The 70,195-nt window shown below is 39.3% G+C and overlaps 1 pseudogene across 1 annotated transcript; it reads left to right on the top strand.

Moving 5' to 3' along the window:
* Positions 1–32,051: 32,051 nt before the first annotated feature.
* Positions 32,052–43,559, top strand: LOC122546859 (cytochrome P450 2K1-like; annotated as a pseudogene). Its single transcript, XR_015760614.1, has 7 exons — positions 32,052–32,382; positions 33,495–33,678; positions 38,955–39,037; positions 39,757–39,898; positions 40,057–40,243; positions 40,883–41,024; positions 42,098–43,559. The product of XR_015760614.1 is annotated as a cytochrome P450 2K1-like (transcript).
* The last annotated feature ends 26,636 nt before the right edge of the window (positions 43,560–70,195 follow it).

Raw genomic sequence — 70,195 nt, 5'->3', positions numbered from 1 at the left:
ATCTGTGGCGGATATGGAAGTTTCTTTTGGGGCCTTGGAGGGAGGTGAGGGGGGAGGTGTGGGCGCAAGTCTTGCACCTCCTGCGGTTGCAGGGGAAGGTGCCGGGAGTGGAGGTTGGCTTGGTGGGGGGTGTGGACCTGACGAGGGAGTCACGGAGGGAGTGGTCTTTACGGAATGCTAATAGGGGAGGTGAGGGAAATATATCCTTGGTGGCGGGGTCCGTTTGGAGGTGGCGGAAATGACAGCGGATGATGCGCTGAACATGGAGATTGGTGGGGTGGTAGGTGAGGACCAGTGGGGTTCTGTCCTGGAGGCGGTTGGAGGGGCGTGCAAGTCTTGCACCTCCTGCAGTTGCAGGGGAATGCCGGGAGTGGAGGTTGGCTTGGTGGGGGGTGTGGACCTGATGAGGGAGTCACGGAGGGAGTGGTCTTTACGGAATGCTGATAGGGGAGGGGAGGGAAATATATCCTTGGTGGTGGGGTCCGTTTGGAGGTGGCGGAAATGACGGTGGATGATGCGCTGAACATGGAGATTGGTGGGGTGGTAGGTGAGGACCAGTGGGGTTCTGTCCTGGTGGCGGTTGGAGGGGCGGCCAGTGGGGTTCTGTCCTGGTGGCGGTTGGAGGGGCGGCCAGTGGGGTTCTGTCCTGGTGGCAGTTGGAGGGAAGAGAGAATAAGAGAGTGAAAAAGTGAAAAAGAGAGAGAAAAAGAGAAAGGAAAAGAGAGAAAAAAAGAGAGAAAAAGAGAGAGAAAAAAGAGAAAAAGAGAGAGAAAAAGAGAAAGAAAAAGAGAAAATAGAGAGAAAATGAGAAAATAAGATAGAAAAAGAGAGAAAAAGAGAGAGAACAAGACAAAAATAGAGAGAAAAATAAGAGAAAGAGAGAGAAAAAGAGAGAAAGAGAAAAAGAGACAGAAAGAGAGAAAAAGATAAAAAGAGAGCGAAAAAGACAGAGAAAAAGAGAGGGAGAGGAGAGAGAAAAAGAGAGTAAAAGAGAGAAAGAGAGAGAGAAAAACAGAGAAAGAGAAAAAGAGAAAGAGAGAGAACAAGATAAAAAGAGAGAAATAGAGAGGAAAAAGGGAGAGAAAAGAGAGAAAAAGTAAGAGAAAAAGAGAGAGAAAAAGTGAGAATAATAGGAAGAGAGAGAAAAAGTGAGAAAAAGAGAGAGTAGAGAAAAAGAGAGAGAAAAAGAGAAAAAGAGAGAAAAAGAGAGAGAAAAAGAGAAAAAATAGAGAGAAAAAGGGAGAGAAAAATAGAGAGAAAAAGAGAGAAAAGAGAAAGAAAAAGGAGAAAAAAGGAGAGAAAAAGAGAGAGAGAAAGAGAGAAAAAGAGAGAGAGAAAGAGAGAAAAGAGAGAGAAAATGAAAGAGAGAGAAAAAGAGTGAAAAGAGGAAGAAAAACAGAGAAAAAGAGAGAAAGACAGAAAAAGAGAGAAAAAGAGAAAAAGACAGAAAAAGACAGAAAAATAGAGAGAAAATGAGAGAGCAAAAGAGATAATAAGTGAGAGAAAGAAAGAGAGAAAAAGAGAAAAATAGAGAGAGAAAGAGAAAAAGAGAGAGAAAATGAGAGAGAAAAAGAGTGAGAAAAGGAGAGAGAAAAAGAGAGAAAAGAGAGAGAAGAGAAAAAGAGAGACAAATAGAAAAAGAGAGAAAAAGAGATAAAAATAGAAAAAGAGAGAAAAAGAGAGAGAAAAAGAAAGAAAGAGAGAGAGAAAAAGAGAGAGAAAAAGAGAGTAAAAGAGATAAAAAGAGGTAAATAGAGAGAAAAAGAATAAAAGAGAGAGAAAAAGAGAGAGAAACAGAAAGAAAAACAGAGAAAAAGTGAGAGAGAAAGAGAAAAAAGAGAGGGGATAAGAGGGAGAAGAACAGAGAGGAAAAGAGGTGAAAGCAAAAGAGAAAAAGCATGAAAAAATGAGAGAGAAAAAGAGAAAAAGTGAAAAAGAGAAAGAAAAAGAGAGAAAAAGAGAAAAAGAGAGAAATAAGTGAAAAAGTGAGGGAAAAGTGAGAAAACAAGAGAGAAAAGAGATAGGAAAAGGGAGAAAAGGAGAGAGAAAAAGAGGGAGAAAAAGAGAGAAAAATAGTGAGAAAGTGAAAAAAGGAGAAAAAGAGAAAGAAAAAGAGAGAGAAAAAGAGAGAGAAAGAGAGCGAAAAAAGAGCGGGAATGGAGAGAGAAGAAGAGAAAAAGAGAGAGAAGAAGAGAGAGAGAGAAAACGAGAGTGAAAAAGAGAGAGAAAAAGAGAGAAAACTAGAGAGAAAAGAGAGAGAAAAAGGGAGAGAAAAATAGAGCGAAAATGAGAGAAAGAGAAAAGAGAAAGAAAAAAGAGAGAAAGAGAGAGAGAAAGAGAGAGAAAGAGAAAAAGAGAGAAAAAAAGAGAAAAATAGTGAAAAAGTGAAAAAGAGAGAGAAAAGGTGAAAGAGAAAGAGAGAGAAGAGAGAGAAAATGAGAGTGAAAAAGAGAGAGAAAAAGAGAAAGAAAAAGGAGAGAAAAAGGAGAGAAAAATAGAGCGATAAAGAGAGAAAAAGAGAGAAAAGAGAAAGAAAAGAGAGAGAGAAAGAGAAAAAGAGAGAGAAAATGAAAAAGAGAGAGAGAAAGAGAGTGAAAAGAGGGAGAAAAACAGAGAAAAAAAGAGAAAGAAAGAGACAGAAAAAGAGAGAGAAAAAAAGAAAAAGAGAAAAAAATAGAGAGAAAATGTGAGAGCAAAAGTGATAATAAGTGAGAGAAAGAAACAGAGAAAAATAGAGAGAGAAAGAGAAAAAGAGAGAGAAAAAAGAGAGAAAAAGAGTAAGAAAAGGAGAGAGAAAAAGAGAGAAAAAGAGTAAGAAAAGGAGAGAGAAAAAGAGAGAGAAAAAAGAGAGTAAAAGAGAGAGCAAAAGAGAGAAAAAGAGAGTGAAAAAGAGAGAGAAAAAGAGAAAGAAAAAGAGAGAAAATAGAGAGAGAAAAAGAGAGAGAAGAGAAAAGAGAGAAAAATAGAAAAAGAGAGAAAAAGAGAGATAAAAATAGAACAAGAGAGAAAAAGAGAGAAAAAAAGAAAGCAAAAGAGAGAGAAAAAGAGAGAGAGAAAGAGAAAAAGGGAGTAAAAGAGATAAAAAGAGGTAAATCGAGAGAAAAAGAGTAAAAGAGAGAGAAAAGAGAGAGAAACAGAAAGAAAAATAGAGAAAAGTGAGAGAAAAGAGAAAAAGAGAGGGGATAAGAGGGAGAAGAAGAAAAGAGGTGAAAGCAAAAGAGAAAAAGCGTGAAAAAATGAGAGAGAAAAAGAGAAAAAGTGAAAAAGAGAGAAAAAGAGAAAGGAAAAGAGAGAAAAAGAGAAAAAGAGAGAAAAAAGTGAAAAAGTGAGGGAAAAAGCGAGAAAACAAGAGAGAAAAGAGATAGAAAAAGGGAGAAAAAGAGAGAAAAAGAGAGAAAAAGAGAGAAAGATAGTGAAAAAGTGAAAAAAGAGAGAAAAAGAGAAAGAAAAAGAGAGAAAAAGAGAGAGAAAGAGAGAGAAAGAGAGAGAGAGAAAGAGAGATAGAAAAAGAGAGGGAAAGGAGAGAGAAGTAGAGAAAAAGAGAGAGAAGAGAGAGAGAGAAAATGAGAGTGAAAAAGAGAGAGAAAAAGAGAGAAAACAAGAGAAAAGAGCGAGAAAAGGGAGAGAAAAATAGAGCGTAAATGAGAGTAAAAGAGGGAAAAGAGAAAGAAAAAAGAGAGAAAGAGAGAGAGAAAGAGAGAAAAAGAGAGAGAAAGAGAAAAAGAGAGAAAAAAGAGAGAAAAATAGTGAAAAAGTGAAAAAGAGAGAAAAAGAGAAAGAAAAAGAGAGAGAAAAAGACAGAGAAGAAGAGAGAGAAAATGAGAGTGAACAAGAGAGAGAAAAAGAGAGAAAACGAGAGAGAAAAGAGAGAAAAGGAGAGAAAAATAGAGAGAAAAAGAGAGAAAAGAGAAAGAAAAAAGAGAGAGCGAAAAAGAGAAAAAGAGAGAGAATATGAAAAAGAGAGAGAAAAAGAGAGTGAAAAGATGGAGAAAAACAGAAAAAGAGAGAAAGAAATAGACAGAAAAAGAGAGAGAAAAAGAGAAAAAGAGAGAAAAAGAGAGAAAAATAGAGAGAAAATGTGAGAGCAAAAGAGATAATAAGTGAGAGAAAGAAACAGAAAAAAATAGTGAGAGTAAAAGAAAAAGAGAGAGAAAAAAGAGAGAAAAAGAGTGAGAAAAGGAGAGAGAAAAAGAGAGAGAAAGAGAGAGAGGAAACGAGAGAGAAAAAGAGAGAGCAAAAGAGAGAAAAAGAGAGTGAAAAGAGAGAGAGAAAAAGAGAAAGAAAAGAGAGAAAAAAATAGAGAAAAAGAGAGAAAATAGAGAGAGACAAAAGATAGAAAAAGAAAGAAAAAGAGAGAAAAATAGAAAAAGAGAGAAAAAGTGAGAGAAAAAGAGATAAAAATAGAAAAAGAGAGAAAAAGAGAGTGAAAAAGAGAGAGAAAAAGAGAAAGAAAAAGAGAGAGAAAAAGAGAGAGAAACAGAAAGAAAAATAGAGAAAAAGTGAGAGAAAAGAGAAAAAAGAGAGGGATAAGAGGGAGAAGAAGAGAGAGAAAACGAGAAAAGAGTTGAAAGAAAAAGAGAAAAAGCATTAAAAATGAGAGAGAAAAACAGAGAGAAAAGTGGGAGAAAAACAGAGAAAAAGAGTGAAAGAAAGACAGAAAAAGAGAGAAAAAGAGAGAAAAAGACAGAAAAATGGAGAGAAAATGTGAGAGCAAAAGAGATAATAAGTGAGAGAAAGAAAGAGAGAAGAGAGAGAAAAATAGAGAGAGAATGAGAAAGAGAGAAAATGAGAGAGAAAAGAGTGAGAAAAGGACAGAGAAAAAGAGAGAAAAGAGAGAGAAGAGAAAAAGAGAGAGAAAAATAGAAAAACAGAGAAAAAGAGAGATAAAAATAGAAAAACAGAGAAAAAAGGAGGAAGAAAATGAGAAAATAGAGAGAAAATGAGAAAATAAGAGAGAAAAGAGAGAAAAAGAGAGAGGACAAGACAAAAATAGAGGAAAATAAGAGAAAAATAAGAGAAAAAGAGAGAGAAAAAGAGAGAAAGAGAAAAAGAGACAGAAAGAGAGAAAAAGATAAAAAGAGAGTGAAAAAGACATGGAGATGAAAGAGAAAAAGTGAGAGAAAGAGAGAAAGAGAGAGAGAAAAAGAGAGAAAGAGAAAATGAGAAAGAGAGAGAACAAGATAAAAAGAGAGAGAAATAGAGAGGGAAAAGGGTGAGAAAAAGAGAGAAAAAGAGAGAGAAAGAGAGAGAGAAAAAGAGAGAAAGAGAAAACGAGAAAGAGAGAGAACAAGATAAAAAGAGAGAGAAATAGAGAGGAAAAGGGAAGAGAAAAAGAGAGAAAAAGAGAGAGAAAAAGAGAAAGAAAAAGTGAGAATAATAGGAAGAGAGAGAAAAAGTGAGTAAAAGAGAGTAGAGAAAATGCGAGAGAAAAAGAGAAAAAGAGAGAAAAAGTGAGAGAAAAAGAGAGAGAAAAAGTGAGAATAATAGGAAAAGAGAGAAAAAGTTAGAAAAAGAGAGAGTAGAGAAAAAGAGAGAGAAAAAGAGAGAAAGAGAAAAAGAGACAGAAAGAGAGAAAAAGATAAAAAGAAAGCAAAAAAGACAGAGAAAAGAGAGTGAGAAGAGAGAGAAAATGAGAGAGAAAGAGAGAGAAAAAGAGAGAGAAAAAGAGAAAAATAGAGAGAAATAATGAGAATAATCAAAAGAGAGAGAAAAAGAGAGAGAAAAAGTGAGAATAATAGAAATAGAGAGAAAAAGAGAAAAACAGGAGAGAGAAAAAAGAGAGAAAAAGTGAGAGAAAAGAGAGAAAAGAGAAAGAAAAAAGAGAGAAAAAGAGAGCGAGAAGAGAGAGAAAAGAGAAAGAAAAAAGAGAGAAAAAGAGAGAGAGAAAGAGAGAAGAGAGAGAAAACGTGAAAAAGAGTGAAAAAGAGAGAGAAAAATATAGAGAAAAAGAGATAAAGGGAAAGAAAAGAGAAAAACAGGAGAGAAAAAGGAGAGAAAAATGACAGAAAAAGTGAGAGAAAAAGAGAGAAAAGAGAAAGAAAAAGAGAGAAAAAGAGAGAGAGAGGAAGAGAGAAAAAGAGAAAGGGAATGAAAAAGGTAGAGAAAAAGAGAGTGAAAAAGAGGGAGAAAAACAGAAAAAGAGAGGAAGAAAGAGATAGAAAAAGAGAGAGAAAAGAGAGAAAAAGGGAGAAAAATAGAGACAAAAAGTGAGAGCAAAAGAGATAAAAAGTGAGAGAAAAGAAGAGAGAAAAAGAGAGAGAAAAAGAGTGACAAAAGGAGAGAGAAAACGAGAGAGCAAAAGAGAGAATAGCGCTGAAAATGTGTTGCTGGAAAAGCGCAGCAGGTCAGGCAGCATCCAGGGACCAGGAGAATCGACGTTTCGGGCATAAGCCCTTCTTCAGGAATGAGGAAAGTTTGTCCAGCAGGCTAAGATAAAAGGTAGGGAGGAGGGACTTGGGGGAGGGGCGTCGGAAATGTGATAGGTGGAAAGAGGTCAAGGTGAGGGTGATAGGTCAGACTGGGGTGGGGGCGGAGAGGTCGGGGAGAAGATTGCAGGTTAGGAAGGCGGTGCTGAATTCGATGGATTAGACTGAGACAAGGTGGGGGGCGGGGAAATGAGGAAACTGGTGAAATCCGAGTTCATCCCTTGTGGTTGGAGGGTTCCTAGGCGGAAGATGAGGCGCTCTTTCTCCAACCGTCGTTTTGTTGTGGTCTGGCGATGGAGCAGTCCAAAGACCTGCATATCCTTGGTGGAGTGGGAGGGGGAATTGAAATGTTGAGCCACAGGGTAGTTGGGTTGGTTGGTGCGGGTGTCCCAGAGGTGTTCTCTGAAACGCTCCGCAAGTAGCCGGCCTGTCTCCCCAATATAGAGGAGGCCACATCGGGTGCAGAGGATGCAATAGATGATGTGTGTGGAGGTGCAGGCGAATCTGTGGCGGATATGGAAGTTTCTTTTGGGGCCTTGGAGGGAGGTGAGGGGGGAGGTGTGGGCGCAAGTCTTGCACCTCCTGCGGTTGCAGGGGAAGGTGCCGGGAGTGGAGGTTGGCTTGGTGGGGGGTGTGGACCTGACGAGGGAGTCACGGAGGGAGTGGTCTTTACGGAATGCTAATAGGGGAGGTGAGGGAAATATATCCTTGGTGGCGGGGTCCGTTTGGAGGTGGCGGAAATGACAGCGGATGATGCGCTGAACATGGAGATTGGTGGGGTGGTAGGTGAGGACCAGTGGGGTTCTGTCCTGGAGGCGGTTGGAGGGGCGTGCAAGTCTTGCACCTCCTGCAGTTGCAGGGGAATGCCGGGAGTGGAGGTTGGCTTGGTGGGGGGTGTGGACCTGATGAGGGAGTCACGGAGGGAGTGGTCTTTACGGAATGCTGATAGGGGAGGGGAGGGAAATATATCCTTGGTGGTGGGGTCCGTTTGGAGGTGGCGGAAATGACGGTGGATGATGCGCTGAACATGGAGATTGGTGGGGTGGTAGGTGAGGACCAGTGGGGTTCTGTCCTGGTGGCGGTTGGAGGGGCGGCCAGTGGGGTTCTGTCCTGGTGGCGGTTGGAGGGGCGGCCAGTGGGGTTCTGTCCTGGTGGCAGTTGGAGGGAAGAGAGAATAAGAGAGTGAAAAAGTGAAAAAGAGAGAGAAAAAGAGAAAGGAAAAGAGAGAAAAAAAGAGAGAAAAAGAGAGAGAAAAAAGAGAAAAAGAGAGAGAAAAAGAGAAAGAAAAAGAGAAAATAGAGAGAAAATGAGAAAATAAGATAGAAAAAGAGAGAAAAAGAGAGAGAACAAGACAAAAATAGAGAGAAAAATAAGAGAAAGAGAGAGAAAAAGAGAGAAAGAGAAAAAGAGACAGAAAGAGAGAAAAAGATAAAAAGAGAGCGAAAAAGACAGAGAAAAAGAGAGGGAGAGGAGAGAGAAAAAGAGAGTAAAAGAGAGAAAGAGAGAGAGAAAAACAGAGAAAGAGAAAAAGAGAAAGAGAGAGAACAAGATAAAAAGAGAGAAATAGAGAGGAAAAAGGGAGAGAAAAGAGAGAAAAAGTAAGAGAAAAAGAGAGAGAAAAAGTGAGAATAATAGGAAGAGAGAGAAAAAGTGAGAAAAAGAGAGAGTAGAGAAAAAGAGAGAGAAAAAGAGAAAAAGAGAGAAAAAGAGAGAGAAAAAGAGAAAAAATAGAGAGAAAAAGGGAGAGAAAAATAGAGAGAAAAAGAGAGAAAAGAGAAAGAAAAAGGAGAAAAAAGGAGAGAAAAAGAGAGAGAGAAAGAGAGAAAAAGAGAGAGAGAAAGAGAGAAAAGAGAGAGAAAATGAAAGAGAGAGAAAAAGAGTGAAAAGAGGAAGAAAAACAGAGAAAAAGAGAGAAAGACAGAAAAAGAGAGAAAAAGAGAAAAAGACAGAAAAAGACAGAAAAATAGAGAGAAAATGAGAGAGCAAAAGAGATAATAAGTGAGAGAAAGAAAGAGAGAAAAAGAGAAAAATAGAGAGAGAAAGAGAAAAAGAGAGAGAAAATGAGAGAGAAAAAGAGTGAGAAAAGGAGAGAGAAAAAGAGAGAAAAGAGAGAGAAGAGAAAAAGAGAGACAAATAGAAAAAGAGAGAAAAAGAGATAAAAATAGAAAAAGAGAGAAAAAGAGAGAGAAAAAGAAAGAAAGAGAGAGAGAAAAAGAGAGAGAAAAAGAGAGTAAAAGAGATAAAAAGAGGTAAATAGAGAGAAAAAGAATAAAAGAGAGAGAAAAAGAGAGAGAAACAGAAAGAAAAACAGAGAAAAAGTGAGAGAGAAAGAGAAAAAAGAGAGGGGATAAGAGGGAGAAGAACAGAGAGGAAAAGAGGTGAAAGCAAAAGAGAAAAAGCATGAAAAAATGAGAGAGAAAAAGAGAAAAAGTGAAAAAGAGAAAGAAAAAGAGAGAAAAAGAGAAAAAGAGAGAAATAAGTGAAAAAGTGAGGGAAAAGTGAGAAAACAAGAGAGAAAAGAGATAGGAAAAGGGAGAAAAGGAGAGAGAAAAAGAGGGAGAAAAAGAGAGAAAAATAGTGAGAAAGTGAAAAAAGGAGAAAAAGAGAAAGAAAAAGAGAGAGAAAAAGAGAGAGAAAGAGAGCGAAAAAAGAGCGGGAATGGAGAGAGAAGAAGAGAAAAAGAGAGAGAAGAAGAGAGAGAGAGAAAACGAGAGTGAAAAAGAGAGAGAAAAAGAGAGAAAACTAGAGAGAAAAGAGAGAGAAAAAGGGAGAGAAAAATAGAGCGAAAATGAGAGAAAGAGAAAAGAGAAAGAAAAAAGAGAGAAAGAGAGAGAGAAAGAGAGAGAAAGAGAAAAAGAGAGAAAAAAAAGAGAAAAATAGTGAAAATGTGAAAAAGAGAGAGAAAAGGTGAAAGAGAAAGAGAGAGAAGAGAGAGAAAATGAGAGTGAAAAAGAGAGAGAAAAAGAGAAAGAAAAAGGAGAGAAAAAGGAGAGAAAAATAGAGCGATAAAGAGAGAAAAAGAGAGAAAAGAGAAAGAAAAGAGAGAGAGAAAGAGAAAAAGAGAGAGAAAATGAAAAAGAGAGAGAGAAAGAGAGTGAAAAGAGGGAGAAAAACAGAGAAAAAAAGAGAAAGAAAGAGACAGAAAAAGAGAGAGAAAAAAAGAAAAAGAGAAAAAATAGAGAGAAAATGTGAGAGCAAAAGTGATAATAAGTGAGAGAAAGAAACAGAGAAAAATAGAGAGAGAAAGAGAAAAAGAGAGAGAAAAAAGAGAGAAAAAGAGTAAGAAAAGGAGAGAGAAAAAGAGAGAAAAAGAGTAAGAAAAGGAGAGAGAAAAAGAGAGAGAAAAAAGAGAGTAAAAGAGAGAGCAAAAGAGAGAAAAAGAGAGTGAAAAAGAGAGAGAAAAAGAGAAAGAAAAAGAGAGAAAATAGAGAGAGAAAAAGAGAGAGAAGAGAAAAGAGAGAAAAATAGAAAAAGAGAGAAAAAGAGAGATAAAAATAGAACAAGAGAGAAAAAGAGAGAAAAAAAGAAAGCAAAAGAGAGAGAAAAAGAGAGAGAGAAAGAGAAAAAGGGAGTAAAAGAGATAAAAAGAGGTAAATCGAGAGAAAAAGAGTAAAAGAGAGAGAAAAGAGAGAGAAACAGAAAGAAAAATAGAGAAAAGTGAGAGAAAAGAGAAAAAGAGAGGGGATAAGAGGGAGAAGAAGAAAAGAGGTGAAAGCAAAAGAGAAAAAGCGTGAAAAAATGAGAGAGAAAAAGAGAAAAAGTGAAAAAGAGAGAAAAAGAGAAAGGAAAAGAGAGAAAAAGAGAAAAAGAGAGAAAAAAGTGAAAAAGTGAGGGAAAAAGCGAGAAAACAAGAGAGAAAAGAGATAGAAAAAGGGAGAAAAAGAGAGAAAGATAGTGAAAAAGTGAAAAAAGAGAGAAAAAGAGAAAGAAAAAGAGAGAAAAAGAGAGAGAAAGAGAGAGAAAGAGAGAGAGAGAAAGAGAGATAGAAAAAGAGAGGGAAAGGAGAGAGAAGTAGAGAAAAAGAGAGAGAAGAGAGAGAGAGAAAATGAGAGTGAAAAAGAGAGAGAAAAAGAGAGAAAACAAGAGAAAAGAGCGAGAAAAGGGAGAGAAAAATAGAGCGTAAATGAGAGTAAAAGAGGGAAAAGAGAAAGAAAAAAGAGAGAAAGAGAGAGAGAAAGAGAGAAAAAGAGAGAGAAAGAGAAAAAGAGAGAAAAAAGAGAGAAAAATAGTGAAAAAGTGAAAAAGAGAGAAAAAGAGAAAGAAAAAGAGAGAGAAAAAGACAGAGAAGAAGAGAGAGAAAATGAGAGTGAACAAGAGAGAGAAAAAGAGAGAAAACGAGAGAGAAAAGAGAGAAAAGGAGAGAAAAATAGAGAGAAAAAGAGAGAAAAGAGAAAGAAAAAAGAGAGAGCGAAAAAGAGAAAAAGAGAGAGAATATGAAAAAGAGAGAGAAAAAGAGAGTGAAAAGATGGAGAAAAACAGAAAAAGAGAGAAAGAAATAGACAGAAAAAGAGAGAGAAAAAGAGAAAAAGAGAGAAAAAGAGAGAGAAATAGAGAGAAAATGTGAGAGCAAAAGAGATAATAAGTGAGAGAAAGAAACAGAAAAAAATAGAGAGAGTAAAAGAAAAAGAGAGAGAAAAAAGAGAGAAAAAGAGTGAGAAAAGGAGAGAGAAAAAGAGAGAGAAAGAGAGAGAGGAAACGAGAGAGAAAAAGAGAGAGCAAAAGAGAGAAAAAGAGAGTGAAAAGAGAGAGAGAAAAAGAGAAAGAAAAGAGAGAAAAAAATAGAGAAAAAGAGAGAAAATAGAGAGAGACAAAAGATAGAAAAAGAAAGAAAAAGAGAGAAAAATAGAAAAAGAGAGAAAAAGTGAGAGAAAAAGAGATAAAAATAGAAAAAGAGAGAAAAAGAGTGAAAAGAGAGAGAAAAAGAGAAAGAAAAAGAGAGAGAAAAAGAGAGAGAAACAGAAAGAAAAATAGAGAAAAAGTGAGAGAAAAGAGAAAAAAGAGAGGGATAAGAGGGAGAAGAAGAGAGAGAAAACGAGAAAAGAGTTGAAAGAAAAAGAGAAAAAGCATTAAAAATGAGAGAGAAAAACAGAGAGAAAAGTGGGAGAAAAACAGAGAAAAAGAGTGAAAGAAAGACAGAAAAAGAGAGAAAAAGAGAGAAAAAGACAGAAAAATGGAGAGAAAATGTGAGAGCAAAAGAGATAATAAGTGAGAGAAAGAAAGAGAGAAGAGAGAGAAAAATAGAGAGAGAATGAGAAAGAGAGAAAATGAGAGAGAAAAGAGTGAGAAAAGGACAGAGAAAAAGAGAGAAAAGAGAGAGAAGAGAAAAAGAGAGAGAAAAATAGAAAAAGAGAGAAAAAGAGAGATAAAAATAGAAAAACAGAGAAAAAAGGAGGAAGAAAATGAGAAAATAGAGAGAAAATGAGAAAATAAGAGAGAAAAGAGAGAAAAAGAGAGAGGACAAGACAAAAATAGAGGAAAATAAGAGAAAAATAAGAGAAAAAGAGAGAGAAAAAGAGAGAAAGAGAAAAAGAGACAGAAAGAGAGAAAAAGATAAAAAGAGAGTGAAAAAGACATGGAGATGAAAGAGAAAAAGTGAGAGAAAGAGAGAAAGAGAGAGAGAAAAAGAGAGAAAGAGAAAATGAGAAAGAGAGAGAACAAGATAAAAAGAGAGAGAAATAGAGAGGGAAAAGGGTGAGAAAAAGAGAGAAAAAGAGAGAGAAAGAGAGAGAGAAAAAGAGAGAAAGAGAAAACGAGAAAGAGAGAGAACAAGATAAAAAGAGAGAGAAATAGAGAGGAAAAGGGAAGAGAAAAAGAGAGAAAAAGAGAGAGAAAAAGAGAAAGAAAAAGTGAGAATAATAGGAAGAGAGAGAAAAAGTGAGTAAAAGAGAGTAGAGAAAATGCGAGAGAAAAAGAGAAAAAGAGAGAAAAAGTGAGAGAAAAAGTGAGAATAATAGGAAAAGAGAGAAAAAGTTAGAAAAAGAGAGAGTAGAGAAAAAGAGAGAGAAAAAGAGAAAAAGAGAGAAAAAGAGAGAGAAAAAGAGAGAAAGAGAAAAAGAGACAGAAAGAGAGAAAAAGATAAAAAGAAAGCAAAAAAGACAGAGAAAAGAGAGTGAGAAGAGAGAGAAAATGAGAGAGAAAGAGAGAGAAAAAGAGAGAGAAAAAGAGAAAAATAGAGAGAAATAATGAGAATAATCAAAAGAGAGAGAAAAAGAGAGAGAAAAAGTGAGAATAATAGAAATAGAGAGAAAAAGAGAAAAACAGGAGAGAGAAAAAAGAGAGAAAAAGTGAGAGAAAAGAGAGAAAAGAGAAAGAAAAAAGAGAGAAAAAGAGAGAGAGAAGAGAGAGAAAAGAGAAAGAAAAAAGAGAGAAAAAGAGAGAGAGAAAGAGAGAAGAGAGAGAAAACGTGAAAAAGAGTGAAAAAGAGAGAGAAAAATATAGAGAAAAAGAGATAAAGGGAAAGAAAAGAGAAAAACAGGAGAGAAAAAGGAGAGAAAAATGACAGAAAAAGTGAGAGAAAAAGAGAGAAAAGAGAAAGAAAAAGATAGAAAAAGAGAGAGAGAGGAAGAGAGAAAAAGAGAAAGGGAATGAAAAAGGTAGAGAAAAAGAGAGTGAAAAAGAGGGAGAAAAACAGAAAAAGAGAGGAAGAAAGAGATAGAAAAAGAGAGAGAAAAGAGAGAAAAAGGGAGAAAAATAGAGACAAAAAGTGAGAGCAAAAGAGATAAAAAGTGAGAGAAAAGAAGAGAGAAAAAGAGAGAGAAAAAGAGTGACAAAAGGAGAGAGAAAACGAGAGAGCAAAAGAGAGAACAGCGCTGAAAATGTGTTGCTGGAAAAGCGCAGCAGGTCAGGCAGCATCCAGGGACCAGGAGAATCGACGTTTCGGGCATAAGCCCTTCTTCAGGAATGAGGAAAGTTTGTCCAGCAGGCTAAGATAAAAGGTAGGGAGGAGGGACTTGGGGGAGGGGCGTCGGAAATGTGATAGGTGGAAAGAGGTCAAGGTGAGGGTGATAGGTCAGACTGGGGTGGGGGCGGAGAGGTCGGGGAGAAGATTGCAGGTTAGGAAGGCGGTGCTGAATTCGATGGATTAGACTGAGACAAGGTGGGGGGCGGGGAAATGAGGAAACTGGTGAAATCCGAGTTCATCCCTTGTGGTTGGAGGGTTCCTAGGCGGAAGATGAGGCGCTCTTTCTCCAACCGTCGTTTTGTTGTGGTCTGGCGATGGAGCAGTCCAAAGACCTGCATATCCTTGGTGGAGTGGGAGGGGGAATTGAAATGTTGAGCCACAGGGTAGTTGGGTTGGTTGGTGCGGGTGTCCCAGAGGTGTTCTCTGAAACGCTCCGCAAGTAGCCGGCCTGTCTCCCCAATATAGAGGAGGCCACATCGGGTGCAGAGGATGCAATAGATGATGTGTGTGGAGGTGCAGGCGAATCTGTGGCGGATATGGAAGTTTCTTTTGGGGCCTTGGAGGGAGGTGAGGGGGGAGGTGTGGGCGCAAGTCTTGCACCTCCTGCGGTTGCAGGGGAAGGTGCCGGGAGTGGAGGTTGGCTTGGTGGGGGGTGTGGACCTGACGAGGGAGTCACGGAGGGAGTGGTCTTTACGGAATGCTAATAGGGGAGGTGAGGGAAATATATCCTTGGTGGCGGGGTCCGTTTGGAGGTGGCGGAAATGACAGCGGATGATGCGCTGAACATGGAGATTGGTGGGGTGGTAGGTGAGGACCAGTGGGGTTCTGTCCTGGAGGCGGTTGGAGGGGCGTGCAAGTCTTGCACCTCCTGCAGTTGCAGGGGAATGCCGGGAGTGGAGGTTGGCTTGGTGGGGGGTGTGGACCTGATGAGGGAGTCACGGAGGGAGTGGTCTTTACGGAATGCTGATAGGGGAGGGGAGGGAAATATATCCTTGGTGGTGGGGTCCGTTTGGAGGTGGCGGAAATGACGGTGGATGATGCGCTGAACATGGAGATTGGTGGGGTGGTAGGTGAGGACCAGTGGGGTTCTGTCCTGGTGGCGGTTGGAGGGGCGGCCAGTGGGGTTCTGTCCTGGTGGCGGTTGGAGGGGCGGCCAGTGGGGTTCTGTCCTGGTGGCAGTTGGAGGGAAGAGAGAATAAGAGAGTGAAAAAGTGAAAAAGAGAGAGAAAAAGAGAAAGGAAAAGAGAGAAAAAAAGAGAGAAAAAGAGAGAGAAAAAAGAGAAAAAGAGAGAGAAAAAGAGAAAGAAAAAGAGAAAATAGAGAGAAAATGAGAAAATAAGATAGAAAAAGAGAGAAAAAGAGAGAGAACAAGACAAAAATAGAGAGAAAAATAAGAGAAAGAGAGAGAAAAAGAGAGAAAGAGAAAAAGAGACAGAAAGAGAGAAAAAGATAAAAAGAGAGCGAAAAAGACAGAGAAAAAGAGAGGGAGAGGAGAGAGAAAAAGAGAGTAAAAGAGAGAAAGAGAGAGAGAAAAACAGAGAAAGAGAAAAAGAGAAAGAGAGAGAACAAGATAAAAAGAGAGAAATAGAGAGGAAAAAGGGAGAGAAAAGAGAGAAAAAGTAAGAGAAAAAGAGAGAGAAAAAGTGAGAATAATAGGAAGAGAGAGAAAAAGTGAGAAAAAGAGAGAGTAGAGAAAAAGAGAGAGAAAAAGAGAAAAAGAGAGAAAAAGAGAGAGAAAAAGAGAAAAAATAGAGAGAAAAAGGGAGAGAAAAATAGAGAGAAAAAGAGAGAAAAGAGAAAGAAAAAGGAGAAAAAAGGAGAGAAAAAGAGAGAGAGAAAGAGAGAAAAAGAGAGAGAGAAAGAGAGAAAAGAGAGAGAAAATGAAAGAGAGAGAAAAAGAGTGAAAAGAGGAAGAAAAACAGAGAAAAAGAGAGAAAGACAGAAAAAGAGAGAAAAAGAGAAAAAGACAGAAAAAGACAGAAAAATAGAGAGAAAATGAGAGAGCAAAAGAGATAATAAGTGAGAGAAAGAAAGAGAGAAAAAGAGAAAAATAGAGAGAGAAAGAGAAAAAGAGAGAGAAAATGAGAGAGAAAAAGAGTGAGAAAAGGAGAGAGAAAAAGAGAGAAAAGAGAGAGAAGAGAAAAAGAGAGACAAATAGAAAAAGAGAGAAAAAGAGAGAAAAAGAGATAAAAATAGAAAAAGAGAGAAAAAGAGAGAGAAAAAGAAAGAAAGAGAGAGAGAAAAAGAGAGAGAAAAAGAGAGTAAAAGAGATAAAAAGAGGTAAATAGAGAGAAAAAGAATAAAAGAGAGAGAAAAAGAGAGAGAAACAGAAAGAAAAACAGAGAAAAAGTGAGAGAGAAAGAGAAAAAAGAGAGGGGATAAGAAGGAGAAGAACAGAGAGGAAAAGAGAAAAGAGGTGAAAGCAAAAGAGAAAAAGCATGAAAAAATGAGAGAGAAAAAGAGAAAAAGTGAAAAAGAGAAAGAAAAAGAGAGAAAAAGAGAAAAAGAGAGAAATAAGTGAAAAAGTGAGGGAAAAGTGAGAAAACAAGAGAGAAAAGAGATAGGAAAAGGGAGAAAAGGAGAGAGAAAAAGAGGGAGAAAAAGAGAGAAAAATAGTGAGAAAGTGAAAAAAGGAGAAAAAGAGAAAGAAAAAGAGAGAGAAAAAGAGAGAGAAAGAGAGCGAAAAAAGAGCGGGAATGGAGAGAGAAGAAGAGAAAAAGAGAGAGAAGAAGAGAGAGAGAGAAAACGAGAGTGAAAAAGAGAGAGAAAAAGAGAGAAAACTAGAGAGAAAAGAGAGAGAAAAAGGGAGAGAAAAATAGAGCGAAAATGAGAGAAAGAGAAAAGAGAAAGAAAAAAGAGAGAAAGAGAGAGAGAAAGAGAGAGAAAGAGAAAAAGAGAGAAAAAAAGAGAAAAATAGTGAAAAAGTGAAAAAGAGAGAGAAAAGGTGAAAGAGAAAGAGAGAGAAGAGAGAGAAAATGAGAGTGAAAAAGAGAGAGAAAAAGAGAAAGAAAAAGGAGAGAAAAAGGAGAGAAAAATAGAGCGATAAAGAGAGAAAAAGAGAGAAAAGAGAAAGAAAAGAGAGAGAGAAAGAGAAAAAGAGAGAGAAAATGAAAAAGAGAGAGAGAAAGAGAGTGAAAAGAGGGAGAAAAACAGAGAAAAAAAGAGAAAGAAAGAGACAGAAAAAGAGAGAGAAAAAAAGAAAAAGAGAAAAAAATAGAGAGAAAATGTGAGAGCAAAAGTGATAATAAGTGAGAGAAAGAAACAGAGAAAAATAGAGAGAGAAAGAGAAAAAGAGAGAGAAAAAAGAGAGAAAAAGAGTAAGAAAAGGAGAGAGAAAAAGAGAGAGAAAAAAGAGAGTAAAAGAGAGAGCAAAAGAGAGAAAAAGAGAGTGAAAAAGAGAGAGAAAAAGAGAAAGAAAAAGAGAGAAAATAGAGAGAGAAAAAGAGAGAGAAGAGAAAAGAGAGAAAAATAGAAAAAGAGAGAGAAGAGAAAAAGAGAGAGAAAAATAGAAAAAGAGATAAAAAGAGAGAGAAAAATAGAAAAAGAGAGAAAAAGAGAGAGAAAAAGATAGAAAAAGAGAGAGAAAAAGAGAGAAAAAGGCAGAAAAATAGAGACAAAAAGTGAGAGCAAAAGAGATAAAAAGTGAGAGAAAAGAAGAGAGAAAACGAGAGAGAGAGAGAGAGAAAGCGAAAAAGAGAGAGAAAAAGAGTGACAAAAGGAGAGAGAAAATGAGAGAGCAAAAGAGAGAATAGTGCTGAAAATGTGTTGCTGGAAAAGCGCAGCAGGTCAGGCAGCATCCAGGGAACAGGAGAATCGACGTTTCGGGCATAAGCCCTTCTTCAGGAATGAGGAACGTTTGTCCAGCAGGCTAAGATAAAAGGTAGGGAGGAGGGACTTGGGGGAGGGGCGTCGGAAATGTGATAGGTGGAAAGAGGTCAAGGTGGGTCAGACTGGGGTGGGGGCGGAGAGGTCGGGAAGAAGATTGCAGGTTAGGAAGACGGTGCTGAATTCGATGTATTAGACTGAGACAAGGTGGGGGGAGGGGAAATGAGGAAACTGGTGAAATCCGAGTTCATCCCTTGTGGTTGGAGGGTTCCTAGGCGGAAGATGAGGCGCTCTTCCTCCAACCGTCGTTTTGTTGTGGTCTGGCGATGGAGCAGTCCAAAGACCTGCATATCCTTGGTGGAGTGGGAGGGGGAATTGAAATGTTGAGCCACAGGGTAGTTGGGTTGGTTGGTGCGGGTGTCCCAGAGGTGTTCTCTGAAACGCTCCGCAAGTAGCCGGCCTGTCTCCCCAATATAGAGGAGGCCACATCGGGTGCAGAGGATGCAATAGATGATGTGTGTGGAGGTGCAGGCGAATCTGTGGCGGATATGGAAGTTTCTTTTGGGGCCTTGGAGGGAGGTGAGGGGGGAGGTGTGGGCGCAAGTCTTGCACCTCCTGCGGTTGCAGGGGAAGGTGCCGGGAGTGGAGGTTGGCTTGGTGGGGGGTGTGGACCTGACGAGGGAGTCACGGAGGGAGTGGTCTTTACGGAATGCTAATAGGGGAGGGGAGGGAAATATATCCTTGGTGGCGGGGTCCGTTTGGAGGTGGCGGAAATGACGGCGGATGATGCGCTGAACATGGAGATTGGTGGGGTGGTAGGTGAGGACCAGTGGGGTTCTGTCCTGGTGGCGGTTGGAGGGGCGGCCAGTGGGGTTCTGTCCTGGTGGCGGTTGGAGGGGCGGCCAGTGGGGTTCTGTCCTGGTGGCGGTTGGAGGGAAGAGAGAATAAGAGAGTGAAAAAGTGAAAAAGAGAGAGGAAAAAGAGTAAGGAAAAGAGAGAAAAAAAGAGAAAGGAAAAGAGAGAGAAAAAAGAGAAAAAGAGAGAGAAAAAGAGAAAGAAAAAGAAAATAGAGAGAAAATGAGAAAATAAGATAGAAAAAGAGAGAAAAAGAGAGAGAACAAGACAAAAATAGAGAGAAAAATAAGAGAAAGAGAGAGAAAAAGAGAGAAAGAGAAAAAGAGACAGAAAGAGAGAAAAAGATAAAAAGAGAGCGAAAAAGACAGAGAAAAAGAGAAGGAGAGGAGAGAGAAAAAGAGAGTAAAAGAGAGAAAGAGAGAGAGAAAAACAGAGAAAGAGAAAAAGAGAAAGAGAGAGAACAAGATAAAAAGAGAGAAATAGAGAGGAAAAAGGGAGAGAAAAGAGAGAAAAAGTGAGAGAAAAAGAGAGAGAAAAAGTGAGAATAATAGGAAGAGAGAGAAAAAGTGAGAAAAAGAGAGAGTAGAGAAAAAGAGAGAGAAAAAGAGAAAAAGAGAGAAAATAGAGAGAAAAATAGAGAGAAAAAGAGAGAAAAGAGAAAGAAAAAAGAGAGAAAAAGGAGAGAAAAAGAGAGAGAGAAAGAGAGAAAATGAGAGAGAGAAAGAGAGAAAAAGAGAGAGAGAACGAGAGAAAAGAGGTCAATAGAGAGAAAATGAAAGAGAGAGAAAAAGAGTGAAAAGAGGAAGAAATACAGAGAAAAAGAGAGAAAGACAGAAAAAGAGAGAAAAAGAGAAAAAGACAGAAAAATAGAGAGAAAATGTGAGAGCAAAAGAGATAATAAGTGAGAGAAAGAAAGAGAGAAAAAGAGAAAAATAGAGAGAGAAAGAGAAAAAGAGAGAGAAAATGAGAGAGAAAAAGAGTGAGAAAAGGAGAGAGAAAAAGAGAGAAAAGAGAGAGAAGAGAAAAAGAGAGACAAATAGAAAAAGAGAGAAAAAGAGAGATAAAAATAGAAAAAGAGAGAGAAAAAGAAAGAAAGAGAGAGAGAAAAAGAGAGAGAAAAAGAGAAAAAGAGTAAAAGAGATAAAAAGAGGTAAATAGAGAGAAAAAGAATAAAAGAGAGAGAAAAAGAGAGAGAAACAGAAAGAAAAACAGAGAAAAAGTGAGAGAAAAAGAGAAAAAAGAGAGGGGATAAGAGGGAGAAGAAGAGAGAGGAAAAGAGAAAAGAGGTGAAAGCAAAAGAGAAAAAGCATGAAAAAATGAGAGAGAAAAAGAGAAAAAGTGAAAAAGAGAAAGAAAAAGAGAGAAAAAGAGAAAAAGAGAGAAATAAGTGAAAAAGTGAGGGAAAAGTGAGAAAACAAGAGAGAAAAGAGATAGGAAAAGGGAGAAAAGGAGAGAGAAAAAGAGGGAGAAAAAGAGAAAAATAGTGAGAAAGTGAAAAAAGCAGAAAAAGAGAAAGAAAAAGAGAGAGAAAAAGAGAGAGAAAGAGAGCAAAAAAAGAGCGGGAATGGAGAGAGAAGAAGAGAAAAAGAGAGAGAAGAAGAGAGAGAGAGAAAACGAGAGTGAAAAAGAGAGAGAGAAAGAGAGAAAACTAGAGAGAAAAGAGAGAGAAAAAGGGAGAGAAAAATAGAGCGAAAATGAGAGAAAGAGAAAAGAGAAAGAAAAAAGAGAGAAAGAGAGAGAGAAAGAGAGAGAAAGAGAAAAAGAGAGAAAAAAAGAGAAAAATAGTGAAAAAGTGAAAAAGAGAGAGAAAAAGAGAAAGAGAAAGAGAGAGGAGAGAAAATGAGAGTGAAAAAGAGAGAGAGAAAGAGAAAGAAAAAGGAGAGAAAAAGGAGAGAAAAAGAGAGAAAAAGAGAAAGAAAAGAGAGAGAGAGAAAGAGAAAAAGAGAGAGAAAATGAAAGAGAGAAAAAGAGAGTGAAAAGAGGGAGAAAAAAAGAGAAAAAGAGAGAAAGAAAGAGACAGAAAAAGAGAGAGAAAAAGAGAAAAAGAGAGAAAAATAGAGAGAAAATGTGAGAGCAAAAGTGATAATAAGTGAGAGAAAGAAACAGAGAAAAATAGAGAGAGAAAGAGAAAAAGAGAGAGAAAAAGAGAGAAAAAGAGTGAGAAAAGGAGAGAGAAAAAGAGAGAGAAAAAAGAGAGTAAAAGAGAAAGCAAAAGAGAGAAAAAAAGAGTGAAAAAGTGAAAAAGAGAGAGAAAAAGAGAAAGAAAAAGAGAGAAAATAGAGAGAGAAAAAGAGAGAGAAGAGAAAAGAGAGAAAAATGGAAAAAGAGAGAGAAGAGAAAAAGAGAGAGAAAAATAGAAAAAGAGAGAAAAAGAGAGAGAAAAATAGAAAAAGAGAGAAAAAGAGAGAGAAAAAGAAAGAAAAAGAGAGAGAAAAAGAGAAAAAGAGAGAAAAGGAGATAAAAATAGGTAAATAGAGAGAAAAAGAGTAAAAGAGAGAGAAAAAGAGAGAAACAGAAAGAAAAATAGAGAAAAAGTGAGAGAAAAATAGAAAAAAGGGAGGGGATAAGAGGGAGAAGAAGAGAGAGAAAAAGAGAAAAAAGGTGAGAGAAAAAGAGAAAAAGCGTGAAAAAATGAAAGAAAAAGAGAGAGAAAAGAGAAAATGAGACAGAAAAAGAGAGAAAAAGAGAGAAAAAGAGTGAAAATGAGAGAAAATTAAGGGAAAAGAGATAGAGAAAGGGTGAAAAAGAGAGAAAAACAGAAAGAGAAAAAGAGAGAGAAAAAGAGAGAGAAAAGAGAGAAAAGGTGAAAAAGAGAGAAAAGAGATAAAAAGAGAGAAAAAAGAGAGAAAAAGAGAAAAAGAGAGAGAAAAAGAGAGAAAGAGAAAAGAGAGAGAAAAAGAGAAAAAGAGAGAAAGAGATAAAAAGAGGTAAATAGAGAGAAAAGGAGAGAAAAAGAGTAAAAGAGAGAGAAAAAGAGAAACAAAGAAAAATAGAGAAAAAGTGAGAGAAAAAGAGAAAAAGAGAAGGGATAAGAGGGAGAAGAGAGAGAAAAAGAGAAAAAAGGTGAGAGAAAAAGAGAAAAAGCGTGAAAAAATGAGAGAGAAAAAGAGAGAAAGAGAAAAAGAGAGAGAAAGAGAAAAAGAGAGAGAAAATGAAAAAGAGAGAGAAAAAGAGAGAAAAAGAGGGAGAAAACAGAGAAAAAGAGAGAAAGAAAGAGACAGAAAAAGAGAGAGAGAAAATGAAAAAGAGAGAAAATGAGAGAGAAAAAGAGTGAGAAAAGGAGAGAGAAAAAGAGAGAGAAAAAAGAGTAAAGGAGAGAGCAAAAGAGAGAAAACGAGAGTGAAAAAGTGAAAAAGAGAGAGAAAAAGAGAAAGAAAAAGAGAGAAAATAGAGAGAGAAAAAGAGAGAGAAGAGAAAAAGAGAGAAAAATAGAAAAAGAGAGAGAAGAGAAAAAGAGAGAGAAAAATAGAAAAAGAGAGAAAAAGAGAGAGAAAAATAGAAAAAGAGAGAGAAAAAGAAAGAAAAAGAGAGAGAAAAAGAGAGAGAAAAAGAGAAAAAGAGAGAAAAAGAGATAAAAAGAGGTCAATAGAGAGAAAATGAAAGAGAGAGAAAAAGAGTGAAAAGAGGAAGAAAAACAGAGAAAAAGAGAGAAATACAGAAAAAGAGAGAAAAAGAGAAAAAGACAGAAAAATAGAGAGAAAATGTGAGAGCAAAAGAGATAATAAGTGAGAGAAAGAAAGAGAGAAAAAGAGAAAAATAGAGAGAGAAAGAGAAAAAGAGAGAGAAAATGAGAGAGATAAAGAGTGAGAAAAGGAGAGAGAAAAAGAGAGAAAAGAGAGAGAAGAGAAAAAGAGAGACAAATAGAAAAAGAGAGAAAAAGAGAGATAAAAATAGAAAAAGAGAGAAAAGAGAGAGAAAAAGAAAGAAAGAGAGAGAGAAAAAGAGAGAGAAAAAGAGAAAAAGAGTAAAAGAGATAAAAAGAGGTAAATAGAGAGAAAAAGAATAAAAGAGAGAGAAAAAGAGAGAGAAACAGAAAGAAAAACAGAGAAAAAGTGAGAGAAAAAGAGAAAAAAGAGAGGGGATAAGAGGGAGAAGAAGAGAGAGGAAAAGAGAAAAGAGGTGAAAGCAAAAGAGAAAAAGCATGAAAAAATGAGAGAGTAAAAGAGAAAAAGTGAAAAAGAGAAAGAAAAAGAGAGAAAAAGAGAGAAATAAGTGAAAAAGTGAGGGAAAAAGTGAGAAAACAAGAGAGAAAAGAGATAGGAAAAGGGAGAAAAGGAGAGAGAAAAAGAGGGAGAAAAAGAGAAAAATAGTGAGAAAGTGAAAAAAGGAGAAAAAGAGAAAGAAAAAGAGAGAGAAAGAGAGCGAAAAAAGAGCGGGAATGGAGAGAGAAGAAGAGAAAAAGAGAGAGAAGAAGAGAGAGAGAGAAAACGAGAGTGAAAAAGAGAGAGAGAAAGAGAGAAAACTAGAGAGAAAAGAGAGAGAAAAAGGGAGAGAAAAATAGAGCGAAAATGAGAGAAAGAGAAAAGAGAAAGAAAAAAGAGAGAAAGAGAGAGAAAGAGAAAGAAAAAAAGAGAAAGAAAAAGAGAAAATAGAGAGAAAATGAGAAAATAAGATAGAAAAAGAGAGAAAAAGAGAGAGAACAAGACAAAAATAGAGAGAAAAATAAGAGAAAGAGAGAGAAAAAGAGAGAAAGAGAAAAAGAGACAGAAAGAGAGAAAAAGATAAAAAGAGAGCGAAAAAGACAGAGAAAAAGAGAAGGAGAGGAGAGAGAAAAAGAGAGTAAAAGAGAGAAAGAGAGAGAGAAAAACAGAGAAAGAGAAAAAGAGAAAGAGAGAGAACAAGATAAAAAGAGAGAAATAGAGAGGAAAAAGGGAGAGAAAAGAGAGAAAAAGTGAGAGAAAAAGAGAGAGAAAAAGTGAGAATAATAGGAAGAGAGAGAAAAAGTGAGAAAAAGAGAGAGTAGAGAAAAAGAGAGAGAAAAAGAGAAAAAGAGAGAACATAGAGAGAAAAATAGAGAGAAAAAGAGAGAAAAGAGAAAGAAAAAAGAGAGAAAAAGGAGAGAAAAAGAGAGAGAAAAGAGAGAAAATGAGAGAGAGAAAGAGAGAAAAAGAGAGAGAGAACGAGAGAAAAGAGGTCAATAGAGAGAAAATGAAAGAGAGAGAAAAAGAGTGAAAAGAGGAAGAAATACAGAGAAAAAGAGAGAAAGACAGAAAAAGAGAGAAAAAGAGAAAAAGACAGAAAAATAGAGAGAAAATGTGAGAGCAAAAGAGATAATAAGTGAGAGAAAGAAAGAGAGAAAAAGAGAAAAATAGAGAGAGAAAGAGAAAAAGTGAGAGAAAATGAGAGAGAAAAAGAGTGAGAAAAGGAGAGAGAAAAAGAGAGAAAAGAGAGAGAAGAGAAAAAGAGAGACAAATAGAAAAAGAGAGAAAAAGAGAGATAAAAATAGAAAAAGAGAGAGAAAAAGAAAGAAAGAGAGAGAGAAAAAGAGAGAGAAAAAGAGAAAAAGAGTAAAAGAGATAAAAAGAGGTAAATAGAGAGAAAAAGAATAAAAGAGAGAGAAAAAGAGAGAGAAACAGAAAGAAAAACAGAGAAAAAGTGAGAGAAAAAGAGAAAAAAGAGAGGGGATAAGAGGGAGAAGAAGAGAGAGGAAAAGAGAAAAGAGGTGAAAGCAAAAGAGAAAAAGCATGAAAAAATGAGAGAGAAAAAGAGAAAAAGTGAAAAAGAGAAAGAAAAAGAGAGAAAAAGAGAAAAAGAGAGAAATAAGTGAAAAAGTGAGGGAAAAAGTGAGAAAACAAGAGAGAAAAGAGATAGGAAAAGGGAGAAAAGGAGAGAGAAAAAGAGGGAGAAAAAGAGAAAAATAGTGAGAAAGTGAAAAAAGGAGAAAAAGAGAAAGAAAAAGAGAGAGAAAAAGAGAGAGAAAGAGAGCAAAAAAAGAGCGGGAATGGAGAGAGAAGAAGAGAAAAAGAGAGAGAAGAAGAGAGAGAGAGAAAACGAGAGTGAAAAAGAGAGAGAGAAAGAGAGAAAACTAGAGAGAAAAGAGAGAGAAAAAGGGAGAGAAAAATAGAGCGAAAATGAGAGAAAGAGAAAAGAGAAAGAAAAAAGAGAGAAAGAGAGAGAGAAAGAGAGAGAAAGAGAAAAAGAGAGAAAAAAAGAGAAAAATAGTGAAAAAGTGAAAAAGAGAGAGAAAAAGAGAAAGAGAAAGAGAGAGGAGAGAAAATGAGAGTGAAAAAGAGAGAGAAAGAGAAAGAAAAAGGAGAGAAAAAGGAGAGAAAAAGAGAGAAAAAGAGAAAGAAAAGAGAGAGAGAGAAAGAGAAAAAGAGAGAGAAAATGAAAGAGAGAAAAAGAGAGTGAAAAGAGGGAGAAAAAAAGAGAAAAAGAGAGAAAGAAAGAGACAGAAAAAGAGAGAGAAAAAGAGAAAAAGAGAGAAAAATAGAGAGAAAATGTGAGAGCAAAAGTGATAATAAGTGAGAGAAAGAAACAGAGAAAAATAGAGAGAGAAAGAGAAAAAGAGAGAGAAAAAGAGAGAAAAAGAGTGAGAAAAGGAGAGAGAAAAAGAGAGAGAAAAAAGAGAGTAAAAGAGAAAGCAAAAGAGAGAAAAAAAGAGTGAAAAAGTGAAAAAGAGAGAGAAAAAGAGAAAGAAAAAGAGAGAAAATAGAGAGAGAAAAAGAGAGAGAAGAGAAAAGAGAGAAAAATGGAAAAAGAGAGAGAAGAGAAAAAGAGAGAGAAAAATAGAAAAAGAGAGAAAAAGAGAGAGAAAAATAGAAAAAGAGAGAAAAAGAGAGAGAAAAAGAAAGAAAAAGAGAGAGAAAAAGAGAAAAAGAGAGAAAAGGAGATAAAAATAGGTAAATAGAGAGAAAAAGAGTAAAAGAGAGAGAAAAAGAGAGAAACAGAAAGAAAAATAGAGAAAAAGTGAGAGAAAAATAGAAAAAAGGGAGGGGATAAGAGGGAGAAGAAGAGAGAGAAAAAGAGAAAAAAGGTGAGAGAAAAAGAGAAAAAGCGTGAAAAAATGAAAGAAAAAGAGAGAGAAAAGAGAAAATGAGACAGAAAAAGAGAGAAAAAGAGAGAAAAAGAGAGAAAAAGAGTGAAAATGAGAGAAAATTAAGGGAAAAGAGATAGAGAAAGGGTGAAAAAGAGAGAAAAACAGAAAGAGAAAAAGAGAGAGAAAAAGAGAGAGAAAAGAGAGAAAAGGTGAAAAAGAGAGAAAAGAGATAAAAAGAGAGAAAAAAGAGAGAAAAAGAGAAAAAGAGAGAGAAAAAGAGAGAAAGAGAAAAGAGAGAGAAAAAGAGAAAAAGAGAGAAAGAGATAAAAAGAGGTAAATAGAGAGAAAAGGAGAGAAAAAGAGTAAAAGAGAGAGAAAAAGAGAAACAAAGAAAAATAGAGAAAAAGTGAGAGAATAAGAGAAAAAGAGAAGGGATAAGAGGGAGAAGAGAGAGAAAAAGAGAAAAAAGGTGAGAGAAAAAGAGAAAAAGCGTGAAAAAATGAGAGAGAAAAAGAGAGAAAGAGAAAAAGAGAGAGAAAGAGAAAAAGAGAGAGAAAATGAAAAAGAGAGAGAAAAAGAGAGAAAAAGAGGGAGAAAACAGAGAAAAAGAGAGAAAGAAAGAGACAGAAAAAGAGAGAGAGAAAATGAAAAAGAGAGAAAATGAGAGAGAAAAAGAGTGAGAAAAGGAGAGAGAAAAAGAGAGAGAGAAAAGAGTAAAAGAGAGAGCAAAAGAGAGAAAACGAGAGTGAAAAAGTGAAAAAGAGAGAGAAAAAGAGAAAGAAAAAGAGAGAAAATAGAGAGAGAAAAAGAGAGAGAAGAGAAAAAGAGAGAAAAATAGAAAAAGAGAGAGAAGAGAAAAAGAGAGAGAAAAATAGAAAAAGAGAGAAAAAGAGAGAGAAAAATAGAAAAAGAGAGAGAAAAAGAAAGAAAAAGAGAGAGAAAAAGAGAGAGAAAAAGAGAGAAAAAGAGATAAAAAGAGGTCAATAGAGAGAAAATGAAAGAGAGAGAAAAAGAGTGAAAAGAGGAAGAAAAACAGAGAAAAAGAGAGAAATACAGAAAAAGAGAGAAAAAGAGAAAAAGACAGAAAAATAGAGAGAAAATGTGAGAGCAAAAGAGATAATAAGTGAGAGAAAGAAAGAGAGAAAAAGAGAAAAATAGAGAGAGAAAGAGAAAAAGAGAGAGAAAATGAGAGAGATAAAGAGTGAGAAAAGGAGAGAGAAAAAGAGAGAAAAGAGAGAGAAGAGAAAAAGAGAGACAAATAGAAAAAGAGAGAAAAAGAGAGATAAAAATAGAAAAAGAGAGAAAAGAGAGAGAAAAAGAAAGAAAGAGAGAGAAAAAGAGAGAGAAAAAGAGAAAAAGAGTAAAAGAGATAAAAAGAGGTAAATAGAGAGAAAAAGAATAAAAGAGAGAGAAAAAGAGAGAGAAACAGAAAGAAAAACAGAGAAAAAGTGAGAGAAAAAGAGAAAAAAGAGAGGGGATAAGAGGGAGAAGAAGAGAGAGGAAAAGAGAAAAGAGGTGAAAGCAAAAGAGAAAAAGCATGAAAAAATGAGAGAGTAAAAGAGAAAAAGTGAAAAAGAGAAAGAAAAAGAGAGAAAAAGAGAGAAATAAGTGAAAAAGTGAGGGAAAAAGTGAGAAAACAAGAGAGAAAAGAGATAGGAAAAGGGAGAAAAGGAGAGAGAAAAAGAGGGAGAAAAAGAGAAAAATAGTGAGAAAGTGAAAAAAGGAGAAAAAGAGAAAGAAAAAGAGAGAGAAAGAGAGCGAAAAAAGAGCGGGAATGGAGAGAGAAGAAGAGAAAAAGAGAGAGAAGAAGAGAGAGAGAGAAAACGAGAGTGAAAAAGAGAGAGAGAAAGAGAGAAAACTAGAGAGAAAAGAGAGAGAAAAAGGGAGAGAAAAATAGAGCGAAAATGAGAGAAAGAGAAAAGAGAAAGAAAAAAGAGAGAAAGAGAGAGAAAGAGAAAAAGAGAGAAAAAAAGAGAAAGAAAAAGAGAAAATAGAGAGAAAATGAGAAAATAAGATAGAAAAAGAGAGAAAAAGAGAGAGAACAAGACAAAAATAGAGAGAAAAATAAGAGAAAGAGAGAGAAAAAGAGAGAAAGAGAAAAAGAGACAGAAAGAGAGAAAAAGATAAAAAGAGAGCGAAAAAGACAGAGAAAAAGAGAAGGAGAGGAGAGAGAAAAAGAGAGTAAAAGAGAGAAAGAGAGAGAGAAAAACAGAGAAAGAGAAAAAGAGAAAGAGAGAGAACAAGATAAAAAGAGAGAAATAGAGAGGAAAAAGGGAGAGAAAAGAGAGAAAAAGTGAGAGAAAAAGAGAGAGAAAAAGTGAGAATAATAGGAAGAGAGAGAAAAAGTGAGAAAAAGAGAGAGTAGAGAAAAAGAGAGAGAAAAAGAGAAAAAGAGAGAACATAGAGAGAAAAATAGAGAGAAAAAGAGAGAAAAGAGAAAGAAAAAAGAGAGAAAAAGGAGAGAAAAAGAGAGAGAAAAGAGAGAAAATGAGAGAGAGAAAGAGAGAAAAAGAGAGAGAGAACGAGAGAAAAGAGGTCAATAGAGAGAAAATGAAAGAGAGAGAAAAAGAGTGAAAAGAGGAAGAAATACAGAGAAAAAGAGAGAAAGACAGAAAAAGAGAGAAAAAGAGAAAAAGACAGAAAAATAGAGAGAAAATGTGAGAGCAAAAGAGATAATAAGTGAGAGAAAGAAAGAGAGAAAAAGAGAAAAATAGAGAGAGAAAGAGAAAAAGTGAGAGAAAATGAGAGAGAAAAAGAGTGAGAAAAGGAGAGAGAAAAAGAGAGAAAAGAGAGAGAAGAGAAAAAGAGAGACAAATAGAAAAAGAGAGAAAAAGAGAGATAAAAATAGAAAAAGAGAGAGAAAAAGAAAGAAAGAGAGAGAGAAAAAGAGAGAGAAAAAGAGAAAAAGAGTAAAAGAGATAAAAAGAGGTAAATAGAGAGAAAAAGAATAAAAGAGAGAGAAAAAGAGAGAGAAACAGAAAGAAAAACAGAGAAAAAGTGAGAGAAAAAGAGAAAAAAGAGAGGGGATAAGAGGGAGAAGAAGAGAGAGGAAAAGAGAAAAGAGGTGAAAGCAAAAGAGAAAAAGCATGAAAAAATGAGAGAGAAAAAGAGAAAAAGTGAAAAAGAGAAAGAAAAAGAGAGAAAAAGAGAAAAAGAGAGAAATAAGTGAAAAAGTGAGGGAAAAAGTGAGAAAACAAGAGAGAAAAGAGATAGGAAAAGGGAGAAAAGGAGAGAGAAAAAGAGGGAGAAAAAGAGAAAAATAGTGAGAAAGTGAAAAAAGGAGAAAAAGAGAAAGAAAAAGAGAGAGAAAAAGAGAGAGAAAGAGAGCAAAAAAAGAGCGGGAATGGAGAGAGAAGAAGAGAAAAAGAGAGAGAAGAAGAGAGAGAGAGAAAACGAGAGTGAAAAAGAGAGAGAGAAAGAGAGAAAACTAGAGAGAAAAGAGAGAGAAAAAGGGAGAGAAAAATAGAGCGAAAATGAGAGAAAGAGAAAAGAGAAAGAAAAAAGAGAGAAAGAGAGAGAGAAAGAGAGAGAAAGAGAAAAAGAGAGAAAAAAAGAGAAAAATAGTGAAAAAGTGAAAAAGAGAGAGAAAAAGAGAAAGAGAAAGAGAGAGGAGAGAAAATGAGAGTGAAAAAGAGAGAGAGAAAGAGAAAGAAAAAGGAGAGAAAAAGGAGAGAAAAAGAGAGAAAAAGAGAAAGAAAAGAGAGAGAGAGAAAGAGAAAAAGAGAGAGAAAATGAAAGAGAGAAAAAGAGAGTGAAAAGAGGGAGAAAAAAAGAGAAAAAGAGAGAAAGAAAGAGACAGAAAAAGAGAGAGAAAAAGAGAAAAAGAGAGAAAAATAGAGAGAAAATGTGAGAGCAAAAGTGATAATAAGTGAGAGAAAGAAACAGAGAAAAATAGAGAGAGAAAGAGAAAAAGAGAGAGAAAAAGAGAGAAAAAGAGTGAGAAAAGGAGAGAGAAAAAGAGAGAGAAAAAAGAGAGTAAAAGAGAAAGCAAAAGAGAGAAAAAAAGAGTGAAAAAGTGAAAAAGAGAGAGAAAAAGAGAAAGAAAAAGAGAGAAAATAGAGAGAGAAAAAGAGAGAGAAGAGAAAAGAGAGAAAAATGGAAAAAGAGAGAGAAGAGAAAAAGAGAGAGAAAAATAGAAAAAGAGAGAAAAAGAGAGAGAAAAATAGAAAAAGAGAGAAAAAGAGAGAGAAAAAGAAAGAAAAAGAGAGAGAAAAAGAGAAAAAGAGAGAAAAGGAGATAAAAATAGGTAAATAGAGAGAAAAAGAGTAAAAGAGAGAGAAAAAGAGAGAAACAGAAAGAAAAATAGAGAAAAAGTGAGAGAAAAATAGAAAAAAGGGAGGGGATAAGAGGGAGAAGAAGAGAGAGAAAAAGAGAAAAAAGGTGAGAGAAAAAGAGAAAAAGCGTGAAAAAATGAAAGAAAAAGAGAGAGAAAAGAGAAAATGAGACAGAAAAAGAGAGAAAAAGAGAGAAAAAGAGAGAAAAAGAGTGAAAATGAGAGAAAATTAAGGGAAAAGAGATAGAGAAAGGGTGAAAAAGAGAGAAAAACAGAAAGAGAAAAAGAGAGAGAAAAAGAGAGAGAAAAGAGAGAAAAGGTGAAAAAGAGAGAAAAGAGATAAAAAGAGAGAAAAAAGAGAGAAAAAGAGAAAAAGAGAGAGAAAAAGAGAGAAAGAGAAAAGAGAGAGAAAAAGAGAAAAAGAGAGAAAGAGATAAAAAGAGGTAAATAGAGAGAAAAGGAGAGAAAAAGAGTAAAAGAGAGAGAAAAAGAGAAACAAAGAAAAATAGAGAAAAAGTGAGAGAATAAGAGAAAAAGAGAAGGGATAAGAGGGAGAAGAGAGAGAAAAAGAGAAAAAAGGTGAGAGAAAAAGAGAAAAAGCGTGAAAAAATGAGAGAGAAAAAGAGAGAAAGAGAAAAAGAGAGAGAAAGAGAAAAAGAGAGAGAAAATGAAAAAGAGAGAGAAAAAGAGAGAAAAAGAGGGAGAAAACAGAGAAAAAGAGAGAAAGAAAGAGACAGAAAAAGAGAGAGAGAAAATGAAAAAGAGAGAAAATGAGAGAGAAAAAGAGTGAGAAAAGGAGAGAGAAAAAGAGAGAGAAAAAAGAGTAAAAGAGAGAGCAAAAGAGAGAAAACGAGAGTGAAAAAGTGAAAAAGAGAGAGAAAAAGAGAAAGAAAAAGAGAGAAAATAGAGAGAGAAAAAGAGAGAGAAGAGAAAAAGAGAGAAAAATAGAAAAAGAGAGAGAAGAGAAAAAGAGAGAGAAAAATAGAAAAAGAGAGAAAAAGAGAGAGAAAAATAGAAAAAGAGAGAGAAAAAGAAAGAAAAAGAGAGAGAAAAAGAGAGAGAAAAAGAGAGAAAAAGAGATAAAAAGAGGTCAATAGAGAGAAAATGAAAGAGAGAGAAAAAGAGTGAAAAGAGGAAGAAAAACAGAGAAAAAGAGAGAAAGACAGAAAAAGAGAGAAAAAGAGAAAAAGACAGAAAAATAGAGAGAAAATGTGAGAGCAAAAGAGATAATAAGTGAGAGAAAGAAAGAGAGAAAAAGAGAAAAATAGAGAGAGAAAGAGAAAAAGAGAGAGAAGAAGAGAAAAAGAGAGACAAATAGAAAAAGAGAGAAAAAGAGAGATAAAAATAGAAAAAGAGAGAAAAGAGAGAGAAAAAGAAAGAAAGAGAGAGAGAGAAAGAGAGAGAAAAAGAGAAAAAGAGTAAAAGAGATAAAAAGAGGTAAATAGAGAGAAAAAGAATAAAAGAGAGAGAAAAAGAGAGAGAAACAGAAAGAAAAACAGAGAAAAAGTGAGAGAAAAAGAGAAAAAAGAGAGGGGATAAGAGGGAGAAGAAGAGAGAGGAAAAGAGAAAAGAGGTGAAAGCAATAGAGAAAAAGCATGAAAAAATGAGAGAGTAAAAGAGAAAAAGTGAAAAAGAGAAAGAAAAAGAGAGAAATAAGTGAAAAAGTGAGGGAAAAAGTGAGAAAACAAGAGAGAAAAGAGATAGGAAAAGGGAGAAAGGGAGAGAGAAAAAGAGGGAGAAAAAGAGAAAAATAGTGAGAAAGTGAAAAAAGGAGAAAAAGAGAAAGAAAAAGAGAGAGAAAAAGAGAGAGAAAGAGAGCGAAAAAAGAGCGGGAATGGAGAGAGAAGAGAAAAAGAGACAGAAAAAGAGAGAGAAAAAGAGATAAAAATAGAGAGAAAAAGTGAGAGCAAAAGAGATAAAATGTGAGAGAAAGAAAGAGAGAAAAAGAGAGAGAAAAATAGAGAGAGAGAAAATGAGAGAGAAAAAGAGTGAAAAAAGGAGAGAGAAAAAGAGACAAAAAGAGAGAAAAAAGAGAGCAAAAGAGAGAAAAAGAGTGAAAAAGTGAAAAAGAGAGAAAAAGAGAAAGAAAAAGACAGAGAAAAAAGAGAGAAAAAGAGAGAAAATAGAGAGAGAAAAAGAGAGAGAAGAAGAGAAAAGAGAGAGAAAAATAGAAAAAGAGAGAAAAAGAGAGAGAAAAAGAAGTTCCTTCCAAGCCACTCACTTGGAAATACATTGCTGTTCCTTCACTGAGGCTGGGTCAAAATCATGAATTCCCTCCCTAAGGGCAATTTGGGCCTGTCTACAGCACCTGGACTGCAGTGGTTCCAAGAGACAGCTCACCACCATCTTCTCAAGGCCAAATAGGAAGGGGTAATCAATGCTGGTCAGCCAGCAGCACCAACGTGAATATTTTTGTGAAAAGTTTAGTGGAAACCGATATTAACAAACCTTTTCTTTCTTACTCGCGAGAGTTGCCTTGCTGTTCAAGACATGTTTGGAAAATGGGACTTCAGTTTCTCTCTGCATTGTAAATTTGATTTTTGCTGATTTTGCCTCATTTTCCCAACAGATAATGCTAACATTGTTCACGGGTGAGCAGACTCTGCCTTTCGATGCTCTGTTTTTTTTTACTCACTAAGTGACAGGTGGGTGTCGTTTTGGAGATCGTTTACCGTTAAGAAATGTTTGGGAGGGACAGGGTTTTCTTTCCTGCCTTCCAATTAGTTTGAAGGTCATTGCCACCCACTGTAGTTCATTACATAACAGGGCTTCGACAAGGGAAAGTTCAGATAATCCGAGAGCAACAATTTAAAACCACATCGATCAGTGAGAGATTTCCCTTTTGAATCTTTTTGCAGCTTTTCAGAGCAGGAGCTGAGCTCAAATATAAACTGCGGCCCCTCTTGTTGCCAGTTTCGATCCCGGGATGTCGATTGTAAGTGTTTTCCCTGTGAATGCCGCCACCCTGGTGTTGCTGGGGGCTCTGACCATTATCCTCCTGCTGTATTTCAACAGCGGCTTGAAAAATCCCGGAGTCGTCAACTTCCCCCCGGGACCCCCTTCTCTCCCAGTGATCGGGAACCTGCACATGTTGGATCTGAAGTTGAACAAATCTTTGATGAAGGTAAGAGCGAGTTAGACTCGGACAGTGAATCAGAAGCCTGGTTTGCTCTTTCCCATTTGTGTTCAGCGTTTGGGGATGTGAATTTCTGCTCTGAAGGTGTGATCTCAGTGTGAGTTATTGTCACCAATGCAAACCAACCAGAATCCAGCTGATGTTACCCCAAAATTGATACCATGTTGGCCAGGTAATGGAGTGTATTCGTCCCCTGAAAACTGATCACCCACGTCAGTGGGAGTGCCTGAGTGTTTAAAGTTACTCAGGGATGAAAAAGCACCACGAATATATTGTAAGAAAGAATTTCAATAAAAATGTCAAAGGAGGCCATGTTCTTCCGCCTCTCCAGTGTCCACCAGGTGCAGAATTCTCTCAGGTACCAGTCAGCATGACATTTTCCATCCCCAGGGACAGTAATGTACAACCTGGGTGTCTAGCCCATTGAACAGTCTGAAAGGTCACTGGTGTGATGAATAGGAGATACCAACTGAAGAAACATTCACTGCCTTTAGACCAGTAAATGTCATCTAGCATTGAAGCCAGATCATACACTGGACTGTAACATCCTACATCCTTACCCTTTAAATTTGCACCCTCTCCCTCACACTTAATTCTCCCCTGTTAAACCACAAGGTAAAGGATTTATTGGGTTTCAGTCTCAAAACTTCCTTTCTATCACAGGGGCACAAGTAGTTTCTGAGACCAACATCAGGAGCACACGGCTAATGTAGTCAGAGATATGGCTTGTGTACTGGCCTCTTGTATGGCACTGAGTCAAGCGTAAGGTATACAAATGGTATAGTAGAGAGAATGAACAGGGTGTTAGTGAGTGTTTTACGTTGTATTTGAGTGATGTACTGACAGAGCTGCATAATGCGAAAGACATGTTGAGGATGTGTGGAATGGATTTGAAGCTGATGCCTTTGAAAGTTGTCTGAGGGTGAGCTGGAGCTGATGTGAATGTCCGGTGTAGATCCTGAGAGCTGGTGAGTGCTGCTGAGTGAGAGATCGGTGTGTGGTTCATGGAACAGTCTGAAAGGTCACTGGTGTAATGAACAACAAATGGACGTGTCATGGAAAAACTTGTAATAATTTGTCATGTAAACCTTTTCTTGAAGCTCTCTGAGAAATATGGCGAGGTATTTAGCATCAAGCTGGGACCCACAACTGCAGTGGTGCTGACTGGTTATGAAGCAGTGAGGGATGCTCTCATCAACAATGCAGATGAATTTGGAGAAAGAGCACACATCCCAATATTTGAAGCAATTACAAAAGGATACGATAATTTGCATCTTCACTGTTGTAAAACTTATCATTAAAATTAGGTTGTATTCTGGCCCTGTTCAAATAATGAATACGTTTCAGAATATGGCAACAGTTAGTATTTTTCAAAGTGTTATGTTTTAAAAGAACTTAGATTTTAAAAATCTATTTGAATATGATTGTAACCAATTCCCTGTAATTTCTAAAACGTATGGTTATATTTAATCATACAATATCCAATAACCATAACCATTATATGACAGTTGGTGATGTTAGCATGGGGATGTTTAGTAACTTCATTCAGCACCCTGTTCTCCATTATTTTAAAAACAATACTAATATTATATTCAGCAATACACAAAGATTATACTGGAGGACTGAGAACATAACTTGTTCTGACACTGAGAAATAGCTCACTTTTACCTCAAGTTTCTGAATATCTTTGGTTAACAGAAGCTGATTGATCTCCAATCTAAAATTAATATTTGATCCAGCATCAACTGAGATTTTTGTAACATGATAGAGCGGCAGAGGCTGAGGGGTGACCTTATGCAGGTTTATAAAGTCATGAGGGGCATTGATAGGATAAATAGACAAAGTCTTTTCCCAGAACTAAAGGGCATAGATTTCGGGTGAGAGGGGAAAAATATAAAAGGGTCAAAAGGGGCAACATTTTCACACAGAGGGTGTTGCGTGTATGGAATGAGCTGCCAGAGGAAGTGGTGGAGGCTGGTACAATTGCAGCATTTAGATGGGTATATGAAGAGGAAGGGTTTGGAGGGATATGGGTCAAGTGCTGGCAAATGGGACTAGATTATGTTAGGATATCTGGACAGGTTGGACCGAAGGGTCAGTTTCTGTGTATTATGTCTCTGCTGACATAGACCATTTGGTTCAAATGATTTGTTTCTGTGCTGTGTGATCAATACAGACCTCTACTTGTCGATGATCTAATGCTTTATTTATATGATCTTAATACTGTATCTCCAATAGTAATTCCGAGGCTTCCTACACTCTATATTCAAATTACTTATCAACTGAAAAACATTAACTTGATCTGTTAATTGGCAGATATTTTTAAGTTTGACAGTTTTTTTTGACTCTTTAAACAAAAAAGCTTTTAACAGTGTTTGAGCACATAATATTGCTGTGAAATGAAACATTCTCATGTTCGACCGTCAATTCATCAATCCCATGTTGAATGTAAGACAGCTTGAAGTAGTGGAGAGAGCCCATTGCATTGCTATATAATCTACTGTCAGTGATGTCACAATCAGTTGCCTTCCTGTCTCTGAGTGAGATAGTGTAGGTTCAGGTTCCTCATCAGAGACTAGAACATATACTCCAGGTTAATATTCCCAGGTAGTGGAGGAATGCTATATTGTCAGAGGTACACTTCTTGGAATTCTTTCCATCTTCTCTCTCCAGTGGGAATAAAATGTCTCATGGTATTATTTCAAGTAGAGCAGAATACTTTTTTTCCCTGATGTCCTAGTTATTATTATGTTAATTTATGAAATTAGATTCCCTACCGTGTGGAAACAAATCCTTCGGCCCAACCAGTCCACACTGACTCTCCGAAGAGCAACCCACTCAGACCCATTTCCCTCTGACTAATGCACCTAACACTATGGGTAATTTTAGCATGGCCAATTCATCTGACCTGCACGTCTTTGGACTGGGGGAGGAAACCGGAGCACCCGGAGGAAACCCAGGCAGACGCGGGGAGAATGTGCAAACTCCACACAGACAGTCACCCGAGGCTGGAATCGAACCTGATTATACAAATTAGGCCGATTTACTCTTAAAGGATGATTTGATTGAAGTGTTTGAGATAGTAACAGGAAAAGTATAAACAAGAAAACAAACTGGAAAGGAAACGGGCTATAAACAGCAAAAACAGTAGGTACTGAAAAACTATTTCCATTGGTTGGGGATTCTAGAACTTGGGGCAGCAGAGTCTGAGAAGCAGGGCCGGACCAAGCAGGCAAAATGGTAGGAAGCACTTGTACACCAAGAGGATTGCAGTTGTTTGGGACTCTCTTCCACAAACGACAGTGGATGCTGGATCAGTTGTTAATTTTAAATCTGAGGTGGGTGATTTGTTAAGCAATGGAGTTTGGTCACAGGTTACCTAGGATCTCATTGAATTGTGGAATAGGCTTAAGGGGCTGGATGGTCTATTCTTCTTCCCGTGTTGCTATGTTCCTATTTGTTCTTCCATCAATATCTCCAAAATAAATAGTTTCTGGAAACTTATTGTGTGTAAATTGGTTAGCGCATTTACTGTATGCTAACAGTGAGTACACCTGAAATGTAACTCAGCGACTGAAGCATTTGGGATGCCTGGATGTTATCTCTCGAAATGTTCTGCATAGAAATATTTCACAACAAAAATCCAAACCTTTCTCACTTCACTGTGTACTAGTTCTCTCATTAGTCATGCCCTTGATTCTATGAGGAAAGTTGTCAATTGAAATGAGGATTACAAGAGTCACGGTGTTTGCTTCTTTCTGATGGATTTAATTTAAGGTATTGTTTTTGGTCACGGGGAGTCATGGAAGGAAATGCGAAGATTTGCCCTCACCACTTTACGAGATCTTGGAATGAGAAAGAAAACCATTGAAGGCAAAATAATCGAGGAATCAAACTAGCTGGTAAAAATGATTGATGCTTATCAAGGTGAGTTTGTGTAAGGTAAATGAACAGAATTACCATTGTTCCTTTTCCCTGTATGCATTATTTATGAATGCCAATGTACATTAAAGAATCACAGAAATCTATATCACAGAAAAGGACCATTCAGGCCACTGTGTTTCAACAAGCTCTGTGTAAGAGTAATTGCAATTATTGTGGTATGCTCCCCCAAATGTGTATTCAAATAGATTACATGTGATTGAATAAACCAGCTAGTTCATAGATTTCCAGTTCATCCATCCCTCAATTCATGATCCGTTCTGTAATTCCCTAGCTCAAATTGGACGTTGAAGGAGTCTTAAAGATTCTGGTGAGAGTGTCAGCTATCTCCTATCTATCTTATTTCTATAGGCAAGGGAACAAGCTTCAAGGTCTTACCTGAAGAGTAATGCAATTTGATTTCTTGTAAAGTGAAATACCACCATAGAAATTGCTATCCCATCACCAATTCACATGCATAGCACTTGACTGCTGTCCGGCTTCCTCACAGCCAGTCTCGGAATGATAGAATCTCTGACACTCCTGGTTTTTTTTCGGTTTTTTTCTATGCACTCCTGTTATTTTTATTTTGGTTTCTTTTTTAGCCCCACACTACCGCCTAACTGCGGTAGTGCTTATATTTTTCCCCCGCACCCATGCTGTGTGAGTGCAGGTGTGAGACACAGTGAGAGACACAAGGTGCACGAATCTTTATTCAGTTTCCACCACCAGGAAAGAAAGGAAATATCCGAGTAGCCAGTGACAAGCAGTGCTGTTCACATCAAAGGGCAATGCTTTGAAATCAAACAGTGAAGGGTAGGGCAGGGATTAAATCAAAATAGAGTTGGAGGGGGAAATAATGCACTCCACTCCCTGCGGCACCCACCTCTCCCTGAACAACTCCAGGGTGACGGTGGCCACCGCATGCTCCTTTCCAGAGACACCCGGGACACTCCTGTTTTTTTTCATTTTTTTTTTGTGTGTGTGCAGGTGTGAGACACAGTGAGAGACACAAGGTGCATGAACCTTTATTCAATTTCCACCACCAGGAAGATAGGAAAACACCCGAGTGGCCAGTGACAAGCAGTGCCCTTCACAAAAGGCAATGCTGTGTGATCAAAACAGTGAAGGGGAGGGTAGGGATTAAATCAAAATAGAGTTGGAGGGGGAAATAATGCACTCCACTCCCTGCGGCGCCCACCTCTCCCCGAACAATTCCAGGGTGTCGGTGGCCACCGCGTGCTCCTTCTCCAGAGATGCCCGGGACACTCCTGTGTTTTTTTCCGAGCCAGCTGTCAGAGTGAGCAGAACCCCTACCACTCCTGTTTAATTTTTTTTGTTTTGTTTAGCACCCATGGAGTGTGTGTGCAGGTGTGAGACACAGTGAGAGACATAAGGTGCATGAATCTTTATTCAGTTTCCACCACCAGGAAGATAGGAAAACACGTGAGTGGCCAGTGACAAACACTGCCCTTCACATCAAAGGGCAATGCTGTGTGATCAAACAGTGAAGGAGAGGGCAGGGATTAAATCAAAATAGAGTTGGAGGGGGAAATAATAAAGAGAGTAAATGAGAAACATTCAACTTCTTGGTTCACTTGTGGCTCACGTAAGTTTCATCTTTCATTTGAATTACATCCAGAAGAGATCATTTGCAACTTTCAGTAAATGGAAGGGGTCTGTACGTGGAGCCTCAGTAAATATATGGTGCAATATAATTGGCCATTACTTGCCCAGTTAGTGCCTTAATTGGCGTGAGAGTAGGCAGGCTGTACTAGGCCTGCCCCTCCTACACATAACATGGTGGGCGGGTTTGGGGATGGGCAGGTGTGTGCCAGTGTCATTCGCAAAGGTTTACAGCCTCCTGTGACTGTAAACCTGCTCATGAAACTGTACCCATCAACTCCACTTTGAATAGATTCAATACGTGCTGGTGTGGGGAGTAGATTCCAATCAGTACCCATCTCTGCATTTTTCAAACAATCTTACTTTCAAATTTATAGTCTCAGTTTTAGATACTTTGACAAGTGAAAACATCCTCTCAACTACCTATGAGGTTGCCTCAAAATCTTTGGCCTCTGGAAGATACCTCATTCATTGAAACTGAAACAGAGGCCTGTCCAACATAGAGGATGATCATTTGATCCAGTATTCCTTCTCCAACTCTTTTGAAAGAGCTATGCAATTGGTCCAAGTCACTTTCTCATTCCCATAACTCAGTGAACTGATTTTTAAATATTTATATTTATCGATATTCGATATTTATCGAATTCACTTCTGAAAGATATTGAGTTTGTTTACACAAGTGTTTCAGGTACTGCATGACGATTACCTTCATAAAAGGCTATAATTATTCACAATGTTCAAAAACCACTACTTACCAAAGATTCATAACATTTAAAAGATTTACCTATCACTTATTTTGAAAGTGCGATTGCTTAGATGTAAACAGGTAATTGGTTTGTTTCAATATACTGTATGCCTTAATAACATGATTATAAAATATTAACAATAATAATAATAACATAAAATATTTTGATTTCTGTAGCTGTACAATGCATTTCCACTTATAAGATTCCTTCCAGGAAAACACAATAAAATTTTTACCAATATGGAAAAGAGTACTAATTTCCTCAAAGGCTTATTCAAAGAAAGTCATCAGAAACTAGATGGCAATGATGTGAGGAGTTTAATCGATGTATTCATGGTCAGACAGCAGAAGGTAAAAGAGCCACTTTCTTTTCCAGAGTTTTGACACTTTCCTAAAGTTATATTGATGTATTTCAGAAGGTAAAGTCAACTTTGTTCAGTTCAGCTTTGTCATGATGGGCTGAATCGACTCCTTTTTTGATGCAAATGTATATGATTGTCAGTAAAGAGTGTGGAAAAACGTTCTTTTTAGAAAGAAAGAACTGACATTTACATTTTGTCTTTCATAATCCCAGGGTGCCCCAGAGCATGCTAGAGCTGATGAAGCAGTTTTGAAGTGTAGTCACTTTCTGATATAGATTTGTCCAAGATCAATAAAATCTGGTCAGAACCTCATAGTTGGTTGTGGGAGTTTGCTCTGCTAAAATTGCTCATGCACTTCCTACATTATACTGTTGGCTGCACTACAAAAAGCACTTGTTATTGACTTTGAGGTGCTTTGGGACATTTTAAGATCTTGAAAAGCACAGTGGAATAGATTTCTTCGTGATACATTGACCTGAGAGGAGACAGCACCTCAGAATAACATCTTATCTGAAAGACTGCACCTCTGACAGTTTGGCCTCCTTCAGTACTACACTGGAGTAAACATACAGAAGCCTTGTTTTCCTGGCCCCTATTCTGAGCTGCAATACCCAATAATCAATGTGTCAGGCTAACTATGCATCATAAGACTTACAGTATAGGTCTCAATTCAATTCTGAGCTATTGCATTGTCAATCTTGCTTTCAGGAATTGGACAACCCTAATTCATACTTTAACGAAGACAACTTACTGACCTCGACGAATAACCTGTTTGCTGCAGGGATGGAGACCACCTCAACTACACTTCGTTGGGGAATGCTTCTGATGATGAAATATCCAGAGATCCAGAGTATGGAGCACTCTGATTAATTTCACTCTGGATCTGACCTTGTTGAATTATTTTCAGTGTTTCATATTCTCTGTTTACTGTGAGTGAGATTTTGATCTTGTTCGAAAATATTTCCAATGAAGTACTTCCAATGACTTTAAAATGTGTTCGGATTACAGGAAAGGTTCATGAGGAAATTATCAGAGTTATTGGATCGGAACAACATCCCAGAGTTGAAGATCGGAAAGATTTGCCGTACACTAATGCAGTGATCCATGAAATCCAGAGGTTTGGGGACATCGTACACTGGGCATAACACATGAAACAACAGTGGACATAGACTTCAGAGGATACTTCATTCCAAAGGTATCATCAGGAAAGGCTGGCCGCATTCAGAGCCTGATAGACAGACAATAGGGAGCAAGAAAGGGAACTTTGAAACCTGGTGCACTGTGCACCATTAGTGCCTGAATGATTCAATCTCATCACCTTACATGTACCATGTTATTTAGAATAATATAGCAATGTCTGACTGCATTTGGGTATTTTATTAATGTTGCAATATGTGCAGGTAGTGGAGAAAAATAGGAGGAGTGGAGAACTATACTGAAAAGGTACGGCTTGAGCACAAAATTTGCTATTTGGACAGCTCCTCTTAATGTAGTAAAGAATCCCCAAGAATATCTACATGAGAGTTATTGAAGAATAATTAATACCAAAAGCCATAGACATGGAGCCAAAAGCTTAGTCAAAAAGCAGGTTTTAAGGAACTTGTTAAAGGAGGAGAAAGAAATAGGGGATTCCAGAGTTTAGGACCCAGCCAACTGCAGGTACAGTCACCAATCCTGGAGCAGTTCAAATCAGGATGCTCAGGGGACTACAATTAAAATGTAAATGCTCTTTCTAAATTTCAAATGCATTTATCAATGTGCAGTTATTTTCAACAGTGCCTTTGCATTTTAATAATAAAAACATAATACAGAAACGATATTTTAATATTTGTAGGGAACCCATGTAATCCCATTGCTGTCCTCTGTGCTGTATGATAAAACCCAATGGGAGAAACCAAATGAGTTCAACCCATCTCACTTTCTGAATGCTGAGGGCAAGTTTGTGAAGAGAGATGCCTTCATGTCTTTCTCTGCAGGTAACATCACTTATTAATTTTTGAATGATATGTGAGTAAAATAATCCATCCCTAGCTGGGGAGAATAAGATCTAGGAGATGCATCATTGTGGGAATTTTAGTTTTGTTAGGGCAACACAATGGCTCAGTGGTTAGCACTGCTGTCTCCCAGTGCCAGTGACCCTCCCCATGTGTGTATGTGGGTTTCCTCCAGGTGCTTGGTTTCCTCCCAAAGTCTAAAGGTGTGCAGGTTAGGTATATTGTCTATGCTAAATTGCCCATAGTGTTCAGGAATGTGCAGGTTTGATGGATTAGCCATGGGAAATGCAGAATTACAGCAATAGGATAGGGTGATGGCTAGGGTGTGATGCTCTTCAGAGCTGTGGACTCGATGGGCTGAATGGCCTGCTCCCACACACTGTTGGGATTCTATGATTCTGTGCTGGGGAGAAAGGCATTGGTGGGGGTGCTCCTGTCCAAACAGAGTCTGATGCAATATCTGTGCACATAGTTGTTAACTGGAGGATTGAGTCGCAATCAGGAATGGGAATCTGGGGTTATGTGTCTTTTCCCTATGTCTGCAAAAAGTTATTTATTTCTATAAAGGTGAGGTTAATTGCTGGCATACCAGAAATGAATCAGTTTTCCTTGATTAAAGATGTACCTTTCCCAACAGTAGGGCATTTTAAAGTGTCTCTCAATATTATTCTGGATTAATGACCATTGTTGACATGTTGGCAATCTCTGCGGCCAATACACAATGGCAGACATGGCTGCAATTTGAACAAGCACCTCTGACAATGCAGGTCTTGCTTAATCCCACAGGGAGAGCATTAGCCCCAATTTAGTGCCTCAGGTTCTCGAGTGGTGCTTGAATTTACAGCCTTCAAGGTGAGAGTCCTACTCCCTGAGCAACTTGTGTCATCAATAATTTCACAATCCTGAAAGAATTGGCATTTAAGTGATTAAGAGATATGGTTTCAAAAAGACAGTATAAAACAGCAAGATCCTGTTTATTATAAAAAATATATTGTGAATACCATTGTGTGATGAAGAGCTGCTTTGACACTTTGTTTGCAAATGTGTTTTTGCAGATCAAAGGATTTGTGCTGGTGAGACCCTGGCTAAAATGGAGCTATTCCTCTTCTTTACTACTCTGATATAAAAATTTAAGTTTCAAGTCCCACTGAAAGTCAGTGAACTGGAACTCGAGTCTGGAGTGGGTTTTACTTCGTTCCCAAAATACAAAACTGTGTGTGCTGTGCATCGCTGATGTCACCACCTCATTCGTGATTTTCATTTGAAATGATTTTAATCATTTCAATGAAAGTGTTTCTTCACACAATGCCTATTAGGTGGTTATAGTTGTGCCTGGGCTGAGTAATCATTCTGATGTGATGTTCAAACTAGCTGTGTCACAATTCACAAAGGAGACAGAAGGATCAGTGAATTAAGAAATATGCTATGAGTTGTGAATTTCCAGAAGTTGTTGGAACCTTCCCCAAGTGGACAAGCTCTGCATGTATTATCAAAATGTAACAGTCTGCTTTCATCTGTGATGGTGTTAGCCATGAAAATATATTTCAGGTATACATATCATGACCTCAATCCAGTTTTCTCAGCACAAGCGTCTGTGATTTGCTTTTCTTGACTAAGGTGTGGAATACCTTTTGCTGTTCCTCTGTGATTTCTCTACGTCTCTATGATTTTTTTTAATGTTGCTTACCCACAATTAAACGCAATAGGCCAAATCTGATCTATATGAAGTCAGAAATGTGTTGCTGATTAAATGCAAAGGCTTTGAGTTTTTTTTCAGTTTTTTTTCAGGGCATGTTTAAATCATAGAAAGATAATGTGTGGAAGGAGGCTTATTGTGCTTTTTGCTGACTCTTTGATGCAGCTATCCATACTCTTTCCACGATTAGCCCGGGGAATTCATCCGAATCGAGTATTTATACGTTTGAAAGTTCCAATTTAAGGCAGATAGCCTTGGACATTTTGTTAATTAAATTGATTACCCTTTTGTCATTGGAAGCAGATTTTCTTAATTTTTTATAACAAATATTCATCATTTTGTAATCAAATCTCTTCATTGCAAAACAACTTTGTGCCACAAAATATGGTTCATTACATGATGAACTCTTGTTGCTGTGCTCTTAATAAATTACATGTTACAATGTTCATTGAGTATCATTAACTTTCTTTATCAGGTGAAAGTGAGTACAGCAGATGCTGGAGATTAGAGTCAAGATTAGAGTTGTGCTGGAAAAGCACAGCAGGTCAGGCAGCATCCGAGGAGCAGGAAAATCGATGTTTTGGGCAAATGCCCTTCATCCTAAGCTTTCTCTATCATCCAAGCCTTGTATGATAATTTTATCCTTGTATTCACTGTCCTTTTAGTAAGTTCAGGCGTTAACATTGAAATCTATTGTTTAGTTTCATTTGATCACAGGGGTTGGTTAGTTTTAAAAATTAGCAAATGCTGAGAAGCTGGAGATGCTGCATTATAGGTCAGGTCTACCCTGAAACATTGGCTGGAGATCTATTTTAAATAAGGTTTTTTTGAAGTTGTGGTGTCATACTGTTCACTCATGCAGTAGGGGTTAGAGTGGCACCATGGACCTTCACCCCCATTTTGCAGACTGTAGCTAAGGACAGTGGTGGTAGAAGATTCAAAGATTTTCCTCAACATATTTGACCAGAAATCTCTCAGAGTGGGAGACCAACTGTCCACAATTTGGAAAGATTTGCAGGTTGAAGCTCAAACTATTTGGCCCCAATCTGAACATCTCTTCCTCACTCATTAAGTTGTGCCATCAAGACCTCAGATTCAAACATTCTGAATAAGACAATCCCTTCATTTTCAGGAACCAGCCTAGTGAGCCTTCACTGAACTGCTTCCGATGCAAGTGAATCTCTCCCTCAGCAAGAGTTCAAACCAGAATATTCCATGTGTGGTCTAACCAGTGCCCCAGACAGTTCTAGTAAAATGTCCTTGATGTGTATTTATATCAGAATGTTGGACTGTTACTTTAAGAGTCTGATTTACACAATGTGATAATGATGTTACCAACCAGTTTGGAAGAATGTGATACAGACTTGTTTGCTGTCTGGAAGAGTGAACATCTGTTTAATAAAATCTCTTGTAGTTTCAAATACTACAGTTGCCTCGTCCTTCTTGAAATCTAACACAGGAAGAAACCTGCAACAAGGAATTCATAGCAATTTTAAGGGCATCAGCAGATTTCAGAGACAAGTGATGCTATGAGAAATAGACTGGTGCAAGGTTTAAGATGCCTTCACAGTTTGTCATACTGTACTCTTTCTGCCAGATTTTTTGGCTACTCACTGTCATTTATATCTGTCTGTAGTTCCCAATTAGTAAGCTCCCAACGACATTTTCAGAATTTATGTTCTTACCTATCTTTCTGTCATCTGTAAATTTAGCTAACATGTCTTTGTTCCTCTTATATAAATCATTGATATAAATTGTAAAAAACAGAAGTCCAGCAAAGTGTTCTGTCAGTCTCCACTCATCATATCTTGCTAGACAGGAAAGAAACTGTATGCTCACTGTTTCTGTAAGCCAGCCCATCCTCTGGTCATGCTCATCCTCTGTTACCTCTTGCATCATGAGCTCCTACTTTGCACAATAACCCTTTATGTGGCTTCCTGTCAAACATCTTCAGGAAATCCATGTCTCCAGGCTCCAACTTATCTACAGTACATGATGCTCCTTCAAAGAACTTCAATAAATTGGTTAAGCATGATTTCCCTTTCACTAATCCATGCTGACCCTTGTAACCTTTATCTTTCCTTCATGCTCAGGTATAACCTCATTAGTACTCGAATTCTGATGTTTTCTGAAGGGCGGGCCTCAAGCTAACCGGCCTCTACTTTCTTGTTTCCAGCCTCCCTTCCTTCCTTCTTTAAGAGCTTTATTTAAAGCTTTCCAGCCTAATGGAACCTTTCCAGAATCTCGGGAGCTGTGGAAAATGAAAACTAATGCATCTGCTACCTCATTAGCCACTTCTTTTAAGACCTTAAGGTTAAGCCTACCAAGGGACAGGGACTTGTTAGCTCACAGTTTCAATGTGTTCAATACTGTTTCCCAAGTGATTGTAATGTCACCATGTTTCTGACTCCCTTCAATATAAATGATTTGGATGAGAGTTTAGGAGGTATGTCTAGTATGTTTGTCGATGACACCAAGATTGATGGTATAGTAGATAGTGAAGTCAGTTATCTGGGAATGCAGTGAGAGTCTTGATTAACTGGGCCAGTGGGCTGAGGAATGGCAGATGAGTTTAATTTAAATAAGTGCAAGGTGTTGCATTTTGGTAAGGCAAAACAGGACAGGACTTACACAGTCAAAGCTGGAGCCCTTGGAAGTGTTAGAGAACAAAAAGATCCAGGGGGTCCTTGAAAATGGAGTGACAGAATGACAGGTTGGTGAAGAAGGCATTCAGTATGCTTGCTGTCTTCAGTCAGTATACACAAAGTATATGAGCTGTGTTGTTTTGTTACAGCTGCGAATCCGGTAGATAGCCATCAACTTTTCCCCAGGGTAGGGGAATCTTAAAATAGAACGCAATGGTTTAAGGTGAGAGGGGAGAGATACAAAAGGGTCCAGAGGGGCAATTCTTTCACACAGATGATGGTGAATGTATCGGCCAGCCTGCCAGAGGTAGTTCTGGAAGTGACTACAATTTTATCATTTAAGAAACAATTAGACAGGTACACGGATGGGAGATTTATGGAGGGATAGGGAGCAAAAACAGGCAAATGGGACTAGTTCACGTTATGAAACTTGGTGGAATGGGTAAATTGGGTTGAAGGGCCTGTTTCTATGCTGTACTCCTCTTCGATTCCAGAACAACTGTTCCATAACTGTTACAACATTGGCATCTACCCGACAATGTGGTGAATTGCCCAGTTATGTTCTGAGCAGGACAAACCCAACTCAGCTAGTTATCACTCCATCAGTCCACTGTCGATTATCAGTAAAATGATGGAAGGTCTCATCAGCATTGTCATCAAGCAGCACCAGCTCAGCAATAACCTGTTCAGTGACGCCCAGTTCGGGTTCCATCAGGGCCACTCAGCTCCGGACCTCGTTACAGCCTTGGTCCAAACATGGACAAAAGAGCTGAATTCCAGAGGTCAGGTGAGAGTGACAGTCCGTGACATCAAGGCCAGATTTCAATGAGTGTGACATCAAGGAGCCCAAGCAAAACTGGAATCATTGGGTATCAGAAGCAAACTCTCTACTAGTTGATGTCAAATCTGGCAGAAATGAAGGTGGTTGTAGTTATTGGAGTTCAGTCATCTCAGTCCAGAACATTTCTGCAGGAGTTCCTCAAGATCGTGTCCTGGGCAACCCATCTTCAAGTTCTTCATGGGTAACCTTCCCTCCATCATAAGGTCAGCAGTGGGAACATTTGTCAATGATTAGGCGTGTTATGGTGGTTCAGTGGTGAGTACTGCTACCTCACCACACCAGGCACCAGGGTTCGATTCAACCCTCAAGCAACTCTCTGTGTGGGGTTTGCATATTCTCCCCATGACTGCATGGATTTCCTCCAATGCTCTTGTTTCCTCCCACAGTCCAAAGATAAGCAGATTAGGTGGATCAGTCATGGGAAATGCAGGGTTATCTGATAGGGGGTGGGACTGGGTGGGATGCTCTTCATGCTGATTGCACAATGTTCAGCACCATTCGTGACTCCTTGGATACTGAAGTAGCCCATGTGCAAATACAACAAGATCTGAATAATTTCCAGGCTTGGCTGACATTTGGCAAGTAATATTTGCATCATACAAATGTCAGGCAATAATCATCTCCAAAACGAGACAATCTAACCATCACCCCGTGACATTCAATCGTGTTATCACCAACAGCCTTAGGGTTATCTTTGACCAGAAACTCAACTGGACTCACCATGTAAATACAATGGCTACAAGTGCAGGACAGAGGCTAGGAATACTGTGGGAAGTAACTTAACTCATGACTCCCCAAAGTCTGTCTACTATCCACCAAAGATCCTCAGACAGCACCTTCAAAACTCATGACCATTTCCATCCAGAAGGATAATGGCAGCAGATACATGGGAATTCCATCACCTGCAAACTCCACTCACTATCCTGACTTGGAAATACGTCGCTGTTCCTTCACTGTCCCTTCCCTCCCTGAGAGTATAGTGGGTCTATCTACAGAACGTGGACTGCAATGGAACAAGAAGACAGTTCACCACAACCTTCACAAGGGCAACTGGGAATGGGCAATCAATGCTGATCAGCCAAGGTCGCCCAAGAGCCACCACATGTGAATAAATAAATGAAAGGTATGTTAATGGATATCAATAAATCTCTTTTTTGTTACTAGGGTGTGTTGCCTCGCTGTTCACACCATGTTTGGAGAATGGGACTTTAGTTTCTCTCTGCATTGTAAATTTGCTTTTTGCTGAATTTGCCTCATTTTCAGCAATACCAGCATCACTCACGGGTGTGCTGATTCTGCCCTTTGGTTTTTGTTGTCTTTTTGACCCGGAATGTTTTTTAATCACTAAGGGAGAGGTGGGTGTTTTTTTTTGGCGACTGTTCACAGCTGAGAAATTAGAGTTTTGGAATGGACTATGTTTTATTTCCTGCCTTCCAATTGGTTTAAAGACCCTTGCCACCCACTGTAGTTCATTACACAACAAGACATCAACAAGGGAAAGTTCAGATAATCCGAGAGCAACAATTTAAAACCACATCGATCAGTGAGAGACTTCCCTTTTGAATCTTTTTGCAGCTTTTCAGTGCAGGAGCTGAGCTCAAATATAAACTGTGGCCCCTCCTGTTGCCAGTTTCGATCCCGGGATGTCGATTGTAAGTGTTTTCCCTGTGGATGCCGCCACCCTGGTGTTGCTGGGGGCTCTGACCATTATCCTCCTGCTGTATTTCAACAGCTGCTTGAAATATCCTGGAGTCGTCAACTTCCCCCCGGGACCCCCTTCTCTCCCAGTGATCGGGAACCTGCACATGTTTGTGGTGAAACGGTTAAAAATTATGTCCCAATACATGTGTGAATCTAACCGGAATGGAGGTGTTGCTTAGTCCCGTGTGAATCTTATTACACACCTCCCCGTGTGAATCTTCTTATCTGTATGTAACCAGAATGGAATGTGTTTTTTAGCCTTGCTCTGCTGTTCACATGAATGTTTATATCTGGAAAAGAGTATATCAGCTGGAAAAGTCTCCAGTTCGGTGAGTCTGCTCCGGGGTTACGTTTAACCGCCGAGCGTGGGTTGTTGGCAACCGCTCTACGAGAACTGACGGCTCCCAGTTCCGGTAACATGTAGAGTGAGTATAAGCCAGACCCGTTGTAAGTATGAGACCTGGTTGTGGCGACGCTGCGGGGAATAAAATGCTCATATTCTAGCAGACTCGCCTCTTGGTCGTTTGTTCTGTGTCAGACTACTCTCCTACGAACCTGACCTTGAGAATTTTTTAAAACATTTGGCGCTGCGAGCAGGGTCAATCGCAATTGAGGAGAGATTTTGATACAGAACAATGTTTTGGAAAAAGACTAAGAAACCAGAAGAACAAACTGTGGAGGTCCCGACCGTCCCGGGATGGCATGGACCGTGGCATGACGTGGCAGTTTGTTTGAGAAATGGTGGGGGGCGACCGGAGGAACCCCAGGGTCGCTGCTGTCCACCCTTGAGAGGATCCCAGTCCTGCCGAAGAACCCCTTGCCTGGGGTACAGCGGAGGATGTGGGCATGTCCAAAAAGCTGAAGCGGAGTTAACAGAATTGAATGGGATTGAACTGAACTGAACTGAGTGGAACTGAACTGAATTGAACTGAAGTGAATCAAATTGAACGGAACAAAATGGAACTGAGCTAAATTGAATTGAAATGGACGGAACTGAATTGAACACAATTGAATTGAACTGAACAGACCTGAACTGAGCTGAATTGAACTACACTGAATTGACTGAACTGAAATTAACTGAAACGAATTGAACTGAATTAAGCATAATGTAACACATGTATTGGGCCAAGCAGTGGAATGTGGTGAAACGGTTAAAAATTATGTCCCAATACATGTGTGAATCTAACCGGAATGGAGGTGTTGCTTAGTCCCGTGTGAATCTTATTACACACCTCCCCGTGTGAATCTTCTTATCTGTATGTAACCAGAATGGAATGTGTTTTTTAGCCTTGCTCTGCTGTTCACATGAATGTTTATATCTGGAAAAGAGTATATCAGCTGGAAAAGTCTCCAGTTCGGTGAGTCTGCTCCGGGGTTACGTTTAACCGCCGAGCGTGGGTTGTTGGCAACCGCTCTACGAGAACTGACGGCTCCCAGTTCCGGTAACATGTAGAGTGAGTATAAGCCAGACCCGTTGTAAGTATGAGACCTGGTTGTGGCGACGCTGCGGGGAATAAAATGCTCATATTCTAGCAGACTCGCCTCTTGGTCGTTTGTTCTGTGTCAGACTACTCTCCTACGAACCTGACCTTGAGAATTTTTTAAAACAATGTTGGATCTGAAGAAGTTGAACAAATTGTTGATGAAGGTAAGAGGGAGTTAGACTCGGATAGTGAATCAGAAGGAGAAAGTGAGGACTGAATATGCTGTAGATCAGAGTCAAGAGTGGGGTGCTTGAAAAGCCCAACAGGTCAGGCAGCATCCAAGGAGCAGGAGAATTGACATTTGGGGCAAGAGACCTTCATCAGTAAATCCGAAGCCTGGTTTGCCCTTTGCCATTTGTGCTCAGTGCTTGGGGATGTGAATTTCTGCACTAAAGGTGTGATCTCAATGTGAGTTATTGTCACCAGTGCCAACAACCAGTGCTGCATGGTGGCTCAGTGTTTAGCACTGCTGCCTGGGTTCAATTCCAGCCTTGCGCGACTGTGTGGAGTTTGCACATTCTTCCCTTGTCTGCATGCGTTTCCACTAGGTGTTCCGGTTTCCTCTCACCATCCAAAGATATGCAGGTTAGGATGAATTGGCCATGCTAAATTGCCCAAACTGTTCAGGGATGTGCGGGTCAGGTGCATTAGTCAGGGGAAATGTAAAGTAATAGGGTAGGGGAATGGGTCTGGGTGGGATGCTCTTCGGAGGGTCAGTGTGGTCTTGTTGGGCCAAATGGCCTGTTTCTACACTGTAGGGGGATTCTATGAATTCGGGTGATATTACCCCGAAATTGATATTCTGTTGGGCAGGTAATGATACTGGGTGAGTGAGAGTGCCTGGGTGTTTAAAGTTAGTCAGGGCTGAGAAGGCACCACAATTAAACTGTGATTTAGAAAAACGGATGTAAGATAGAACTTCAATAAAAACTGAAGGGAAGGTGAGGCCATGTTCCTCTGTCTGTCCAGTGTCTACCAGGTACAAAATTCTCTAAGGTACTAGTCAGCATGACATTTTCCATCCCAAGGGACAGTGGTGTGCACCCTGGGGGTGTGGCCCATTGAACAGTCTGAAAGGTCACTGGTGTGGTGAACAGGAGATATCAACTGAAGAAACACTCACCGCCTTTAGACCAGTAAATGTCTTCCAGCATTGAAGCCAGATCATACGTTGGACTGTAACATCCTGCATCCTTATCCTTTAAATTTGCACCCTCTCCCTCACACTTAATTCTCCCCTGTTAACAGATTTATTGGGATTCAATCTCAAAACTCCTTTTCCATCACAGAGGTGCAAGTGGTTTCTGAAACCAATACTAGAAGCACAAGATTAATGTAGTCAGAGATTTGGCTCAGGTACTAACCTAACTCATGTAGACTGAGCCATGATCTATCATAAGGTATAGGGATGGTATAGTAGAGAGAGAGAGAGAAGGACATTAGTGAGAGTATTTGAGTGATGTACTGACAGAGCTGTATAAAACAAGACATGTCGAGGACGTGAGAAATGGATTTGAAGCTGATGCCTTTGAAAGTTGTCTGAGGGTGAGCTGGAGCTGATGTGAATGTCCGGTGTAGATCCTGAGAGCTGGTGAGTGCTGCTGAGTGAGGGATCGATGTGTGGTTCATGGAACAGTCTGAAAGGTCACTGGTGTAATGAACAAATGGACATGTTGTGGAAAAACTTGTAATAATTTGTCTGTGTAAACCTTTTCTTGAAGCTATCTGAGAAATATGGCGAGGTATTTAGCATCAAGCTGGGACCCACAACTGCAGTGGTGCTGACTGGTTATGAAGCAGTGAGGGATGCTCTCATCAACAATGCAGATGAATTTGGAGAAAGAGCACACATCCCAATATTTGAAAGAATGTTGAAGGCACATGGTAATTTGCATCTTCAGCTTCATTGTCGTAAAATTTATAAGTTAAAATCAGGTTGCATTCTGTCCCTGATTAGATAATGAATACTTTTCAAGTTTGGCAAAGGTTAGTTTTTTTTTAAAGCATTATGGTTTAAAGAACTTTGAAAGATAAAAAAAAGAATACGATTGTAACTAATTTTTTGTAATTTCTAAAAAATATGGTTGTATTTAATCATGCAATATCCGAAAACAGTAGCCATTATGAATATTTGGTGATGTTGATGTGGAGATGTTTTAGTAAATTCATTTGGCACACTATTTTCCATGATTTTTATAGAAATGTTAACAATATATTTAGTAATACACAAAGATTAAACTGGAGGATTGGGAACACAACCTGTTCTGACACTGGGTAAGACCTTAGCTCCTCTATGAAATAACCCCCTTTTGCCTCAAGTTTCTGGATACCTATAGTGAAGAGAAGCCTATTGAACTTGAATCTAAAATTAACAATTGACCCAGTGTCAAATGGGATTTATGTTACATGGTGGAAAGTAGGACGAGGCTTGTGTCGAGTACAAAAGCTTGCATAAACCACGAGGGCCAAATAACTTGTTGCTGTGCTGTAAATTCAATTTGGTCTGCACTTGTAGATAAGGGAATGCCATGCATATATGATACTAATATCTCCAATAATCATATCTGGGCTTCCTAAATTTTTCATTCAAATTATTTGTCAAATTGAATGGTTAAGTGTAAATATCTTCATGTTTGACATTTTTATGACTTTTTAAATGTAAAAGCTTTTAAAGTGTTTGAGCATATAATGGTGCTATGAAATAAAACATTCTCATGTTCAACCATTAACTCATCAATTCCATGTTGAGATCACTGTACTACAATGCAATCTATTTTTGGCATTGGCACAATTGGTAGCTTACTTGTCACAGAGTCAGATAGTTTGAGCTCCCGCTCTTCCTTAGAGATCTGAACATATAGTCCTGGTTGACAATTCCAGGTAGTGGAGGAATGCTGTATTGTCAGAGGTGCACTTAGCTCAATTCTCATCTTTGCTCTCTGAACACCATAAAATGTCTCATGGCATTTTTTAAAGCAGAGCAGAGAACTGTATTTTCTGATAATAGACAATAGAAATAGTTGCAGGAGTAGGCCATTCTGCCCTTTGAGCCTGCACCATCATTCAATATGATCATGGCTGATCATCCTTAATCAGTATTCTGTTCCTGCCTTATCTCCATAACCATTGATTCCACAATCCTTGAGAGCTCTATCCAACTCGTTCTTAAATGAATCCAGAGACTGGGCCTCCACTGCCCTCTGGGGCAGAGCATTCCACACAGCCACCACTCTCTGGGTGAAGAAGTTACTCCTCATCTCTGTCCTAAATGGTCTACCCCGTATTTTTAAGCTGTGTCCTCTGGTTCGCCACTCACCCATCAGCGGAAACATGTTTCCTGCCTCCAGAGTGTCCAATCCTTTAATAATCTTATATATCTCAATCAGATCCCCTTTCAGTATTCTAAACCAAGGGTATATAAGCCCAGTCGCTCCAGTCTTTCAGCGTAAGGTAGTCCCGCCATTCCAGGAATTGACCTCATGAACCTACGCTGCACTCCCTCAATAGCCAGAATGTCTTTCCTCACATTTGGAGACCAGAACGGCACACAATACTTCAGGTGTGGTCTCACCAGGCCCCTGTACAGCTGCAGAAGAACCTCTTTGCTTCTATACTCAATCCCTCTTGTTATGAAGGCCAGCATGCAATTAGTTGAAACTTTATTGCTGGAACAGCACAGCAGGTCAGGCAGCATCCAGGGAACAGGAGATTCGACGTTTCGGGCACAGCCCCTTCTTCAGGAATGAGCAGAGAGTGTTCAGCAGGAGAAGATAAAAGGTAGGGAGGAGGGACTTGGAGGAGGGGCGTTGGAAATGTGATAGGTGGAAAGAGGTCAAGGTGAGGGTGATAGGTCGGAGTAGGATGGAGGCGGAGAGGTCAAGAAGAAGACTGCAGGTCAGGAAGGCGGTGCCGGGCTGGAGGGATTCGGCTGAGACAAGGTGGGGGGAGGGGGGATGAAGAAACTGGTGAAGTCCAAGTTCATCCCCTGTGGTTGGAGGGTTCCCAGTCGGAAGATAAGACGCTCCTCCTCCGACCGTCGCGTTGTTGTGGTTTGGCGGTGGATGAGTCCAATGACCTGCATATCCTCGGTGGAGTGGGAGGGGGAGTTGAAATGCTGTGCTACAGGGTGGTTGGGTTGGTTCGTCCGGGTGGCCCAGAGGTGCTCTCTGAATCGCTCCGCAAGTAGGCGGCCTGTCTCCCCAATATAGAGGAGGCCACACCGGCTGCAGCGGATGCAGTAGATGATGTGGGTGGAGGTGCAGGTGAATCTGTGGCAGATATGGAAGTTTCCTTTGGGGCCTTGGAGAGAAGTGAGGGGGGAGGTGTGGGCGCAAGTGTTGCACCTCCTGCGGTTGCAAGGGAAGGTGCCGGGAGTGGAGGTTGGGTCGGTGGGGGGTGTGGATCTGACAAGGGAGTCGCGGAGGGAGTGGTCTCTACGGAAAGCTGATAGGGGAGGGGAGGGAAATATATCCTTGGTGCTGGGGTCTGTTTGGAGGTGGCGGAAGTGACGGCGGATGATGCGCTGTACATGGAGATTGGTGGGGTGGTAGGTGAGGTTCTGTCCTGGTGGCGGTTGGAGGGGCGGGGCTCAAGGGCGGAGGAGCGGGAAGTGGAGGAGATGCGGTGGAGGGCACCGTCGACCACGTCGGGGGGGAAATTGCGGTCCTTGAAGAAGGAGGCCATCTGTGTTGTACGTATTTTGAACAGGTCCTCCTGGGAGCAGATGCAGCGGAGACGAAGGAATTGGGAGAATGGGATGGCGTTTTTACAGGGGGCAGGATGGGAGGAGGTGTAGACCAGGTAGCTGTGGGAGTCGGTTGGTTTGTAGTAGATGTCCGTGTTGATTCGGTCGCCTGAGATAGAAACAGAAAGGTCTAGGAAGGGGAGGGAGGAGTCCGAGACTGTCCAGGTGAATTTGAGGTCGGGGTGGAAGGTGTTAGTGTAGTGGATGAACTGTTCAACCTCCTCGTGGGAGCACGAGGTAGCGCCGATACAGTCATCTATGTAGCGAAGGAAAAGATGGGGGGTGGGGCCAGTGTAGTTGCGGAAGATGGATTGTTCCACACATCCTACGAAGAGGCAGGCATAGCTGGGGCCCATGCGGGTGCCCATGGCTACTCCTTTTGTTTGGAGAAAGTGGGAGGATTGGAAAGAAAAGTTGTTCAGGGTTTTGGAGAAAGTGGGAGGATTGGAATCCTCCCACGCATACGGTGCCCTCCACCACATCTCCTCCACTTCCCGCTCCTCCGCCCTTGAGCCCCGCCCCTCCAACCGCCACCAGGACAGAACCCCACTGGTCCTCACCTACCACCCCACCAATCTCCATGTACAGCGCATCATCCGCCGTCACTTCCGCCACCTCCAAACAGACCCCAGCACCAAGGATATATTTCCCTCCCCTCCCCTATCAGCTTTCCGTAGAGACCACTCCCTCCGCGACTCCCTTGTCAGATCCACACCCCCCACCGACCCAACCTCCACTCCCGGCACCTTCCCTTGCAACCGCAGGAGGTGCAACACTTGCGCCCACACCTCCCCCCTCACTTCTCTCCAAGGCCCCAAAGGAAACTTCCATATCCGCCACAGATTCACCTGCACCTCCACCCACATCATCTACTGCATCCGCTGCAGCCGGTGTGGCCTCCTCTATATTGGGGAGACAGGCCGTCTACTTGCGGAGCGATTCAGAGAGCACCTCTGGGCCACCCGGACGAACCAACCCAACCACCCTGTAGCACAGCATTTCAACTCCCCCTCCCACTCCACCGAGGATATGCAGGTCATTGGACTCATCCACCGCCAAACCACAACAACGTGACGGTCGGAGGAGGAGCGTCTTATCTTCCGACTGGGAACCCTCCAACCACAGGGGATGAACTTGGACTTCACCAGTTTCTTCATCCCCCCTCCCCCCACCTTGTCTCAGCCGAATCCCTCCAGCCCGGCACCGCCTTCCTGACCTGCAGTCTTCTTCTTGACCTCTCCGCCTCCATCCTACTCCGACCTATCACCCTCACCTTGACCTCTTTCCACCTATCACATTTCCAACGCCTCTCCTCCAAGTCTCTCCTCCCTACCTTTTATCTTCTCCTGCTGAACACTCTCTGCTCATTCCTGAAGAAGGGCCTGTGCCCGAAACGTCGAATCTCCTGTTCCCTGGATGCTGCCTGACCTGCTGTGCTGTTCCAGCAATAAAGTTTCAACTTTGATCTCCAGCATCTGCAGACCTCACTTTCTCCTCCAGCATGCAATTAGCCTTCTTCACTACCTGCTGTACCTGCATGCTTACCTTCATTGACTGGTGTACAAGAACACCCAGATCTCTCTGTACTGCCCCTTTACCTAAATTGATTCCATTTAGGTAGTAATCTTTGAGGAGAAAGTGAGGTCTGCAGATGCTGGAGATCAGAGCTGAAAATGTGTTGCTGGAAAAGCGCAGCAGGTCAGGCAGCATCCAGGGAACAGGAGAATCGACGTTTCGGGCATAAGCCCTTCTTCAGGAATTCCTGAAGAAGGGCTTATGCCCGAAACGTCGATTCTCCTGTTCCCTGGATGCTGCCTGACCAGCTGCGCTTTTCCAGCAACACATTTTCAGCTCCATTTAGGTAGTAATCTGGCTTCCTGTTCTTGCCACCAAAGTGGATAACCATACAGTTATCCACATTAAATTGCATCTGCCATGCATCTGACCACTCACCTAACATGTCCAGGTCACCCTGTAATCTCCTAACATCCTCATCACATTTCACCCTGCCACCCAGCTTAGTATCATCAGCAAATTTGCTAATGTTATTACTAATACCATCTTCTATATCATTAATATATATTGTAAAAAGCTGCGGTCCCAGCACGGATCCCTGCAGTACCCCACTGGTCACTGCCTGCCATTCTGAAATGGAGCCGTTTATTACTACTTTTTGTTTCCTGTCAGCCAACCAACTTTCAATCCAAGTTAGTATTTTGCCCCCAATACCATGCGCCTTAATTGTGCTCACTAACATCCTATGTGGGACTTTATCAAAAGCTTCCTGAAAGTCCAGGTACACTACATCTACTGGATCTCCCTTGTCCATCTTCAGAGTTACATCCTCAAAAAATTCCAGAAGATTAGTCAAGCATGATTTCCCCTTCATAAATCCATGCTGACTCTGACCTATCCTGTTACTACTATCCAGATGTGTCGTAATTTCACCCTTTATAATAGACTCCAGCATCTTTCCCACCACTGAAGTCAGACTAACTGGTCTATAATTTCCTGCTTTCTCTCTCCCACCTTTCTTAAAACATGGTACAATATTAGCCACCCTCCAATCCGCAGGAACTGATCCCGAATCTATCGAACTCTGGAAAATAATCACCAACGCATCCATGATTTCTCGAGCCACCTCCTTCAGTACCCTGGGATGTAGACCATCAGGACCCGGGGACTTATCAACCTTCAGACCTAACAGTCTCTCCAACACCAATTCCTGGCAAATATAAACATCAATTCCTGATGTTCTAGCTATTAAGTTAAGTTCTGAGGAAAGATTATTTTAAAAAAGGCCTGTTTTATCTCAAATGTAGATGTTTAAGTGGTAATCTGATTGAAACGTTTAAGATACGAATAGAAAAAGACATGGTAGTTAAAGTTAAATTACTTACATTGGTTAGGGATTCTAGAACTAGGTGGCATCGTCTGAGATATAGAGCTAGATCATTCGGGAGAAATGTTTGGAAACACAAATGATGGCAGATGTTAGGAACTGTCTTCCACAACAGGAGGGGGATGCTGGATTAGGTGTAGATTCCAAATCTGAAATAGGCAAGTCTCTGCTAAGCAATGGAGTTATGCCCTAGATCAGCCAGGATCCCATTCAATGGTGAAACACCCTTGAGGGGCTGAACAATCTTCCCCTTTTCCTATGTTACTGTGTTCCTATTTGGCCCTCAATCAACATGCGTAAAATAATTAATCTGTGGATGTTTACTGTGAATAATTTGGTTACCACACTTCCTAAGTTCTAATAATGACTACACCTGAAAAGTAACTCAGTCACTGTAGCATTAGGAGAATGTGGTGCTGGAAAAGCACAGCAGGTCAGGCAGCATCCAAGGAGTAGGAATTCCTGATGAAGGGCTTATGCCCTAAATGTAGATTCTCCTGCTCCTCGGATGCTGCCTGATCGATTGTGCTTTTCCAGCACCACACTCTCAACTCTGATCTCCAGCATCTGCAGTCCTTATTTTCTCCTAGATGTCCACAGGTTGCCTATTGAAATGTAGTATAGAAATATTGCACTATACAAGTGCCAACCTTTATCAGTTCACTGCATACAATTTCCCTCATTAGTCATGCCCTTGATTCGTTGAGGAACATTCTCAGTTAAAATGAATATTTCAATGGTCACAATATTTGCTTCTTTCTGATGGATTTAATTTAATGTCTTATTTTTGGTCATGGAGAGTCATTGGAAGCAAATGCAGATTTGTCCTCACCACAGATTTTGGAATGGGAAAGAAAACATTGAAGACAAAATAATTGAGGAATCAGATTTCCTGGTACAAATTATTGACTCATGTAAGGTAAATGAACAGAATTACCATTTTCTTTTCTCTATGCTTCAACATATTTATAAATGCAGATGTACCTTAAAGAATCACAGAAATCTACATCACCAAAGGAACCATTCAGGGCACAATGTTTATGTTAGCACTTTGCATGAAACCATCCAAACTGATCACAATTATTGCTGTATGCCCCCTCTCTGACATGCATTCAAATAGATCACATCTGATTGATTTGACAAACTAGTATATAGATTTCTAGTTCATTCACCTCTCAATTCATGATCTGTTCTGTAGTTCCACAGCACAATCTGGATATTGAAGGAGTTTGAAAAATTCTGGTGAGAGTGTTGACGATTTCCTGTCTATCTTCCTTCAGCAGCCATGGGAACAAGCTTCAGGGTCTTACCTAAAGAGCAATGCAACTGTGATTTCCTGTAAAGGGCCAATACTTGATTGAATGTGATCATTAAAATGTCTCTTTTAGGCCAACCGTTTAATCTAGCTGGAGAGATTTGACCTCGGACCTTCGGGTGACCATCCTCCAAGGCGGACTTCGGGACAGGCAGCAGCGAAAAGTGGCCGAGCAGAGGCTGATAGTTAAGTTCAGTACCCATAGGGAGGGCCTCAACCGGGATCTTCGGTTCATGCCACACTACAGTTGACCACTATTGCACTACACACATACACACACACATACACATACACACTCCTATATATACACACACAACACTCCTATACACAGACACGCACACAGACACTAATACATACTTCTACAGATACACACACACACTCCCACACTCACACATGCACCCTCTCACAGATTTAGATCCCTTTATACTCACACACATACATATACACTCTCTCTCACAGACACTCACAACCCCCCACCCAGGCACGCAAGCACATATACACGCACACATACACACATATATGTTTGTGCGGTGCATTTGTACTTGCAGAGTTACATTGTACATTGCTCAAAACTGTATGAATCCATGTAAGACTCTGTTCACTCATTTTTTAGATTAGTATCAGTCTAAACATTATGGCACAGACAACAGTATGCAGGGGTGAACACCTTCAACATATTATCTGGCGAACACCAATTGTTAAAGTTAACCTGAGAATGTAACCTTTTAAAAAAATGTTTTGTGATTTACATATAAAAAAAGTGAAACTAACATGGTCATTCTAACAGACTTAACAAACCATCAAGGTATTTTTCAATGTATAATTTCAGTTACATCACACTGTAAACTTTTGCTATAAATTCTGTGTCTTACAATTGTGTACTCCACAACCACCTGATGAAGGAACAGCGCTCCAAAAGCTAGTGCTTCCAATTAAATCTGTTGGACTAAAACCTGGTGTTGTGTGATTTTTAACATAATGGTGGTGAAAGAGAAAAAGAGATTTAAAATGGGTCCAATTTAAGAAGAAATTGGAGAGAATAGTTCCTCTCCATATATGCAATCAGACTGCTGGCTTTGTGGGTGTTCCTGACTTCCAGCATCCGTATTGCTCTGGTTTTACAGGTTACATGTCCCACCAGGTTCCTGCCCTCAGGTGATTAGTCTCTCAACATCAAGTTGTCCTTGTATTAACTACACGCCTGTTACACAGATGCTGTAGATTTAGTTTCACACAACAAACTATCAACTGTCTCATTACAGCCATTGTTTGTGACATTGATGTTTCTTGCAGTAAATGTACCAAATCTAACTTTTTTGTTGTCCTCAAGGACTTGAATCCACAATTGTCTGTTTTGGAGGTGATTTCTGTACCCACAGAACTGTAGCAGGGACCTTTTCATGTTATTTAATCGAATTGCCGTTTGAACAGATGTGACATGGATGGAGAGTGTTAAAACAAAGGCTGTTTTCGAACTGTAATGTCACATTTCTGAAATTCATTTGTCTTCAAAAATAACTGTTTACTTCAAGAGCTATTTTGGCATACTTTTGCATCGTGTTTTCTGCAGATTGGAGGGCTTGCGTAAAATGGAACTGTTCCTGTTCTTTACTATTTTGATACAAAAATTTATCTTTCAAATTCCACCCGATGTCAGTGAACTGGAGCTGGAGTCTGGTGTGGGTTTTACTTCGTTCCCAAAGTACACATATGTATTGTTGAAGAAATTCTCAGGAGTCAGACCTTGAGCATTAACAGACTTTATTGCACGGTCATGGGGAGTACGTCTTGCCTCAGGCAGAAACAGGCATAGTCTGAAGTTATGCAAAAGGTTAAAGGTTATATAGCATTTTAGGCAGGGGCTGACCGTTAGTCACAGAAGTCATGAGCTTAGGTGAAGCCAATGGTCAGTCCCTGTTATTGTCACAAGTGTTTTCCGATCAGGCAGGTTTGAATGTTAGCATGTACCAAATTGTTTGTACAACGTTCTGTAGGAATCAGGAACACATAAGTGACACAATGAGCCTAACATCATTATGAAAGCAGAACTAGTCTAGGGTCTGGGGGAAGTGAGGACTCTCAGGCAGTTGCAAGGTTATTTTAGAAAAATAGTTATAGAAGCACTTCTTCAATACAGCATGTCAGCAATCTGTGCTTTAACTTGCTAGACCAGTCATGTAACAATAGTTGCCAGGCAAAGTGTGTCAGCGTTTCTTTGACAATCCTTCCTCTTTGATCACAAGATCAAAAGAGCAGATTGGGAGTGTCCGCAAATGGGGGAGTGTAACCAGATCCCGGGGGGGTTAACCGCTGGTGGTGGTGGTGGTGGTGGTTCGGAGTCATAAAAATAGGCCTTGGATTCATCATGGAGGGAGCCGAGGGCAGCAACACCTGGGGTTTCCTGTCAGGGTAGGAGTGTTCCACAGGGGGAATCCTAGCCAACTGCATGGTTTGTGGGGAAAAGAGAGGTGCAGTCAACCTATTCATGAGAACCTGCCAGTATATATGGCAACACAACACACAATGATTATAACGACAATAATAACCAGCCAATGCAGTAAATAAGACCCCCAAGGCCGTCCCAGTAGCCCTCCCAGCCAGCCATTTCCTGCCGTGGAACCTTGTCTGATTCCGAAAAGACTGGATCACATGGGTTATGTTGTATACCTGGATAATACATTTGTCCCCCATGATTGTGCACAATCCTCTTTGTTAGGCCAATTGATCATCCAATTTTTTATTAACCAATTCCTTCCTAACCACATTTAGTCCCTTCACTGCACTGTTTCCCAGATGTTAACCCACAAATGAGGTAATTCCTGTTTTTTGCTGCTATTGTTCCCACTGAAACTCCAAGGGATAATGTCCTGAGAAACCAGTAGCCAAGGGAAGATCCCAGAGTTACTGGGTCCTTCCAATCCATACAAACTTCCTCGCTAATAGCTCAGGTAACTACTCTGCGGCTGGTGTGAGCTCACTGTAGGCATGGGACAGTGAGTGGCCCGATTGTCTCTACTGCAAACAAGTCTGGGAGAGTCCGGGTGGCTGTATTAAGGAACACAAACCCTGGCTTAGCCCGGTAACAGTTAACCTCCCTATTATTTTTACTCATGAACTGTTTGTATCTCCAGTTACTTTCCTGGTTGGAGTTTCCCCCGATCCGATCAGCTGGTAATTGTCAAAAGGATACGACCATGTGGTCGAGCAGACATGGGTACCATTTCAGTGTGCACACCTGCTCAACCTATCTATCTCTCTTCCCTCCTACAGGATGCTTGGTTATAATACATTGACCTCTGAATCATTCAGTTCTAGATTGAAATTCCAGGCTCAAACAGAAAAATCTGGCCCTCCACTGCAGGCATACTACAATGCCAGAACTACCGTCTTTGGGAAGGTACTGTTTTGACAAGGAGAATAGCAATTGTGCCCAGTGTTCTGGTCAATATTAATCCTTAAATCAATATCATAAAGAAGAGCTCATCTTCTCATTATCATATTTCTCTTTTATTGGGTGTTGCTAAGTGTCTATTGGCTAATATATTTGTTACATTACAACGGAGATTGCACTCAATTTAAAAGTACGTCATTGTGAACTGCTTTGACAGGTTTGCTGGTTGCAGCAAGTGTGATAATACAAGTCTTCCTTTAAAGCCTATCTCTTTGACCATGTCTTTGTCACTTTTCATACCACTTCTCTATATAGTTGGTGCCATTATTTCTCTGATATCAAGCCTGGGAACATTCTTTATACAGTATACCGTATTAAAGTTGGTAAGCAAATACAAGTTTTCATTATTGTTAAAAAATATCACTTTGATTTATTCTCCCTTCTCTGTTCTCTCTGTTGCTTTACAGCTAAAACTAACAAAATGATGCATCGAAAGAGGAGATCTGTGGCTACTGTTTTTGTGCAACACAAACGCACAAATAAGGAGTGGAGGACCAATTAGTCCCTCAAGCCTGCACTTAATGGTATAATCCTGGGGAGTGTTGCTGAACTAAAAGATCTGATCCCATCACCGGGTCAGCCTTTATTTACAAGTACACAGTACACTGGCTGTTACCAGCCAGCTTGGAGCCAGTCCTCAACGGAGGAGATTCTAGTCTCCTGTTATTTTTTTTTTTTTTTTCTTTTCTTTTGTTCTTTCTTTTTTAACCTCCACACTACCACCTAAGTGCAGTCTCCTGTTATATTAGTCAGCCAAAACTTTCCTGATTGGCCCAAGTTAACAACCTCAATCAAGAACCTCGTAGTTAATGAAGTCAATGTGTTTCCAATCACTACAGAAGATTTGTTTGTTTAATTTCTGAAATAAATGCTGTCTAATAAGTGCAATTTGGAAAGGTGGGGTCTCTGTTTTGGTTTAGATGAATAATAAATATCATCTTTCTGAAATCCATGATTCTGAGGCAATTTGACAGGGCAGTTAAGAGGATGTTTTCACTTGTCAAAGTATTTACAGCCATGGTTATAAGTTTCAAAATGATAGATCCCACATTTCAATCAGAGATGGGATCTCTCAAAATGTCATCAGTCAATAGAATTCACTGCTGGCTTCCAAATTGAATCTATTCAAAGTGGAGTTCATGGGTATAGTTTCATGAGCAGATTTGCAGAAACAGGAGGCTGTAAACTTCTGACATTGCCACCCACCTTCCCATCCCCAAACTCACCCACCATGTTATGTGCAGAAGGGGCAAGCCTAGGGCAGCCTGCCTGTTCTCAGCCCAATTAAAGCCCTTAACCAATCAATTAATGGCCAGTTATATTGCACCACAGATTTACTGAGACTTCACTTGCAGCCCCTTTCCAATTACTGCGAGTTGCAAATGATCTATTCTTGAATGTATTACTCTTCAAAAACAGGTTGAGACATACGTGGACCATAGTTGAACCAAAAAGTTGAATATTTTCATTCACTCTCTTTATTCAACTAATTAATGTTTCATCCTCATAATCAAATCTGTCTCCAAAAACTATAGACAAAATTATATTGGCCACAGCAAAGTTCATTTTCATAGTTGGATTAAACGTTGCAAAAGAAATTTTATTACAGTTGCATAGCTCTTCTGATAAGACCCTGAAGCTTGTTCCCTTGGCTGTTAAAGGAAGGTGGCCAGGAGGTAGCAGGCACTCAGAGTCGAAGAGTCAAAAAGATCTACTGTACGGAAACAGACCCTTCGGTCCAATTCATCCATCCCAACCAGATATCCTAAATTAATCTCGCCCCATTTGCCACCATTTGGCCCATATCCCTCTAAATGCGTCCTATGCATGAGCCCATCCAAATGCCTTTTAAATGTTGTAATTGTACCAGCCACCATTACTTCTGTGATTATTTAATGTACATCTGCATTCATAAATAATGCACACAGAGAAAAGAAACAATGGTAATTCTGTTCATTTATCTCACACAAACTCAACTTAATAAACATTAATCCTTCTTACTAGAAAATTTGACTCCTTGATTATTTTGTCTTCAATGGGTTTTTTTTCCGATTCCAAAATCTCGTAACGTGCTGAGGGCAAATCTTCGCATTTGGTTCCATGATTCCCCATGACCAAAAACAATACCTTAAATTAAATCTATCAGAAAGAAGCAAACACTGTGATTCTTGGAATATTTATTTTAACTGACAACATTCCTCAAAGAATCGAGGGCAGGACTAATTAACTAAATTATACACGGTGAAATGAGAAAGGTTCATATTTGTATTGTCTCTAAAGTACATTTCAATAGGCAACCTGTGGGCATCCTAAATGCTTCAGTCACTGAGTTACTTTTCAGGTGTTAGAGAATAGGAAGTGTGTTAACTAATTTATTCACAGCAAGCTTCTGCAAATTGTTTATTTTCCTGATGTTGATTGAGGGACAAATAGGAACATAGTAACATCGCAAGAGGAGTTAGCCATTCAGCCTCTTCAGCATATTCCACCATTCAATGGGATCCTGGCTGATCTAGAGCCTAACTCCATTGCTTAACAGAGATTTACCTATTTCAGATTTAGAATTAACATCTGATCCAGCAACCACTCCCATTTGTAGAAGAGAGTTCCAAACACCTGCAATCATTTGTACTTCCTAAAGTTTCTCCTAAATGTTCTGGCCCTCTTTCTCAAACTATATCCTCTGGTTCTGGAATCCCCAAATAATGGTAATATGGATCAGATCAAACCTCCTCAAACTATTCTGAAAATAGTCTAGACCCTAACGTTTTCTTATTTTCAAGGTAAATGTAAGGTTTGGCCTACCAGATGCAATTTGATTGGTCAAACTATTGGATTTAAAGCAAAATACTATAGTTCATCCATTATAGTGAAAACGATGCAAAAGAAAGAAAGAATTAGAATCACTTAATTCATTTGAAAACTTAACAAAATAATACATACAGTAACTATTACTAATTAACTGTTCCAATTATCACACTTGGCAAAAGGCAGATTCAGAAAACAGATTGTCTTACATGCAGTTCTCCAATCCAACAAGAAAGAACATCAAAACACAATTCTGAGAGAGAGAGACAGAGAGGGAACTCCAGCTTTCAGCTGTAGCAAAGAGAGATGTCACAGATTTTTGCAACCCCAGTATCCTCTACAGGAAGCTAAAGATCACGGTTCTGTCCGCGTTTGAGTACATCCCTTCCGGCTGCTTCTTTTGTTCCAACTTTTAAAACTATCAAAGATCTCACAAGCTGTTCACCCCAGTGGTTCCAGCAGACTACTCATCACCTCTGCCTTAAAACCTCTCTTCAAAAACAACAGGGCAAAGTAACCTCTTAAAGCCATAGAAAGCTTTTCAAAGCTTTTTCATTTGAAATGTCACAAAAATGTCAAGCATAAAGGATATTTGTATGCAACATATGAAGTTGACAATTAATTTGAATATAAAGTTTAAGAAGCCTAGATATTATTACCGGAGATGGTAGGATCACATGTGTGTGGTATCCCTTGTCTACAAGTGCAGACCTATATTGATTTTAGTGACAGAAACATGTTATTTGGACCAAATGGTCTGTGTACGTTTTTCTGCTCGATACAAGTGTCCACCCACCTTTCTTCATGTATCACAAGTCTCAGTTAACACTGGGTCGATTATTAATTTTAAATTGGAGCTCAACAAGTTTCTCTTCACTAAAGGTATTCAGAAACCCAAGGCAAAAGGGTGCTTTTCACAGACGAGTCAAAAAGTGTGGCGCTGGAAAAACACAGTAGGTTAGGCAGCATTCAGGGAGCAGAAGAATTGACGTTTCAGGCATGAATTGTTATGCCTGAAACGTTGACTCTCTTACTCCTCGGATGCTGCCTGACCTGCTGTGCTTTACCAGCACCACACTTTTTGACTCTGATCTCCAGCATCTGCAGTCCTCACGTTCTCCTAAATCACAGATGAGCCAGGGTCATGACAAATTATGTTCCCAAACCTGCAATATAACCTTCGACAAACAACAAAAATATGTTATTAACATCTCTAATCAAATCATGGAAAATAGGATGCCGAACAAATTTACTAAACATCCCCATGTTGACATCATTAGGTCTAGGATAACGGCTATAATTTCTGGATATTGCACAATTAAAAATAACTATATGTTTTAGAAATTACAGCAAATTAGTTACAATCTTATTTGATTAGTTATTTTTGTTTCTTTCCTCAAGTTCTTTAAAACATAATGCTTTAAAAAAAACTAACCTATACAAAACACTGAAACGTATTCATTATCTGAACAGGGACAGAATACAACCTGATTATAATTGACAAGTTTAACAACAGTGACGATGCAAATTACCATGTCCTTTTGTAATTGCTTCAAATATTGGGATGTGTGCTCTTTCTCCAAATTCATCTGCATTGTTGACGAGAGCATCCCTCACTGTTTCATAACCGGTCAACACCACTGGAGTTGTGGGTCCCAGCTTGATGCTAAATACCTCGCCATATTTCTCAGAGAGCTTCAAGAAAAGGTTTACTTGACAAATTATTACAAGTTTTTTCGTGACACGTCCATTTGTTGTTCATTACACCAGTGACCTTTCAGACTGTTTCATGAGCCACACATCGATCTCTCACTCAGCAGCACTCACCAGCTCTCAGGATCTACACCGGACATTCACATCAGCTCCAGCTCACCCTCAGACAACTTTCAAAGGCATCAGCTTCAAATTCATTTCTCATATCCTTGACATGTCTTTAGCTTTATGCAGCTCTGTCAGTACATCACTCAAATACAATGTAAAACACTCTCACTAACATTCTGCTCACACTCTCTACCATACCATTCATATACCTTATGCTAAATCTTGAATCAGTTGCCACACAAGAGGCCAGTACGTAAGCCAAATCTCTGACTACACTAACCTTGTGCTCCTGATGTTGGTCTCGGAAGCTACTTGCACCCCTGTGGTGGAAAGGAAGTTTTGAGACTAAATCCCAATAAATCCTTTACCTTGTGGTTTAACAGGGGAGAATTAAGTGTGTGAGGGAGAGGGCACAAATTTAAAGGGTAAGGATGCAGGATGTTACAGTTCAGCGTATGATCTGGCTTCAACACTGGAACACATTTACTGGCCTAAAGACAGTGAGTGTTTTTTCAGTTGATTGCTCCTATTCACCACACCAGTGACCTTTCAGACTGTTCAATGGGCCACACATCCAGGCTGCACACCACTATACCACCTCTCACTTAGTGATTAAAAAAATACCAGGTTGCGAAAACCAAAGGGCAGAATCTGCTCACTCGTGAACGATGCTGGTATTGCTGAATCTGTTGAGAAAATGAGGCAAATTCAGCAAAAAGCAAATTCACAACGCAGAGAGAAACTAAAGTCCCATTCTCCAAACATAGTGTGAACAGCAAGGCAACACTCACTAGTAACAAAAAAAGTGGTTTATTGATATTCATTAACATACCTTTTATTTATTATGGGTGTTCTTGGCTGACCAACATTGATTACCCGTTCCCACTTGCCGTTGCAAAGGTTGTAGTGAACTGTCTTCTCGTTCTGCTGCAGTCCATGTGCTGTAGATAGACCCACTATATTCTCAGGGAGGGAAGGGACAGTGAAGGAACAGCGATGGTAGAGATCAGAGTTGAGAGTGTGGTGCTGGAAAAGCACAGAAGGCCAGGCAGCATTTGAGGAGCAGGAGAATGGACGTTTCGTGCAGAAGCCCTTCATTAGGAGTGAGGCTTATTCCTGTTGAAGGGCTTATGACCAAAACGTCGATTCTCCTGCTCCTCAGTTGCTGCCTGACCTGCAGTGCTTTTCTAGCACCACAGCCCAGTGTTAACATCAGCTTGGATCATAATAAAATTAATGGTATGAAATTAAAAATCATGTTTGAGATGTGCTCTACACTCAGTAATATAGCTGTACCTGGCTTTAACTTATTTACAGCACAGAAGAAGAAGATGAAGGAACTGAGGGCATTCTGGCTAAGTTTGCAGATGATACAAAGATAGATAGAGGGACAGGTAACATTGAGGAGGCAGGAGGCTGCAGAAGAATCTGAACAGGTTAGGAGAGTGGGCAAAGAAGGGCCGATGGAGTACAACATGGGCAAGTGTGAGGTCATGCACTTTGGTAGGAAGAATAGAGGCACAGACTATTTTCTAAAAGGGGAGAAAATTCAGAAGTCTGAAGTGCAAAGAGACTTGGGAGTGCTGGTCCAGGATTCTCTCAAGGTAATCTTGCAGGTTGAATCAGTAGTTAATAAGGCAAATGCAATAATGACATTTATTTTGAGAGGCATTGAAGTTAAAAGCAGTGATGTACTTCTGAGGATCTATAAGACTCTGGTATGACCACATTTGGAGTATTGTGCACAGTTTTGGGCCCCCAATCTCAGGAAGGATGTAGTGGCCCTGGAGCGTGTTCAGACGAGAATGGTCCCAGGAATGAAAAGCTTAACATATGAGGAACATTTGAAGACTGTGGGTTTACATTCAATGGAGTTTAATGAGGGGAGATCTAATTTAAACATTCAGAATACTGAATGGTCTGGACAGAGTAGATGTTGGGAAGATGTTTCCATTGGTAGGAGAGACTAGGACTCAAGAGTCTAGCCTTAGTGTAAAGGGAAGACCTTTTAAAATGGTGATAAGGGGAAACATCTTCAGTCAGAGCGTGGTGAATCTGTGGAATTCACTGCCACAGAATATATTTAAGACTGAGATAGATAGAGTTTGAGTATCAAGAGAATCAAGGGTTACGGGAAGAAAATGGGAGAATGGGTTTGAGAAACCTATTGAATGGTAGAGCAGACTCGATTTATTGAATGGCCTAATTTCTGCTCCTATGTCTTATGATTTTATGGTCTTATTTCATTTATCGTATCTGCTGCTCGAGATTCCATTGCATGACAATTGAATTTTTTTAAAGAGAAAATCTTGCCTAATCTAGTGAAAGCATTTACATTGGTTGTAATGGGAAAATCTGATTCACTCAATGTTTCATTAAAATTGTATGCTTCAGGCACGTAACAGCAATATTAAGCCAGGACTTAGTGTCCACCATATCCCAAAATGAAAGACTATCCTGGGCTGTGCTTGCCAGCATTTTATTGTCCATCCCTTGTTGCCCTTGAGAAGAAGGTGGTGAGCTGCCTTTTTGACCTGCTGCAGGCCACATGCTGTAGGTTGATCCACAATTCCATTCGGAAGGGAATTCCAGGATTTTGATCCAATGACAGTGAAGGAACAGCGATAGATTTCCAAGTTAGGATGGTAAATGGAATGGAGGGAAACTTGCAAGTGCTGGTGTTCCCATGTACTGGCGTCCCCATGTACTGGCATCAAATATACAGAAAGAAATGGGACTAATCAAAGTTCCGTGCAAGGTAGTGAAACTTTCATTCAACATAGTAAGTAGTAGGAGATAGACAAATTTTAAATTCGTCATGGGCTGAAGGGTATGGCAAGCAGGCAGGAAAATGGAGATGAAGTCAAGATGAGATCAACTACAGTTGTCTAAAATGGGGGAGCAGGTTCGAGGGCCTGAATTACCTACTCCTACTCCTAGTTCTGATGAAATTAAGGATTCCTCCTCTAGCCAATTGAAAGGGAATCTAAGCTCCAAATATTTGAAGTGAATTCTTTGTGTGAGGTGCTCTTGTTGGTGCAATTGTCCATTTGCACCTTGGTTGATCTGTTAAGATATTCTGCAGCATTTCATCGAGACTGTTTTTATTTCAGCAGCAGCAATTCCTGCACATACACTGATAGTGTTAATTGCATTGAGTATCTGTTTTTATGATTTGCAACTAGATGTGGATCTTTGATTAAATTTTGAGGTGCAGACTGAAACCAGGTAAAGGGGAATAAATTAAAACTATCAGATGACTGCTCCCCAAAATGTTCAGTTCATTTTCAGTCATCATGACTAAAATTTAGTAAACCTTGCACAGTCAAGAAGGAGAGAATACATCCCAAGTAAGACACAGGCAAAGTGAGAGTCCAGTTTGGGGAGATTTGAGGCAGCATGGGAACTTGGTGCGGGAGGAAAGTGGTGCTTTTCGCTTGCCCTTTTTGGCTCATAGCTTGTAAGGTTTCTGTAGACAGGATAAATTGAAGCTGATAATGTGTTGCTGGAAAAGCACAGCAGGTCAGGCAGCATCCAAGGAGCAGGAGAATCGACTTTTCGGGCATGAGCCCTTCTTCAGGAATCATTAGGATAAATTGAAGCCCAAGATCAGGGCTCAGCACAAAAGAGTGACATCACACATAAACTGTAAGTTCATTGGTTGGTGATAGCTACCAATTTGACTATCCACTATGTGTTACTTTCAGATTGAAAGTAAAAATGGGAAATACTTACAGGCTACTAA

The sequence above is a fragment of the Chiloscyllium plagiosum genome, unplaced genomic scaffold (assembly GCF_037043375.1).
Source record: "Chiloscyllium plagiosum isolate Xiang-an unplaced genomic scaffold, Cpla_swu_hap1 HiC_scaffold_20, whole genome shotgun sequence".
Lineage (NCBI taxonomy): Eukaryota > Metazoa > Chordata > Chondrichthyes > Orectolobiformes > Hemiscylliidae > Chiloscyllium > Chiloscyllium plagiosum.
This window is presented reverse-complemented; position numbering and strand designations above follow the sequence as displayed.